Raw genomic sequence first — 72,089 nt, forward strand, 5'->3', positions numbered from 1 at the left:
GCAGAATTGTTGAAAATTTTTCCCTCTGAAAATCTGCAGTAAAATGTGCCACTGACCGGATCTTAAAGGAAAACGGTCACCCGTTCACCCGCACAACCGGATTATAGTGCGGGTGAACAGAAGACCGATGCGGGGTCTCGGACTGCTATACCTACCTACAGTCTGGAGCCCCGATCCTCCAAAGGTCCCCCTCTTCCAGTGCTGACTTGCGCTCTGGAGGTTGGCCCGCAAGCTGGATTAAAGGGGTATTCCAGGCCAAACCTTTTTTTTATATATATATCACCTGGCTCTGGAAAGTTAAACAGATTTGTAAATTACTTCTATTAAAAAATCTTAATCCTTCCAATAGTTATTAGCTTCTGAAGTTGAGTTGTTGTTTTCTGTCTAACTGCTCTCTGATGACTCACGTCCCGGGATGTGACATCATCATTGAGCAGTTAGACAGAAAACTTCAGAAGCTAATAACTATTGGAAGGATTAAGATTTTTTAATAGAAGTAATTTACAAATCTGTTTAACTTTCCAGAGCCAGTTGATATATATATAAAAAGGTTTTGCCTGGAATACCCCTTTAATATATTTATAAGCGCTGGTCACGTGAGCGCTCGTACCGTCACTTATGAATATTTAAATCTAGCCAGTGGGCCCACCTCAAAGCACAAGTCATCGCTGGAAGAGGGGAACCATCGGAGGATCGGGGCTCCGGACTGCAGGTACATATAGCAGCCCAAGACCCCGCATCGGTCTTCTGTTCACCCGCACTATAACCCGGTCTATCAGGTTATAGTGCGGGTGAACGGGTGACCATTTTCCTTTAAGTCGAATGACCAGGATTTGCAGGAAAATGTGCATCTGCACATTCGCATCATATCATGCAGATTTATGTGCCGATTTTTCTGCGGATCCCCCCAAAAATATGTAAATAGATTTAAAATCTGCAGCAGGTATTGCAGAATTCTCTGTAGAAACACTGTAAATTTTTTCTCCTGCAAATTCAGACAAAAGATCGGCAGTATTCTGCCCTTTGTAATCCCCCATACACTTGCACGTGCAGCTTTACGAGCTCTTAAAGAGAGTATAGTGTCTCAATAAAATGGTTACTGCTAGATGACGCTTGCATCGATACTGAGATATCAGAAATAGATGCAGCATAACCGGACTCAACCGTTACCTAAACTAAAAATGTCATGTTTCTTTTAGGATACATTTCCTTTGTCCCTTAAAACTGACTTAATACATTTTTTTTCCCCACAGACATAGAAATCTAGGCTTCCTGGCAGTCCATCACATGACTTGCAGCAAGGTTACAATGTTTTTGCCATACCACCATTTTGTAGTGTTAAAATGTCCCTTATCTGTGCACCTAAGGCTACATCACCTTACTTTATAAGTCAGTCAAACTAAATTTTGGTCGATGGAACAATAGAGACTGTCCCTTGCATTACTCTCTGCAGTCCGGAAAGTAACATAGGCTTATGTTACCTCATTGCTCTGCAGGAATACATGTACGTATTAGAAAAGGGTTTGTGGAATTGGTTTCATCATAAGGAGTTGGCAGATGATGTTGATGCCACTGGGCAGTTAAAGAAATCCTGGCTGACCAGGCGTGGATAACCATCTAGCACACGAACTTGTACAGGATCAAACTTCCAGTAATATCGCCCCCGCAGGAAGTAAGCAAAACCTACAAACAAAAAGTCAAAGATAAGAAAAGGGAATTGTTAGTATGTCTAAGTATTTTGGTACGACAGGAGAAAGTATGGTAATAATTATTTACACTTTAAAGGAAATCTGTCACCCGTGTCACCTGCACTAACGTATCGGTACCGACAGGTAGTGCAGGTGACACTAATGACAATGGTACTCACCTTGTCCCATTCCGTGGAGGGGATCTTTGGTAATCTTACATAGTTAGTTACAAAGTTACATAGTTAGTATGGTTGAAAAAAGACATACGGCCATCAAGTCCAACCAGGGAATTGAAGTGAAGGGTGTAAGGGGATAAGGGGAAGGGATGTAGTTAGCTTCTCCGTTAGCTCCGTCTGGGCACCCGGCTTGGGGCACGGGCGGAGTTTAGTGACGTCACCACTGCTGTTCTCTCACAGCGAGACTCAGCAGAGAGCAGCAGCAGCTGGGGCATGGGGCGGAGCTTCTCCCTGCTGGATCCCGCTGTGAGAGAACAGCAGTGGTGACGTCACTAAGCTCCGCCCGTGCCCCAAGCCGGGTGCCCGGAGCGGAGCTAACCGAGAAGATTACCGAAGATCCCCTCCATGGAACGGGACAAGGTGAGTACCGTTGTCATCAGTGTCACCTGCACTACTTGTTTGTACTGACAGGTTAGTGCAGGTGACACTGGTGACAGATTTCCTTTAATTTAAAAATATATATATATATTTTATAGTAACTTGTGATCATATGATAAGATTATTGTAAAAAACACATGATATACTAGCCAAACACACGATACACTAGCTATAAGCTTTTGTCTGTCTCCAGCTGTTGCAAAGGTCCCAGCAGTGTTTACGTTTTTTTTTTCCTGCGGCACCCCAGATAATCCGATGAACGGAGCGAACTTCGCTCCATGCCGGATGGCTGGTAATGCGGGGCGGAGGCCCGTGACATCATGATCACACCCCGATTGTGACATCACGGCCATACCCCCTCAATGCAAGTCTATGGGCGTGACATCACAAGCCTCCGGTGCTGCACCCGACGCTCTAAATGAATGCCGGGTGCAGCAGGGATATCGCAGTGGTCCCCAGCGTTAGCAGAGTACTCCTTTAAAGAAATTGTCAAGCCTAAGGTGAACAAGACAACTCTGGATATTCTTCACCTAGTTGTATGCTTTATAAGTATTTCTATACTCCTAAAAACGAAGGTACCAGGTGGTTTATTCTGAGTTGCTGGGTCTGGATTTAACATGGATTATTTATTCCCAGAGCCCTTATTTAGAGATAAAGTATGTTCTCACCGTGTTCATCCTGGAAGGCAGCATCTATGCCTGTGGGCACCCCTCTCCAATCGCTCACACTTCTGGAGTGTCTATTTTCTATTCGTTGTGTGCCAGTATTCAATCGCCAGTATTCTGCTCCTCTAAATAAATAGGTTTTCTTACTCTTGTTAGTGCCCCACAAAAACGCAGCTTGAACATTAGGGACAGACAATCCAAGATCTGATATCTGGAAGGGACCTGTGGCTTGTAACTTTCCATCAAATACCCAATACTTTGAGCCTATAATAGAAAGGACATAAATATTCAAAATATTGTTTAGTCTTTCACTTACCCCATTCTGTAGCTGTAAGCACACTATGATATGTAAACTCGCAATGTCATATGTTCAGAGTGTTACATTTTACACATACCGTATATACTCGAGTATAAGCCGACCCGAGTATAAGCCGAGACCCCTAATTTCAACCCAAAATCCCAGGAAAAGTTATTGACTCGAGTATAAGCCTAGGGTGGGAAATACATCATCCCCCCCTGTCATCATCCAGACCCGTCATTAACATCCTCATCATCATCCCCTTGTCATCATCCCACACATCCCCCCTTCATCATCCCCTTATCATCCCACACATCCCCCCTTCATCATCCCTTTGTCATCATCCCACACATCCCCCCTTCATCATCCCCTTGTCATCATCCCACACATCCCCCCTTCATCATCCCCTTGTCATCATCCCACACATCCCCCCTTCATCATCCCCTTGTCATCATCCCACACATCCCCCCTTCATCATCCCCTTGTCATCATCCCACACATCCCCCCTTCATCATCCCCTTGTCATCATCCCACACATCCCCCCTTCATCATCATCCCACCCCCCCCCTTCATCATCCTCTTCTCATCATTCGCCCTCAGTGGTCTTCAACCTGCGGACCTCCAGAGGTTTCAAAACTACAACTCCCAGCAAGCCCGGGCAGCCATCGGCTGTCCGGGCTTGCTGGGAGTTGTAGTTTTGAAACCTCCGGAGGTCCGCAGGTTGAAGACCACTGCGGCCTTCGACATCATCCAGCCCCCTCTCACCCCCTTTAGTTCTGAGTACTCACCTCCGCTCGGCGCTGGTCCGGTCCTGCAGGGCTGTCCGTAGAGGAGGTGGTCCGGTGGGATAGTGGTTCCGGGCTGCTATCTTCACCAGGGGCGCCTCTTCTCCGCGCTTCCGGCCCTGAATAGAGGCGTTGCCTTAACAATGACGCAGAAGTACGTTGGCAATGAACGCACCTCTGCGTTGTTGTCAAGGCAACGTGACTATTCTGAGGCCGGGCCCGAAGCGCTTAGAAGAGGCCTCCCCGGTGAAGATAGCATCCCGGAACCACTATCCCACCGGACCACCTCCTCACCGGACAGTCCTGCAGGACCGGACCAGCGCCGAGCGGAGGTGAGTACTGTACAGAACTAAAGGGGGGTGAGAGGGGGCTGGATGATGTCGAAGGCCGCAGTGGTCTTCAACCTGCGGACCTCCGGAGGTTTCAAAACTACAACTCCCAGCAAGCCCGGACAGCCGATGGCTGCCCGGGCTTGCTGGGAGTTGTAGTTTTGAAACCTCTGGAGGTCCACAGGTTGAAGACCACTGCAGGTGGGGGAGTTCACTGGAGTATAAGCCGAGGGGGGTGTTTTCAGCACGAAAAATCGTGCTGAAAAACTCGGCTTATACTCGAGTATATACGGTAATAAAGACTCATAAAGTACGCTCAATAGTGCTCTACTATGCTGTTATAACGTGCTAACCTTTGGGATGCTATAAAAAAAAACTACTTTTCACCGGTGTTATCCAACACAATCCCTATGAACCTTTCCGCATGTGTCTGCTATCTGTCTGTCAATGCCCTTCTCTTTCTATATTTGAAATATTGTGCCCTGGGGTTTGTTGTTACATGGGGCAGTTGAGCTGGCAGAAGCTATATTATCTGCTGAGCCTCCGGGCTACTAGAACATGCAGCGGCTTTAGTCTGTAGACACACAAGAAAGGCCTAAGAATGCGAGATGATCCATGGACCTGTCCTAGCTTGCATCTACACACTGAAATGCACACTGTTTATTATAATCGGCTAACCAGCACCTCTGTAAATGGTAATATCTACATCTATTCTTTGTGATCTCTCTGATGAATACCTCAGGTCAGAAAAATAGCAATTCCAGCAGATGCTGTTACCCTCTAGCTATATCCCCTCTTTGTTGAAATACAATTTACCAATTACAGGGTTTACTTGGACCACAGGAGTACCAGAGGATCCTCTGATGGACATAGGAACTGACAAACTAATGGGCCCTAATGAAAATATAGCCTAAAGGCCCAATAGAACACGCCTTAATTTGAAGATGACTTTAAAGACAATCATTTGCAGGTATTATATCTATGTGCTGGTTTACACATGATGTATAAGACCTTATTGATGATACATCCTGACTGTGCTAAAATAAAGTTTACAATGTAACTAAAGGGAATCTGACAGCCGGATCACTTCCACTAAACTCAATACACAGGGTTATAGTGTGGAAGACAAACAGACGATGATCCAGCACTTGGGAAATGAAGAAAGCTTTATCGAAGATCACTGGGCACAGATAAAACCAACCATATCTTCAGACGCGTTTCGAGCGCATGCGCTCGAAACGTGTCTGTTGATATGGTTGGTTTTATCTGTGCCCAGTGATCTTCGATAAAGCTGTCTTCGTTTTGCAAGTGCTGGATCATCGTCTGTTTGTTTTGCATTGGAGTGCCTTGCCGGGCACAGGATCCGAGCACGGCCAAGAGGTGGTGAGCTGGAATTTCCTTGTTTGTTATAGTGTGAAAGAACCTGATTAAAAAGAGGTTTCATTTCCTAAGATCCAAGGTTAGGTTCCTGAGTTATAGCCCCCATTGCTAATATGTGAATTTCTGTTGTTCAGTTTGTATTGTTAGTAGAACTTAAAATAGTAAAAATAGTAAACACAAACAACGACACTAAAATGACTTTTGCACGTTAATGTTTTTATATCACTTCTAGTAGCTCTTCTTGAACTACTGTAAAAATCATTAAAGTTACATAAGTCTCATTACCATGGAAAAACCAGATGTTCCCAACAGAATCTTCCAAAGCAGCATCAACAGACTCAGGGATCCCTTTCCAGTGTCGTGAAGCTAATGCTGGATATCCACTTTGAAGTTTCCCCCCTCTCAGGCGCCAGACGTACCCAGATCTAAAGAAGAACAGCTCTCCACGGATTGTGGATACGGCATCAAAATCTGTTGTACAGGCATCCGGCTAAAAAAAAAAAATAAAGGTTTCAATAAACTAATATAAATGCCAAGCCCACTCCTTTTTCTTCTTCTCCCCCTCAAAAATCGACCTGCATAGTATATAATAAAACATAACTGCAATCATGCTCCGGCGTCAGGATATCCGTTTACTTTTCTAAAGAGACTAAAGTGTTCAGGATACAAATTTGTCTGCAGTCCCATGCAAGTCCAAGGAACAATTCCTTATCTTGGTCTTTGTCGTCTTGGGCTACAAGGTTGTGAGAGATTTAAACAGATATCCTGCTGCCGGGCATGACTGCAGTTATGCTTTAAACAACCCTTTTAAACTGGGAAATTTGGAGATTTATTTTAAAAAGTTGAAACTCATAACTACAGATGTATGTAACAAACTGACCAGCACAAAATATTAAAATGTGGACATTCACTTTAAATAAGGTTCCTTTTACACAAGCAGATATGGACATGACCACCGATTGAATATGTGAAAAGTCAATCAGCACTCCTTAAAGGGGTACTCCGGCGCTTAGACATCTTATCCCCTATCCAAAGGATAGGGGATAAGATTCCTGATCCCGGGAGTCCCGCCACTGGGGACCCCCGTGATCTTGCACGCCGCACGCCGTTTAAAATCAGTCCCCCGGGGCGTGTTCGCTCCGGGTCTGATTACTGTTGATTACGGGGACGGAGCGTTGTGACGTCAAGGCAGTAATCAGACCAGGAGCGAACACGCTCCGGGGACTGATTTTAAACGGGGTGCGGCGTGCAAGATCACAGAGGTCCCCAGCTGGCGGGACCCTGTGATCAGGCATCTTATCCCCTATGCTTTGATCCACAGAAATGATCACTGAATCTTCCACTTCCATTACTGTTGGCAGTACATCTACTGTTTACATGGGGGCTGTGTTGCACAATCTGTGCGATTGACCAACAATTAAGGGATTGTTCATTCTCTCAGCTGATCACTAGATCACTGAGCCTTTTACATAGGGCAATAATCAGCGGGCTGGTTATTAATCACCCTGTGTCCTCTTCAGGACTGTTGTTGTCTATTATATCAGCATAATGCTGTAGATTTCATATCACATAAGAGAAAAAGATACGATCTGCAGCTTCTGTGGCTTTTATATAACTTTTATATATACATATATCTATATATTATAATTATTATTATTTTTATAAATGTATTTTTTTATTTGGAATTATAATTAGGCTTTATTTATTTATTTATTTATTTATTTATTTTTTAGAAGCTTTTCTAGGAACATCTCCTGGAATTGCTTCTTTGAAGCCTTTTTTGTTGGGCTTTTCTCCTTGCAGTACAAAAAGAGAACTTGGCCTTGCTCTGTTTCTTGCTGTTCAATCAAGAAGTGTCAAGATTACACTGTATATGGCAGCACAGAATAGCAAGCAGCCAGGACCTAGGACATTCCCTATCTACTGCATAATAAATCTTCTAACAGGTCATTTGAAATTAAGTTGAGTCGACTCACTTTGAACCATAAAGATACAGTGCATAGGCATAAAACGTTATTACACAAACCTCAGAATAAGGAATCTCATTGCTCTCCGGCTCAGGCTGGCGGCTTTCTGGCCTTATGGTTGGTGCTGAAGTTGGAGGATGTGGCGCCCCATACAGGTACTGGATTCCCTGTTTATCATCTGTGCTAAGGCTAAGTGGATAACGGAAGGTGTAGAATGGAGACATCAAAGACTTGGACACTGAGGAATGTTGTAAACCAAGCACGTGGCCGAACTCATGAGCAGCTACTTGTAAAAGGTCTGTTCCTGCAATGAGTGAAAGCAAATATATGTGTATCAGTATAAATGATGAAGATTAGCTGTGAAGATGTCTATAATAAAAGGACAGATGAGTTAAGATATTGGTGCCATTACATTAGTAGCCAGTACCTACCTAAATTGTTCCCGATGGTCCAAGCTTCATCATAGTCAAAGTGTACATCCCCTTCACGATGTGTTTTTGGAAAAAAAGCATGAGCAAGGATGCCCCCAGGACCATCAAATGGCAAGTTGTCTCCATGCCAGTAACTGGAAAAAGAATAAAACAGTTTAATTCAATAGGTTATTGTTACGCTCTTTGTGGTGAGCTGAGGATACGCTTCAGCTTGTCTCTGCATCTAACTCATCAGAAGTATAGGTAAACAAGTAGACAGACAACTCATTTACTGTAGTATAGGCTCAGGTCCAGGTTCTTAACTGACATAAGGGCCAAACCATGAGTAAATGAGACATCGAGTTTGCCATACAACACAAGATAACGTCTTTCAACTCAGCCCCCATAAACATGCACATTTGGCTCAGCCAAACACTTTATATCAATAGAGAGGGGAAGTTAAGCAGTTTCAGGACACAGGTGGTGCCATATGCAAAGGCTACAGGCCAGTGGCTTGTGTATTTTTTCATTTTTTTTTATTTTCACTCAATGTGATATGTTAAAAGAAGGCATTAGGTAAGTTCCATATACACTAGATTTGTGCCTGAATTTTTGGGAAATCTTAATATATGGCCTCCTCAAAGAGGACCAGTAACCTCTACAGACATGTTTATTTTAGTAAACACTTATATTTTTCTTTAGCCCTTTCTTGGGTGTTGCACCTGTAAACTGGATGGATGAATAAACCACTTGTTTCACACTTTTTGGAGTGCCACCTCTCTACTTTTGGAAGCATGTCTTTCAGGTGTAAAGTCTAGCCTTTGGGACCCGCTTGGACCGAGAGTCCCTACAGAGTGCCAGTTTTACATAAAGATTGTTTATAAATGCCATGGCTTCTTATAACGCTTTTTGGTGCAGGCTCTCTGTTATTTCTCCTAAATATGTACAAATACATTGACAACTGGATGCTAGAAAACACCCACCCATGTAAGAAGTGGTAACAATCCTCTTTAAACTTGGGAGCTATAGAGCCCTTGTTTTTAGTCACATCAATTGTACAGTAGTTGTGGCTACACAGTAGGTATCCACGGCAATGCTGTAAGTATAAAGAGAACTAAAGATACAATGTTCTTTGTAAAACATTTACAGTACCAGCCCTGACAGTTATATTTATAAATGGTAACACTTAAGGCTTTCATCCCAGGAGGAGATTCTGAACATTTTGGCAGTCTACCAAGCAGTGAATTACCCGTACCGGAATGTCTCTGGTTGGTAGAATTTTTAACCATGAAAACAAAAAGATAACTTTGCTGTTGTGAGAAGATGCTTGAAGCACTTACTCTTATTTATTCGTTCATGCTCAGAAACTGAGCATTTTAGCTTTAAATCAGAAAGCTTATTACCAGCATAGAAGTATGTACAGAATGAGTAAAATAATAATTAGTGTAAAAAGGAAAATACCTAAGATATACATTAGTCTTCAGACTGGGGGCGGGGGTAATACTTTCCCCTAAATGGAACAAAGGCTAGAAAACACTTCCTAACTAAAAAATCATGCAATTTACATATCTTATTAGAACAATACCAAACAAGGCGGCCAATAGACCTTGGTGAAAACCAGGACCCCCCCAGCAAATGAACCATTAGGAGCAACTTTAGATTGAAACCCAAATTAAAGAGAACAAGTTACCAAAGGGTTACTGAGTAAAAGAGTAATAAGGGCAGAGTGTTAAATGGGCACTGTTATTAAACATGATTTTTAATATTGGATTCCTTATGCCAAATAAATAACTTTTGTAATTGGCTTCCATAAAAAAAAAAAAAAAAAAAGTTTTATGTTAGTTTTTCTGCTCTATACTTCTGGCCACCAGGTGCCTTCCTTCTTGGCCAGAACACATTTCGTCTGGTCATAATCTCAGATTTTAGTCTTCTGCTTGTAATGGCAGGAGACCAAACTCACAAAGTGTTTCTCTGCGCTGAGCTTGATTGACAGCTGCAAAGAGCCTCACTGAAAGCTGCACAGACTGAAAGTTGCAAAGAGCCTCACTGAAGGATACACAGACTGAAAGCTGCTGCACAGAGGTTGTGGTCTTCTATTCATCACAGCGCTGAAACGATGTGAGGGCGGAAGTGGTCCCCCAGCAGGCTTCAGTGATAGGAGGATAATTCAGTTTTTAAAATGAATCTAAACAATTAGGTAACAAGATGTCCAAATAGGGTAGATGTAAGGATGGGGGTTGAATTTGGAAAGCATGACTACCAAGTGTTGACAGTACATGATTTTTTATTTAGATGCAAACCAGAGTAAGAAGAAATATTATTTAAAAAAGAGAATACATTTGGAAGTGAAACTAAGATCAATGTCAATAAGAGTGGCAATACAGACCCCTATATCTGGACCAACAAGTGTTCGATAGCCAAAGAAAACAAAGCGGGTGATAAAGGACAGCCTTTTCTTATCACCCAGGCAATCCTTATAGAAAGCAGGGTTTGAACAGGTAATTTCAAATAGGCTTGAGGTGTACAATATACAAGTCACCAAAAAACATCTTATACAAAGGATAGGGGATAAGATGTCCGATCGCAGAGGTCCCGTCACTGGGGACCCCTGCGATTTCCAGTGCGGCACCCCAGTCATCTGTGCATGGCGCGAACTTTGCTCCTTTGGATAGGGGATAAGATGTTTTTCGGCAGAGTACCCCTTTAAAGCTTCAACGATAGGACCTAACACTGAAATATGTTTTCATTGTCTTATATGTCTGTATGTATACCTATTGTAGATTAAAGCAGAGTCAAGAACTTTTTTTTTATGTTATCACTCTTCCTCACCATCATAGAGAACATGTGCTTCCTGAATGCTATATTTAGAGGAGCACTAGCTGAGTCCCCGGCATTGCCCGGTTTTTCCTTCCTAATCCTTGTTGGGGAGGAAAATCAACAAAGGAGGAAGCTTTTGACTTCATATCCCATCCTTATATATTGTTGTCATATGCCAACCGCATATCCCATCATCATATCCAGTCCTCATATCCCATCCTCATATCTCGACCTCATATCTCGACCTCCTGACCCAACCTCATATCCCAACCTCATGCTGTCCTCATATGCAGACCTAATTCCCGACCTCATATCCCAACCTCATATCCGACATGTCTCACCCTCATATCCCGTCCTCATATCTCTTCCTCATATCCCGACCTCATACCCTGTCCTCAAATCCTGTCCTCATATCTCCTCCTTATGTCCCATCCTCATATCCCGACCTCATATCCCAACCTCATACAATATGAAGATATTGTAAGCTGAAAATAGAAGGGGATGTGGCCTTGTGGGGCTGGGCGTAATTTGCAAGCCAGACTGATGCACAAAAAGGGTAGAGAATAAAAAGGGTGGGGCTTAAACAGTGGGCATGTGTTTGTGAGATGGGGTGTGGCTTGACAGCCGGATTGACATATTCACCAGGAGATGCAGAGCGGAGCTTGTGGAGTAAGGTACTGGAAGTCCCATATACTTGCATAAGGGTGTAGGTAAGGGTTAATTTAACTATCATATATTTTTATTTGACATATAAGTAATATGTGTACCAGGTCTTTTGATCCAGCTCTTTATTGTGCCACCTACCGTGTGAAATCTATATTGATGTCAGCACGTCCTTCGTGTACCTCAGTAAATGTTAGAGAAGTCACCTCACTCCAAACTTTAAGTGCTTCAGCAAGAGTCTTTCTCACCTTTACCTTGCTAAGCTGCCACGGAAAGCGGATAATCCTAAAACACAGTGAGACAATGTTAAAATTTGAAGCAAATATCAACATTGACATTTACCTTTATTTTACTGTTCACATAAACATAAATTGTTTGACTATAGTCACATGTAAAGGACATTTCCAATATGGGACAGGACAGCACATCTGTGTCAATGCAGTGATAAAACAACATATGTAAAGGCTGTTTTAGACAGGGTGATTATTGCCCTGAGTAAGAGACCCAGCGATCAAGAATAAAAAGTTAATCGGCTCATCATGAAAGGGAAACTGTCATCAGTGTCACCCGCACTAACCTGTTGGTACAGTTGTGCAGCGTGGGGACACTGATTACAACAACACTTACCTTACCCCAATCCGTGGTCCTGTTTGTCTGTTATCTTTCTATTTCCGGCAGCAGGCTTGGTGTACTGCAGGAGCACGCTGACGTCACCACTTCTGCTTCTCTGCTGGGCCCTGCTGCGAGAAGACTTGGGGAAGCATCAGCAGTGACGTCAGAATGCTCCTGCAGTGCATCAAGCCTGCCGCCGGAAAAAATCTTTCTTTCTTTATTTAATGGATCATTTCACAACAGAATGACAACAGACACGTAAAATCCTCTAACGCTGTTCCACACTGTTCACCCGCTTAGTCTCTAGTCACTTAGACAGAGCGCTAACAGCGTGAAACGTGTTAAAAGATTTTACGTGTCTGTTGTTACACTTCATATATATATATATATATATATATATATATTCCACTAAATAAAGCAAGATTGATTTTCTTTACACCTTGGATGCTGGACATTTGTTCTTCCTGTTTGAAGAACTTGCCTGAAGCTGGAGGTGGTGATGGTAGATCCGTGCACAGGTGGGAACGATACGCAGGGTGAGCTGTGCCTTTCTGTATATGTGGATGGATTGCCGACAATGAATAGCCACCTGAACAGATCCAGCTGGATTGTTCTAAGGGCTCTGAGAAACCCCTATTGGTCTATGGCTCTGTTCACATAGGAAGTTAAATAAGAACTTTGTGGCTTATTACAGTCACAATTTTACAATGATTTTCCAAAATGACTATAAAAAATCCAAAGAAGCGATCTGATTGGTTGCTATGGGCAATTTAGCAACTTTTCCTCTGGACAGGTTTTGATAAATCTCCCTCAATGTGTGAGAGAGTTGAAAGTAGGACTTATGGATAAGTGCAGCTGGACTTGTTCGGTGCACAATCAGCCCCACAAGGTAAGTGTTCATCCAGATTGCACAAATGGAGAAAAGAATGACTGCAGCACTCATCAACGGTCTAGTGTCTTTGTTTTGTTATAAGCAGGTGTGACATGCACCTATTTCATGCATCCACTACTCTCTCAGTAATGTAGTACTTCCTCATATTACTTCTAAACCTTTGCCCCTCTAATTTAAAACTATGTCCTCTTGTCGTAGTTTTTTCTTTATCGTGTTGATTCCCTTCATGTATTTAAAAGTCTCTATCATATTCCCTCTGTCTTTCTTCCAAGCTATACATGTTAAGATCCTTTAACCTTTTCTGATAGGTTTTATCCTGCATCTCTGAACTCCAATGTATCTATATCCTTCTGGAGAGACAGCCTCCAATACTGTGCACAATATTCCAAGTGAGGTCTTACCAGTGCTCTGAGACAAAAGTAAGATTCATAGCTGAAGAGGATAGACCACCATTCCAGCCTCCATTGCCATCTTGCTCTGCACCATAATAGCTTTTGACAGTGGTAGCGTGAGATCAATGGAACACCGTTTCAGGTGATTAACCTATAGATACTCCTCTTTATATTTGCCTATAGATACTCCTCTTTTTTCCTATTATCAATAAATTATTTTATGCAACAACAAGGTATTCCCGTCTGGATCTATGCAGGGCAGTGCCATACAAGGATAATCCTTTTCCTCGTATGAGTACCATGTAGGGGTTACTGGTCCATCTCCTGATGGCTTGCAGTCCAAGATCCTTCTGGTACCCCTGAATTTGGGGTAATACAAATGAACCCAAATGTTCCACAAGATGAGAGTTCAAGATTTTGAGAGCTCCACCTATACTAATACCTGTTGCTCACAAAATTACACAAGGCACTGTCCTCTCTTTTTTGTGTTTTTATCCTTCTCTGTAGAAAACACTTTGTTTGGTCTACAAATCTCTGCCACAATGACAATGTGGTAAAACAGAAATGGAAACAGTCCTCTAGGTGTGTGTGTGTATATATATATATATATATATATATATATATATACATATATTGTTACGTCGAGCGCTCCGGGTCCCCGCTCCTCCCCGGAGCGCTCACGGCGTTTCTCTCCCTGCAGCGCCCCGGTCAGACCCGCTGACCGGGAGCGCTGCACTGACATTGCCGGCGGGGATGCGATTCGCATAGCGGGACGCGCCCGCTCGCGAATCGCATCCCAAGTCACTTACCCGTCCCGGTCCCCGGCTGTCATGTGCTGGCGCGCGCGGCTCCGCTCTCTAGGGCGCGTGCGCGCCAGCTCTCTGAGACTTAAAGGGCCAGTGCACCAATGATTGGTGCCTGGCCCAATTAGCCTGATTAGCTTCCACCTGCTCCCGGGCTATATCACATCACTTCCCCTGCACTCCCTTGCCGGATCTTGTTGCCTTGTGCCAGTGAAAGCGTTTAGTGTTGTCCAAGCCTGTGTTACCTGATCTCCTGCTATCCATATTGACTACGAACCTTGCCGCCTGCCCCGACCTTCTGCTACGTCTGACCTTGCCGCTGCCTAGTCCTTCTGTCCCACGCCTTCTCAGCAGTCACCGAGGTTGAGCCGTTGCTAGTGGATACGACCTGGTTGCTACCGCCGCAGCAAGACCATCCCGCTTTGCGGCGGGCTCTGGTGAACACCAGTAGCCACTTAGAACCGGTCCACCGGCACGGTCCACGCCAATCCCTCGCTGACACAGTGGATCCACAACCTGTTAGCCGAATCGTGACATATATATATATATATATATATATATATACACACTACTGATAATCCTATATATTTAAATGATATAATAAGATATAGCTAGTTGTACATAAATCAATTGGTTTATTTAAATTGCTAAAATAAATTACAATCAACGTCTACTGCAGGGCACTTGCCATAGACGTGATAAATGTGATACATGCAAATATAAAATGCAAAATAGATTGACTTAAAATATGTAACATCAAATTCATCTTAGAATGTACTTGGCAAACACTGTATATGACAACCTGTAAAAATTAGAAAGAGTTCAAATGTTCATAGTGGACAGTCAATAGTAGGTTAGTTATAGATTCATAGATATGGTGCACCAGTCACCACCCGATGTCCGACCAATGTGATCTGCAGATGGTGAAGGAGTCTCTTGAGGCTGACAATCGGAACTACGGCATGGCGATGTGAAGATGAATCTTCTGTTCATCTACACCATGGCCAGATGCATGTCCATGCCATTCTGTAGTGAGGACAGAGACTTAGGCGAATGGCACCTTCCCGAGTCGTGGACAAACATCCCTAGGCTGGGCGCCCTCCCATGCCAGTCTGCGGAAGGAAAGAATGGGAGATTCATCTTCACATCGCCGTGCCATAGTTGTGATTGTCAGCCTCAAGAGACCCCCTCACCATCTGCAGATCACATTGGCCAGACATCGGGTGGTGAGTGGTGCAGCACACCATATCTATGAATCTATAACTAACCTACTAGTGACTGTCCACTATGAACGTTTGAACTCTATCTAATTTTACGGGTTGTCATATACATTATTTGCCAAGTACATTCTAAGATAAATTTGATGTTATATATTCTACATTTTATATCTGCATGTATCACATTTATCACGTCTATGGCAAGGGTCCTGCAGTAGACGTTGATTGTAATTTATTTTAGCAATTTAAATAAACCAATTCATTTATGTACAACTAGCCATATCTTCTTATATAATTTATTATGTAGGATTATCAGTAGTATATATAATATACCTAGAGGACCGTTTCCATTTCTGTTTTATAATACTTTTTTGGCACAAAGGGTATCGTGCAACACGGTTACCTCGGTGTATATTATTTCGGTTTATAGTGTGAGCCACCCACCATCTTTATTTTTTCTTACAATGACAATGTGGTTTGCGTTTTACCAATCCATTTCAAACCATCCAGAGAGTCTGGTTGCAGTGCTTGGTCCCATTCTGGAACAGTTCTCTTTTTCTAGCCATGTAAATTCTACCACACTAGTCTCAATCTGGCTTGCACCACTCCCCTGTGTTATACACACTCCACTTTCTCTTCTTAGAAAACTCTCCTGGGAATCAAGCTTGCTCTTAGGTTATGTTCCCACGCCAGAATTTCCGTACGAAATTCCGCATTGATTTCAATGGGATTCTGCTGCACTGGGCACATAGCAGAATTTCCACGCTGGAAACATCTGGTGAGGAAATTCAAATTTCGTTGTACATCAAACGAATAGACGTGCATTTTTTCTGTGGACTTTGCACGAAAATGCATTGCCGTCTACGAGATGGCCCATTTCCGGGCGGGCCTAGCGTCGGCATGTTATATTGGTGCTCCGCTGTTAGGGAAATGTCCTCACAAAGATTTTCTGTGCAGATATTAGCTCGTGTGAAAATAGCCTCAAAGTGCCCCATACTGCAGGCTGCATCTTTCCCCCTGGATTTTTGGTTGCAACCTGGGAATATGTCACAAATGCAGGCCAGGATACAAATAGTTAACAGCACAAAGTACAAAACACCAAGTATAAACAGACAAACAAAGAAAGCATAGTCAGACAGGCTGAATCAAAACCAAGAGAGGTTGCAGTACAATAACAGAAGACGGAGGGATAGTCGGAACTTAGCCAAGAGTCAAAGTACACAGGAAGGGTCAAGCAAGTAGTGGAATAGAAGCTAGTGCAGATAGACTAACACAGGCAGCTTGATACACAGACTGACTGATTTATATGCACCTGCAAAGGGCATGGATGCTAATACCAGAAATGATAGGCTCCAAGCCCAAGCCTGCTGATTGACCTCGGGTGTTGCCACAGCAACACAGAAAGCCTGAGGATAACTTAACCCTTAAGTCAGAACCAGATCAACGCATTACAACATTACTATTTCTTACAAAGTATGGGATACAATTTTGAAAAAGGGGTGTTTCCATTTGCCTACACCTGTTAACAGCTGTTAAGTTGTTGGACATTCCTGATTGTAATGGGACTAGGGCTTAAAATGTTTTGCAAGTTCAGATTCAAAAGGGTATGCATTACAGGGGTTATCTGTCAGTAAGGAAGAGGGGTTTAGAACAATGCCTATCCTACCGTATATATGTTATGCATGTTATCCTAAGCCCCTAAACGGGTTGTGTATTTGGTTTATCAAACAATAAAGGTTAACTGTCCTTATTGAATCACACAACATTTGGTGGATTGCGCCTGACAACCAGGATTTTCTTCATTTTGGAATACATGTTTTTATGCTGGAGGAAGGTGCTGAAGCTTAGGCTAGTCTTCTTGAGATATTGAAGAGGTCTTTGCCCAGACACTTTGATGTAGACATTGGCATAGTGAGTTGCAGACGCAGAACCCAATCTCACGGACTGTTATTTGTTCATTCTTCTCCCCCTTGTGCCCAGTAAGTAGAGATTTCCCTGTGGACTGTACCCTTCGTTGGATTTTCCCACCCTTGACTGTACCCTTCTTCCTTGGACTGTGTATTTTGGCCATGGATTAACCCACTCTGGATTGCTCCCATACTTTGTGGACTGTACTTTGTGTGTTATGCCTGTCAATAAACATAGGTGCTGTCCTCCTGTCTCTCGCTCTATTGATTGAGCAAAGATCCCTAACACAAACCCTGTAACATTAACTTTTTCCACTACTACCTCTTTGTCAACTTATATACTACTTATTACATGATTAGTTGCAAAATAAGAGTGATCTTACCTGTATGTAAGGTCTGGCTTGTCCCATCGGCCTCCAGAGAGCACAAACCGTTTTTGTCTATTGCGACCATTTGTAGAGTCTGCAGGGACAGGGATATCAGGTACTCCACAGCGAGGAGGGTTCCAAGAATTATGAGGTCTGGGAATTCCATTTGTATAAGGTTGTCGCATCCATAACCGTGACTTCAAGGAGGGATTATCCTGCTCCTGTAGATAAAAGAGGTTGAGTTCTTCCTTTGAAGTAGACAATATAACAATTTGTCCTCTTTGTTGCCTGATTTTGGAAATAGAATTAATAGAGTTCCATCTTCTAACACCTCCTATTTACAAAGAAAGGAGAAAGGTTGTACTTGAAGTCCATGAGTGTCACATGGGTACATTATAACTCATACATCAAAAGGGATCTACAATCATGAGAAAAAAAGTACACCCTCTTTGAATTCTATGGTTTTACATTGCAGGCCATTTTAGCACTCATCCCCCTATCCACAGGCTAGAGAATAAGTGTCTGATCACAAGAAGTCTGATCACTGGGACCCATCGCGATCTCCTGAATGGTCCTTGGCTCTTTTCGTGGATAGAGCATTATTGACAAGTGCCGTTCAGGAGATCGCGGGGACTCAGTGGTCACACACTTTTCTCCTATACTGTGGATAGGGGATAAGTGTTAAAATGCTGGAGCATCCCTTTAAAAAAATAAAAATAAACCAAAATAGAAAAGCCATTTGCGAAAAACTAAGTACACCCCATGAATCAATAGCTTGTACAACCACCAGGAATAACTTTAATTAATCATTTTCTGTATGACTTTATCAGTATTTCATATTGTTCTAGTAGAATTTTAGTCCTCATTTGTCTATAATGTTGCTTCTCAGGCTAGGTTTTCTTACAGGTTTTTTTTCTGGCTTTTTTTTGGAGATTTGCCACTGTTGAATCCCTGCTGAATTTGGCTCAAAAACTGCAGTGGTGTTTTTCCAAAAAATGCCAGAAAAGAACCTGTGTGAAAACCTAGCCTAAAGGTCCTGTCACAGCATTTAAATTGGATTGAGGTCTGGATTTTGACTAGGCCATTACATCGCCCTGGTTCTTTTCTTACACAGCAATTCAAATTTGCTGATTTGTAAATTTGTACTTAGGATTTTTGTCCGGTTGCATGGTCCAGTTTTGGCCATGCTTTAGCTGTTGAATAGATGGTCTCACATTTACATAAAGATTACTTTGGTAAACAGAGGTGCCCAGGTTCTATGGATGCAAAATCAGGACCAAATCATCACCCTTCTACCACTGTGCTTGGCAGTTGGTTTTAACCCAACGTTATGCTGGGTATTATGGCCAAACATTTCAACTTTGATCTCATCTGACCAAGACACAAAGAAAAAGATCCCTGAAGGTTCCAGGGCAATAATTCATAAACAACATTTAAGGGGGTCACCTCCTGGTGGGGAAAGCCCTTACTAGAAAACCCACTAAAAAATATATATTTTATTATGTTACTGTTTAACCTCTTCAGGACGCCGGGTGTATGCATACGCCCTGCATCCCGAGTCCTTAAAGGAAATCTGTCATCAGAATCACCCGCACTAAACCTGTTACAGGCTTGTAGTGCGGGTGATCCTGATTAAAACGCTCCTTACCTGGTTAAAAATGGTTTAGCGGTTCTACAGATATCTTTATTTTTAGTTTTCTGTTATTCCCTGGCTTGGGACTCAGTGGGAGGTGTTATCATCTGGGACTCGGCCACACGTCATTATAGCTGGGCGGAGCTGCCGCCCGGCTCATGAATATTCATGAACTTATCCTCGCGGCCCTCCCCACCAGACCTAGAAAAAGGAGTTAGACTACGAGGATAAGTTCATGAATATTCATGAGCCAGGCGGCAGCTCCGCCCAGCTATAATGACGTGTGGCCGAGTCCCAGATGATAACACCTCCCACTGAGTCCCAAGCCAGGGAATAACAGAAAACTAAAAATAAAGATATCTGAAGAACCGCTGAACCATTTTTAACCAGGTAAGAAGCGTTTTAATCAGGATCACCCGCACTACAAGCCTGTGTAACAGGTTTAGTGCGGGTGATTCTGATGACAGATTTCCTTTAAGGACGTGGGGCGTATGCATACGCCCGTGGGAATTCCGGTCCCCGGCGCTAGCCGGTTGGTGACCGGACCGGGATGCCTGCTGAAATCATTAAGCAGGCACCCCGGCACATCGCCCAGGGGGGTCCTGAGACCCCCCCCCCCCATGTCGGCGATCGCAGAAAATCGCATGTCAATTCAGACATGTGATTTTCTGCTATTCCTGGCTGATCGGGTCTCTGGTGATCCGATCACCCGGAAAATAGGGATAATCGGAGCTGTCAGTGACAACCCCGACCATCCTGAGGGCTAGGAATGAGGTTGCAGTGCTGCGATCTCCTCCTATCCCCTGCCATTGGTCAGAACTGAACCCCCGTTCTGCCCACCCCTGGATGTCGAGGGGAACATGGGGAGAAGATGGAGGTCGGGTACCTGCAAAGAAGATTCCTGGGGACCCCGGATCGTCGCTGGAGACTGCTGGATCCTGGCTCAGTTAGGGAAGCGACGGTGGGGGGGGATGAAAGTGAAAGTAAAGTGATCTTTACTGTGGCAACCATTAGGAAGGCCAAGGCTGTCTGGGCATGCTGGGAGTTGTAGTTTTGCAACATCTGGAGGGTCACAGTTTAGAGACCACTGTTACAGTGGTGCCCAAACGGTAGCCCTCCAGATGTTGCCAAACTACAACTCTCAGCATGCCTAGACTTCCCAGGCATGCTGGGAGTTGTAGTTCTGTAACATCTGTCCCTTCAGATTTAGCAATTTTCATGAAGTTTTTGAAAATTGCTGCTCTACTTTGAAGCCCTCTTATTTTTTCAAGAAGCAAAAATATGTCAATTTTATGATGCCAACATAAAGTGGACATATTGTATTTCTGAATAAAAATAAAATTTATTGGGAATATCCATTTTCCTTACAAGTAGAGAGCTTCAAAGTTAGCTAGTTTTACCAAAAAAGGATGCAAGTAACGCCAAAAATTTACCACCAAAATAAAGTAGAATATGTCACGAAAAGACAATCTCAGAATCAGAATATTCTGTAAAAACGCTTTCCAGTTATTAATTCGTAAAGTGACGGTGGTCATAATTGCGAAAAAGGGCTCAGTCCTTAAAGGGGTATTCCAGGAAAAAACTTTTTTTTATGTATCAACTGGTTCTAGAAAGTTAAACAGATTTGTAAATTACTTCTATTAAAAAATCTTAATCCTTTCAGTACTTATGAGCTTCTGAAATTAAGGTTGTTCTTTTCTGTCTAAGTAATCTCTGATGACACGTGTCTCGGGAAACGCCCAGTTTAGAAGCAAATTCCCATAGCAAACCTCTTCTAAACTGGGTGGTTCCCGAGACACGTGTCATCAGAGAGCACTTAGACAGAGAAGAACAACCTAAACTTCAGAAGTTCATAAGTACTGAAAGGATTAAGATTTTTTAATAGAAGTAATTTACAAATCTGTTTAACTTTCTGGAGCCAGTTGATATATATATAAAAAAAGTTTTTTCCTGGATAACCCCTTTAAGGTGAAAAAGGGCTGCGTCCTTAAGGGGTTAAAATTATATGTTACCCTCCAAAAAACAAATCTCATAGCCCTTGATAAAGCTGATTCGTCAGCGAACCGTCGGGGAGGCTGTCAGCTATATGTTTTAATCCAGCGGCATAGTGGCACCTACAAATATAGATACAGTACTGACAGATACAAGTGTATAGACAGGAACGCACATGAACAGAGTGTGAACTAAGTCAGTAAACAATCCCCGGAGAGGAGAAGTCATATATTCTCCCAGATTAACCACTTCTATACCGCTGATAATTTTACCATTTGTTTTTTGGAGGGTTACATATATTTTTTAGGGGGGTTTCTACTAAAGGCTTTCCTCATCTGACCAAGGGCATTGTTCCAGGAGTCTAGTTTGCTCAGACTTTGCAGACCTTAGTCGTGCTGCTGTTTTCTTTTTAGAAAGAAGCTTTCAAACAAGCCATAGTTGTACAGTCTTTTCTAATAATGCTGTCAAGAACTTGAACATTCATCATGCTAACTGAGGCCTGTAGAGTCTGAAATGTTACTCCTGAGTTTTTTGCATTTTCTCTGAGCATTGCATGGTCTGACCTGGGGTTTATTTTGCATGGACATCCATTCTTGAGAAGATAGCTGACTGTCTTTAAAGGGGTACTCCAGCGGAATTTTTTTTTTTTTAAATCAACTGGTGCAAGAAAGTTAAACAGATTTGTAAATTACTTCCATTTAAAAATCTTAACCCTTCCAGTACTTATCAGCTGCTGTATGCTACAGATATACTACAGAGAAATTTGTGAAGTTCTTTCCAGTCTGACCACAGTGCTCTCTGCTGCCACCTTTGTCCGTGTCAGGAACTGTCCAGAGGAGGAGAGGTTTTCTAAGGGGATTTGCTTCTAATCTGGACAGTTTCTGACACGGACAGAGGTGTCAGCAGAGAGCACTGTTGTCAAATGAAAAGAACTACACAATTTTCTCTGTATTATACAGCAGCTGATAAGTACTGGAAGGATTAAGATTTTATTTAATAGAAGTAATTTACAAACCTGTTTAACTTTCTGGCACCAGTTGTTTTGAAAAGATTTGTGTTCCACTTGTTTCCACCGAAGTTCCCCTTTAACCCCTTAAGGACTCAGCCCATTTTGGCCTTAAGGACTCAGACAATTTAATTTTTACGCTTTCGTTTTTTCCTCCTCGCCTTCTAAAAATCATAACTATTTTATATTTTCATCCACAGACTAGTATGAGGGCTTGTTTTTTGCGCGACCAGTTGTCCTTTGTAATGACATAACTCATTATATCATAAAATGTATGGCGCAACCAAAAAACACTATTTTTGTGGGGAAATTAAAAAGAAAAATGCAATTTTGCTAATTTTGGAAGGTTTCGTTTTCACACTGTACAATTTATGGTAAAAATTACATGTGTTCTTTATTCTGAGGGTCAATACGATTACAATGATACCCATTGTTACATACTTTTCTATTATTGTTGTGCTTAAAAAAAATCACAAACTTTTTAACCAAATTAGTACGTTTATAATCCCTTTATTTTGATGACCTCTAACTTTTTTATTTTTCCGTATAAGCGTCAGTATGAGGGCTCATTTTTTGCGCCGTGATCTGTACTTTTTTTTGATACCACATTTGCATATAAAAAACTTTTAATGAATTTCTTATAATTTGTTTTAATAAAATGTATTAAAAAAGTAGCAATTTTGGACTTTTTTTTTTTTGTTCACGCCGTTCACCGTACGGGATCATTAACATTTTATTTTAATAGTTCGGAATAGTAATAGTCCTGGGAAACCCACTTTAGCGATCATGGTATCTCCTCTGCCAGATAAGTACACATATTTTATACACTCTTTTTTTCTATTTTTATTTTCTGATTGTAGAAGATTTTTATTCTATTCTCTGCATATAAATATGAGGCCACCATATGAGCTGCTTTTTCACAGACAGCATTTAGAGATATGCTTTACAGCATCCACAGAAGTTATCAGAAAAACAATCATAAACAATAAAGGCACAATATAAAGCAAAACAAGGTCTACAAGAAACAGTTGTAGGGTGAGCGAGCTATTAAAGTCACATATATACAGTCCAAGATGGGTATATAAAAGAAATGCATCCAAAAGCAAAATGTAAACAAACGGTTGGAGAGGAGCACAACCCAAACATGGGCATGAAAACAAATGCAGAGTATACAGACAAAATATGGAAACCAGAATAATAATGGCAACACTCCTCCCTACTAAACATGTGTCAAAAAAATCACAGACAAGACAAGCAGGACAAAACAATCAAGACCAAAGATAAACATTCCAAGTACAAAAAAATCCCAGGGATAGAGGAGAGGTAGAAAAAGTAGAGGGGAAACGAGAATAGGAGGAGAGAAAATAAAAAGGAAGCAAGAGAATATAGAATGGAAAAAGAAAATTACCCAAAACAGAGAAAGGAAGGGCCACCAAGACCCTCATGGTAAAGAAAGCCAAAGCAAAAGATGAGGTGACCCTCAGAATAAGTCCCAGGCAGACCAAGTCTTTCAGTACAAATCCAGATTACCCAGGTCAGTGGAGACCATTTCTGATTCTTAAGAGCCCCTACAAACTCAAGCATAGAAGTCTAGAAGTGCCTAAAAAGCAACACAAAAGACCCCATTTGCCACTAGATACAGCTCCAGGTAGAAGAGACCCACGGTCCTTCATTTGGACAAGTCATTGCCTATCCTACTGCATTCGTCAACATTGAGAAGGCCCATAGAGGATACATAGAGCAGTGGCAACACATGCGCGTCCTGCTTCGTTCTGTGCTGGGCTGCATTTTTGCTCCTTCTGGGCATTGGCGAGGCCCCAGCAGTTGGACCCCAACTGATTAAATTGCCCAAATGAGAAAACCTCTTTAAGAGGTCTGTGGAGTTAATATAAGAGGTCTGGAATGTAAATATATTTTGAATAAATTTTAATCCTTTCTAACCATAATATTTAGAGATGCTATTTGAAATACTTCCATTCTAAAAACAGACGAGAGGCTCAAAGTACCAGAGCAGCAGCTAGGTATTTATAAATAAGACTAATAGAAGAATAAACCTAGAGGTTGTTTTTTTATTTGACTGTTTGCAGTGTTAGTGATGTCCTCGTTTATAAAGACAAGAATGAGCCAATGTGTTTTTCAGAGCAGATGTTTTTATCATGCATTTTTTTCTTTATTTTTTCCTATTTTAATCAACAGCAGTTCAATAACAGTATACAAAATAAAAAAAACAAATGCAGAACTCCAACCACCACCGCTGGACTTATCTTATTGATTTATCTGCCAAATCTTATGGTTACAGAGCAGGATTTCTAGGTTTTGATAAATAAACCCTGAAAGAAAAGCTACATTATAAACCATATAAAAACCAGCACCTTAAACCACACAGCAGATTTCATGCAGATTCTAAGGTGTTTTTTTTTAAATGATTTTTGCTTGTTTGAACATATCCAAAGTACACAATATTATGGATAGTCACAACTTTCAAGGCAATGGCCTTGGTGTAATCAACTATTTTGTATGTAGCATTTTCTTTTAAATATACTTGTACATTTATTCATGAGGTTTTCTTCATATAAAGTGTATATATATATATATATATATATATATATATATATATATATATATATATATTGTTCTTTAAGGCTGAAAGTACTTGAATATGTATGTGTACAGCATATGGGAGAAGTTATGTTTAGTTATACATGTCAGCACCTGTGACTGATGAGAATATCCATAAGAATTACCTTAAGGCCTCTTAAAGTCACATACATTAGTCTGGGCAATAGGTATTGTAACTTTAGCTTCCAATAGTCCTGAAGTGAAATTTTAAGATATTTGGGCATTATATTCAATATATTATTTATCATGTGATGCACCATAATTCCCTATAGAATTTCTATTGAATAGTGGACTTAGTGGATTCACCAATATGTAGCAGGACACTGTCTTTACCATTGACAGTGTTCCTGACTGTACACCCTATTTTGCATCTTCCTCTGTCCCAAATGCCCCATTGTGATATTGTCTACGTGTGTTCGCCTTGGGGTATGTTTCCACAGAGAGCAGCTGGATCTGGCTGAAAATGTCATTGTGTGGACAAAACTATTTATGCAAATTAGAAGAAAGTGGCTGGCTCTCTAGTTCCACCTCTTAGTGGCAGCTACTCTGTATATCGATGTATGACCAACAAAAGAGCCTTAAACATGACTAGGGTTAAGCAGCCAAATCAGTTTAGTCAGGGGATCTGGTTCTAAAGTGTAGTTGTCATTTTAGAAAAAAAACTTTTGACATGCCACAGAGTCATGTGAAATTTTTTTATCGCCCAAGGCCTCAGTGCTGAAACCCCCAAGATCAGGGAGTTGAGTGTGGATAACCACGCGGTAGCATACTTTATTCTTTGGTTCTCAGCAATCTTTGCCCCATAGACTTATAATGGAGCAGCAGGACAAAAATTGGTGAGGGCTGGGGAGTAAAGTGTGCAACCGCGTGGTTATCCCTGCTAATTCTTCTGATCGGTTGGGGTCTCAACAGGCACACTTTAAGACAAGAAACTTCTTTACACCCAAATGTATTGCATCCATTGGTGTGTCATTCCTTGGAAAACACTAGAGAAGACACAGTATTGAGATCTGAGAAACATCTATCCTGCTGAAGCAGGACACCATGAGGGTGTTGGTGAATAATTAAGGTTAATTCACTCATGAACAAATGCAGTTTTACCTCAAATTGACTTGTCTGTGTTCAACAACTGTTTTTTGTGTCACACTTCCAGATAATATTCATTCTTATGTATCAGGGTTTGGGGGTGTCCACCTATATCCCTGTGGTCCTTTGCCCCGTTACCTCTCTGCGCTTGGCAGGCCGATCCGGAGCCTCCCTTTTTGGGAGCTTGGGTACATGTTTACGGCAGTACCTCCACCCAGCAGGGCATCCATGATATGGATGTGAGGTCCGGCTGGAAACACCTGAGATATTAATAACTTGAACTAACTTTGTATTGAAGGAAGAAAAGAAACAACCATACATAACATAAAATATAGTATAAAATAGGAATATAGACTTCCCTTACCCACCCACATGCACACCTCAGACCCACCCTGATGGGTGCTCATACTAAGACCTGGCAGTTGTGGCTGAAATCTTTCTGTCTAACTGACATTTGCTCGGTATCTACTTTATAATAAGTGATTAAACAATATCAACTGGCATTTTTAAGGCTTTGGATATCTTTTTATTTGCTTTTCTTCATTTATTGAGTGCCATTACCTTGATACACAGGCCTGTTGAAAGATTTTTTCTGCTCCCCATGGCTCAGTATTTGCCTGCTCAGTGCAACCATGTGGGAGCTAACAAACTTATTGACTAGTTGTACGACCTAATTATAATATAAAAATCCCCAGGTGTGAGAAATTAACCTTTAATTGCCATTTTAACCTGCGTGTATCACCTTGTGTGTCTGTAACAAGGCCAGACATTAAAGGGTATGTGATCTTTTGATCTGGCCCATTTGGCTGATTTCTGTTATTATTGTGATTTAACAAGGATCAAAACAACTTAATGGCTTCATATGATCCACTCCAACGCAATGTTATATTACCCTCCCGGGATAAGCATGGTGATGGTAAACGGCTGCCTTGATATTTCCTTTTACCGGGAGATAGTTTTTTCTGACAGGATATCATTTCCAGTATCCGCTGCTCTCCACTGTGACAGTCGATTTACACTGGGGTCTGTGTTTGGACCAGAAGTCACTTTCCCAATTTAACTCGGAGACTTGCTGAGCATCTTATAGTGTTACCCTGGCAAAGTTACTTCCAGTTCACATAACAAGCGCTGTATGAATCAGCAATAAAGTGGAGACAGCAGTATTTATTTTCGAATTTCTTTTCTGTCTGACCACAGTGCTCTCTGCTGGCACATCTGTCCATGTCAGGAACTGTCCAGAGCAGGATAGGTTTGTTATAGGGTTGGCTCCTGCTCTGGACAGTTACTGACATGGACAGAGGTGTCAGCAGAGAGCACCGTGGTCAGACAGAAAATAAATTAAAAAAAGACTCTTGAGTATATAGCAGCTGATAAGTACTGGAAGGATTAAGATTTTTAAATAGAAGTAATTTGTTTAACTTTCTGGCACCAGTTGATTTAAAAAAAATAGTTTTTCCATCTGAGTACCCCTTTAAGCTGGCCATCTACATAAGATAGCTATATACTTATGATAGCCAATACCTATTTCCCAATTGTCCTTCAGCAGCACAATATGGGTCGCATCTGCACTTGTGAGCCAATAGGACAGGGAATATTTTAATGAAATATATATAAAAAAAAAACAACACGAAACACCCACCCCAGTGCCTATTTAGGGCGGAGCCCACACGGGGACAGGAAGTTTTCTTTCTGCCCTTGTGTGAGATGGACCTTTTGCTTCATTCCACTAACAATTGTTTTCTTTTTCAGGTGGAGGCTATGCTCGGATATGTTCCTGTTCTGCAGAGCAGAGTCATGCAGTGCACTGTGTAGGTGGGAAGGGCTTCCGCCTCCTTTCTGGTTCTGCGTAACCTCCCATCACCTGTGGGCTGACAAACTTCTGCCGCCAGCTCCCTCTGCAGTCCTCTAGGATTGGAGCAATCGCGTTATGTTTTTTAATTAGTAATTTATCATTTTTATTTATTATTTTAATTATTAGTAAAGGTATTAGTTCCATCTGGAAGTGGGCGGAGCTTTCTTTTGGCAGTAATGTCCACTTATTTAAGGAAGTTGATGGACCTGTTTGGGTCTCTTGGCTATAATACTGCTTTGTGGTTGCCAGAGTTATTGAAATTACCCTTTTTCTGTTAGCTAGCTTGCTACTTTTTTCAATGTGGGTCTTTTTTTTCCCTCACCTTACTTTTGGGGGGAGATTTATCAAAACCTATGCAGAGGAAAAGTGGAACAGTTGCCCATAGCAACCAATCTTTTGTTTTTCAGAGGCCTTTTTACAAATTAAAAAGGCAATCTAATTGGTTGCTTTGGGCAACTGGTCATCTTTTTCTCTGCACAGGTTTTGATAAATCTCCCCATTGATTCATATTTTAATAGGTGTATATTTTTCTGATGTCTTCCATGGATTCCAGTAAGAGAGGATCTGCAGGTAAATCCTCATTTAAGAGGAAACACCTGGAATGTGTTTCTTGTAGGAATCCTTTACCTGATGATTCTGAATACACCAAATGTCAGGCATGTCGGCCAAGATTGGCTAATCTTGACGACTGATGCTTCAGGGTCGAGCTGGGGAGCCCATCTTCTGAGAAGAACAGCAGCTGGGACCTACAATCGGGAAAAGAAAAACCTCTTTCATCTATTATGATAGAATTCGGAGCCCTGTATTATGCTCTTTGTAATTTCCCCCCTAACCTAATCGGAGAGGCAGCAAAGACAACAAGCAATCTGTGTATTACATAAACAAGCCAGGAGGCACCAAATCTCCAGCCCTCCTACCAGAAGTAGGGAAGATTTTTTTGTGGGCAGAAACCAGAATAATCAGGTTATTTACTATTCACATAAAGGGAGCCCGGAATGTGATGGCAGATCTTCTCAGTTACAACCTCGCTATTCCAGGGGAATGGTCTTTGGAGCAGGAGACTTTTCTTCAACTAGTGGACCATTGGGATCTTCCTCAAACTGAGGACGTTTTGAACCCTTTATTTGGCAGGCAATCCTCTGGTGGTGGATGCAATGTCATTCCCTTGGACTTTCAGGCTGGCATAAAGCTTTCCGCCAACTTCCATGATACCCAGGGTATTGATGAAGATCAGACAGAATCAGGCCTCGGTAATAGCGATAATACCATTTTGGCCCAAGAGAACCTGGTTTTCTCAGCTGATGACAATGAGTCAATAGAATTGTTAGAGACTTCCCCCGAAGCAGAACCTCATGACCCAGGGGACACAGATCTGCCGAAATCTGAAGGCGCTCAATCACATAACCTGAAGGATGAGAGGTCCATATTAAAATCCAAGGGTTTTCCGACTGTATATTCAACACTCTTTCTCACTCTGAGTGAGGTGACTAATAGGACTTACACCACAGTCAAGAGAGTTTTTCACAGTTAATGCACTTCCAGGAAGATAAGTTCCTCAGAATCATCTTTACCAGAGATCCTGGAGTTCTTCAAGACAGTTTTTATAAGGGCCTTACTCCAAGTTCCATCAAGGTACAAATAGCAGCAATGTTGGTAATCATTCAGGTCAAGATCTTTCAGGAGTCAGTGATAAAATATTTTGTCAAAGCAATTACAAGATTACGTCCTAGATTGGTAAGACCCATTTCTCCCTGGGTCTTGGTGTCAGTCCTTAAACAACTTGCTGGCCTACCATTTGAACCTTTGGAGACTGTGGAACTTAGGTTTGTGGTGGCCCAGTACAGAAGTGTCCCTTCTGTACACTATTGGTCCTATCAGGTGGACTCAGTCCCAGTCCACTGGCCCCCACACTCCTCAGAACTCTCATTGCCTATATAGAGTTAATGTATTGCACTAATGATATAGAGTTAATGTATTGCACTAATGTGTAAATAAGTGTTTGTAACTTTAAATCCTGTTGTTAAGCCCAAAGTAACCAAGGAAGGTGTATGTGATCAGGTGACTTGTTGGTGACCTATGGGATGCCCTCCAAATTGCTTCCTTATATAGCAGAGAGTAGTGATGAGCAGGAGAGGCTATATTCGAATTCATGATATTTTGCAAATATATGGACAAATATTCGTCCTATGTTCGCGAAATTCACATATTCGCTATGTTCCTTCTCTTTCTTTTTCATGGAAAAATTCATAATGAAGTTTGCATAGAGCATTTTTTTTTTAAAATCAACTGGTGCCAGAAAGTTAAACAGATTTGTAAATTACTTCTTTTAAAAACCTTAACTCTTCTAGTACTTCTCAGCTGCTGTATGTTCCACAGGAAGTTCTTCTCTTTTTGAATTTCCTTTCTGCCTGACCACAGTGCTCTCTGCTGACACCTCTGTCCATTTTAGGAACTCTCCAGAGTAGGAGCAAATCCCCATAGCAAACCTACCCTGCTCTGGACAGTTCCTGACATGGACAGAGGTGTAAGCAGAGAGCACTGTGGTCAGACAGAAAGGAAATTCAAAAAAGAAAAGAACTTCCTGTGGAGCATATACCAGCTCATAAGTACTGGAAGGATTAAGATTTTAAAATAGAAGTAATTTACAAATCTGTTTAACTTTCTGGCACCAGTTGATTTAAAATAAAAATAAAAAATTCCAGGGGAGTACCCCTTTAATGCCATCTGCCCTAAGGGTTAACACCATCTGCCCTTTCAACACCCTCTACCACAAGTTCCTAACTTTAAAAACTGTTCTTCTCCTAGTTTTCACGTCAGCAAAAAGAGTAGGACATTTTTAGGCACTTTCTTCAGCTGAACCATATACTACCTTCCTGCCAGAAAAGGTTCTCTTGGGAACGTTGATAAAGCCAACTTGTTTGGCGAAACTTTGGGGAGGCTAGCCGTTGTCTTTTATCAGCTGTCTAAGTAACTAAATAGGTTAGATAATGTCTCAGTTTAGTGCACATATTCTGTCACAGATAGGCAGTACCTCTAAATAAGGTTATCAAGAGCACCACTACTGAGTCATATTTTATATATCATGAACACCAATCATAGATAGCCATCAATTACTCTATTCAGTCCAGAGACCGTGGTTTTAATCACAACTGTAGTCTTATATGACATGGTTAATATTTTTTTTAATAATAATGTGGTATAGTGGGGTGCAATGCAGGGCAGATGTTGTAACCCTGGGGGCAGATGTTATTAACCCCTTCTTGTCATGACATCAGGGCGTGGTTTAGCCTTAACCACCCGAAGGTAATACCGCTGATCCTGGGCTAGGCAAGGGGGCAATTAGGACACCAACACCAAGTTACGGAAAACGGTAGCTTTACTGAGGGTAGACAGGTGATACAGTCTATGCAGTACAGCCAATTTCCCAAGGAGGTAGCCAGTGACACAGGGGAACCTCGCAGGCTTGCTGGGACTTGCAGTATGTAGAGACACTTTAGTGCAGGCCACGGTGACTATATAGAAGACTTTACTTGACTGACAACAATTGACATGAAGATGACCTTGAGCTTACTTGAGCTGACTTTGTGACTGTAGACTTTATGCTTGAGGCCTCCAATGTTCTGGACACACTCTGAGACGTCTTGACTGAACTGGACCTCAGGAACCAGAACTAAGAGCTCCAAAAGAGAGATTGCAGCCCCTTCCCTGGTTTTTTTATAGGGGAGCTTAGCAAGGATCCCATAGGTCACTTGGGGGATCACCTGGTCACTAGTGCCTCTTGGGTAACACGCACATGGTATAATAGTTAAAGCAACAGTACAATAGTAATACAAACATATATACAATAGGGGTTACACTGGTGGGGGGGGGGGCTGGGGACATGGAGGGACTCTGCTTGACAGGGCAGGAGAAATGTACGGGGACACACCATCCCGTATTGGGCAACCACAATAATATAAATAAAATCGAGTTTTAGGGAGGGTCCATGTAGAAAAGGCAGCACTGCCTGCGCAATTTGAACAGTTTAAGTTGCGCTGTTATTAGTTTAGATTTTTCACAGGAAGGCAAACACATTTCTGCATGGCTATTAGAAGTTGTGAATAAATGGTTTTGTCACGCTTGACTTTCAGTCCTATTCTCAGGAGTTTCTAGCTTGACTATAGTAAACAGTCTGTGTTTGCACTATTTGACCCAGAGGCTTTAATTTGGCCTCAGGATTCAGACCATTAAACATTTTAAGCTCTTGACTAACTTCGCCCCCTCCTGTGACATCACCACTTATCTGTGTCTGGAGATATAGTGACTCAAATTCAAAGTCACCTGGAGACAGGTAAGGGCTAATTACCCTTACACATACAAAGACTAGACAGGATGGAGAACAGACTGTCCCCCAAGCTCTTTAGGACTCTGCTTTTTTGGGTCACATAAATCATTGTGTACAGCATAGATTGCCTTATACCTCAATTCAGCCATATAAACAGCTGTACCTCTCTGTTCTCCAGAGCCCAGCATTCATGCTTTAGAGAAGGTGTACAGGGGACTGTTAAATCCAGGGGTCTGATCGTCTATGAAGATTTCAGCAATTCTATAATCCTAAGTGTCTGATGCATCTTTCTCCAGACATGGGCATATTTACAGTATATACCTGGAAAGTAGGTGGTTTGCTTAATAATAAAGAGTATTCAGTTGAAATCCCCAAACAGAAGTTTGATAAAGTCAGCCAGGAATATTTGTTTGTGACATGTTTGAGAAATGCATTTATCCATTAATGCATCGTGGTACTGGGTTCAAATGTGACCAAAAGCAACAATATTCAGCCATATTATATGGTAAGTTGTGGTTTACTCCTTAAAGGGATATTTCAGTGGAAAATATTTTTTTTATTCAACTGATGCCAAAAAGTTAAACAGATTTGTAAATTACTTCTATTAAAAAATCTTAATCCTTCCAGTACTTATCAGCTGCTGTGAGATCCACAGGAAGTTCTTTTATTTTTAAATTTCCTTTCTTTCTGACCTCAGTGCTCTCTGCTGACACCTCTGTCCATATCAGGAGCAGTCCAGAGCAGGAGAGGTTTACTATGGGGATTTGCTCCTACTATGGACAGTTCCTGACATGGACAGAGGTGTCAGCAGAGAGCACTGTGGTCAGACAGAAACTAAATTGAAAAAGAAAATAACTTCCTGTGGAGCATATAGCAGCTAATAAGTACTGGATGGATTCATATTTTTATTTAGAAGTAATGTACAAATCTATTGATACGTATATCATTTTACACAATTAAGCTATCGTGTCTTCATTTTAGTCATCTGGAGAGCACTCCCTCACACCGCCTACAGTTCCATCTGTATTACCAGGACCTCTCCCTCCTCCTACTGCTTATACAGGTCAGTTTCAACTATATAGTTATAATTGTTATGTGTCTGATCCAGTGCTTGCCAATTCAATAATACTTTTGTAATGTACAAATCTGTTTAACTTTCTGGCACCAGTTGATTTTAAAATATATGTTTTCCACTGGTGTACCCCTTTAATAAAAGAAGAGACAGTCTGGTGACAATTTTGTTAAAAATCCTATAAAATCTTCACTGTACAGGAGGATTCAGTAGACTATGCTTACCTATACAGTGACCCACTGAACAAAAGATTATACCATATTGCTACACACTGGAACACATCAGTGAAATGACTATTTCTGGCATACACTTTGAATGCATAGAACAAATGCCACAGAAATCATTCTGGTACTGGCTCCTTGGGAGTCAAATGTGTTTTTTTATTTCCATGTAAACTATACCATTAATAGTGATCTGTACATAATGGTTTTTAAAGGGTACCTCTCATCAAAAAAAAACAATTTACCACTAGGGGTCTCCCGATCAGTCCTGGCAGCAAGCATTTCAGACTCCTGCTGGAGTCCTAAACACTACGAGCTGCCAGTCTGCTTTGTTCACAAAGGAGAACACTCAGAGCTGCCAGCCTGCTTTGTTCACAGCCTGTTTGGCTGTGAACAAAGCAGGCTGGCAGCTCTGAGTGTTTAGGACTCCAGCATGAGTCAGAAATGCTTGCTGACAGGACTGATCGGGAAAAATACAATAGAAAGAAGCATATTTTTCATTAACATGCTATTGGAAAGTTATTCAACATTCATTAATCTAAAATATATCAAAAGTTTATTTGATGAGAGGTACCCTTTAAACGTTTCAATTATATTGTTGACATACAGTAAAACCTCTTTGAAACGGCCACCTAAAACAGCACAAAAGAGTGGTCTTCTAGAGGGGTGGTCGTCACAAAAAAATCCAGTATGCATAATATATGATGTAAACACAAATCAGGCACAGACAATGTGATCTAGGGTGGGCTTCTCAAAGAGGTGGTCTTTTGAAGAGGTTGTTTCACTTTATGTAGAAGTTGACATGTCAATATAATAAAAATTGTTTAAAAAACGCCTGGCTGCTTGTAAACGCCAAGAGACTCACTCAGACAGGATGTATTGGCCAAACTATGTGTGTATCCCTGGCCAGCTGCAGTAAAGCAGGTGTTATGTGAAAACACTATATAAGAGCGGAGGATACTTAGGAAACACTTAAACTCTTACTGCTGTATTTTCATTGCTATTTCCTGCACAGATTGTCATTTTCTTTCTTATTATGGTACAGTGATCCCTCAACTTACAATGGCCTCAACATACAATAGTTTCAACATACAATGGTCTTTTCTGGACCATTGTAAGTTGAAACCAGACTCAACATACAATGTACGAACAGTCCAGATCTGTGAAACTTGTCAATGGCCGGAAGAACTGACCAATCAGAACGAGCATTCACTGGTAAAACTCCTGTATTCCTGAAGCGTATGCACTGACTGATGTCTGGTAGCGCCCCCTACAGCACAGAGAGGTATTACATGTTCTATTCACTTTACCTGTACCGGGGTTAGCTGCTCCTTTGGACACCAGGTGAGGGCGACTCCATGTTAATTTTTTAGGACATTGCGTGTACTGTACAGGACCCTGAAGAAGCTCCTGTCCTCTACATAGACAGTGTTTCCCAAGCAGGGTGCCCCAGCTGTTGCAAAACTACAACTCCCAGCATGCCCGGACAGCCTTTGGCTGTCCGGGCATGCTGGGAGTTGTAGTTTTGCAACAGCTGAAGGCTCCCTGCTTGGAAAACACTGACATAGACAGTGATTACAGCTCCCAGCAGATCTTTCTAACTTTTATATGTAAGGATTTGCTTTATCCATATTAGTTATCTACTTATTTTTCTTTAATTCTCACTTTTTCCTATTTTTGGATGACATTTTGGATCTTTAGAACCAATTACCAGGTTACCATAGAGTTCTGGTCTCAACATACAATGGTTTCAACTAGAGATGAGCGAACTTACAGTAAATTCGATTCGTCACGAACTTCTCGGCTCGGCAGTTGATGACTTTTCCTGCATAAATTAGTTCAGCTTTCAGGTGCTTCCGTGGGCTGGAAGAGGTGGATACAGTCCTAGGAGACTCTTTTCTAGGACTGTATCCACCTTTTCCAGCCCACCGGAGCACCTGAAGACTGAACTCATTTACGCAGGATAAGCCATCAACTGCCGAGCCGAGAAGTTCGTGACGAATCGAATTTACTGTAAGTTCGCTCATCTCTAGTTTCAACATACAATGGTCGTCCCAGAACCAATTAATATTGTAACTTGAGGGACCACTGTATCTTGTTTGTAGCATTAAGTATTATTTAAAGGGAATCTGTCTGCAGTTATGAGGAATAAAAAGGACTCATCAGCTCTGGGCGAAAGCTGTCACTTATTGCTGATAAGAGGGACTGGGGAAGCATTCAGTGCAAAGAGCTCTGGTCCCTTGGCATGAAGGGTCTGCCTCCTGGGCGTTTGCAATAGTGGTGCCTTGAACACTGAGATGTGCTTCTCCTTTCCTTGTCCTCTATATAGATAGAGGACAGGGAAAGGTGTAAAAACATACCGAAAGTTACGTTCATGCAGGTTGCATGACTGAGAAGAATGTATTATAGTGTCCAAGGCACCACTGTCACAAGTGCCCAGGTGCCAGACCATTCATGCTAAGTGCCCAGAGCTCTTTGCACTGAATACTTCTTCAGTCCATCTTATTACCTCTCAAGAGTGACAGCTCAAGAGTCTAATCGGGAGTCTAATAGACCTGTCAATCAGAGCAGAAAGAAGAGGCAGGGAAGCACTTGGTGTGCAGAGTGAGGTACTTGGGTATGGCTAGGGTCCATTCACACTAAGAAATTTCCTAGAGGAATTAAACTCGGACATTCCACTTGGATGCAGCAGCTCCCCATTGTTTTCAATGGAATTTTGCTTTACCATGTACATTGCTAAATTTCAGCATTGGGATTTTTACAATGGAAATTCAGCATTCCTGTCTGCACTGAAAGAGTGAACATGTTCATTATTTTGGTGTTTGTGGCATTTCTTTCACGGTCTGTGTATGGCGCTTTTTTCTGCCATTTTCTTAATTTTTATTTTTATTTTTTTTTTAACACTGTGAAACGAAATAATGCAACCAAAAACATTTGTAATAAATGTTCTAAAAATCTTTGAAACACATTGCACTTTTTAAGAAGTTTTGTAGCAAACATTTTGTGCGTGCTGCTAAAAAACAATTTTTAAATTTTTTTTTTAAACAATGGCAACAATCATTTAAAGGAAAATGGTCACCAGTTCCCCCACTCTAAAACAGATACACCAGGTTATAGTGCGGGTGAACAGGAGACGGATGCAGGGTCTCTGATTTATATCCAACAAAAAAGAAGAAGAATGATGGGCCGCACTCACCAGTTAAAAGTGCAAACAGTGCTTAATTCTTTATTTTCAGAGGGGCAATACATCGCTTGGCAGGACATCTCACGGAAGCTTCAGCATGGAAATGGGTGACCGCTGTTGCGCGTGCAACAGCGGTCACCCATTTCCATGCTGAAGCTTCTGTGAGATGTCCTGCCAAGCGATGTAATGCCCCTCTGAAAATAAAGAATTAAGCACTGTTTGCACTTTTAACTGGTGAGTGCGGCCATCATTCTTCTTTTTTGTTGGATTTATCTGGACATTTTCCTTTTCGTGGCTTTTCGCACCGCAGTTGGTGCAGTTTAAGTGGCTGATGGTTCCCCAGGTGGAAATCTGCATTAGGCTCTTCGAGTGTCCTAGTGAAATGAAGCTGTATTACGGGGGTTGGAGTGCCAACTACTGTGTCTTGCCTACTAACTATCTTTGATTTATATACCTACCTGCAGTCTGGCGCCCGGTCCCTCCAAAGGTCCGCTTCTTTACGTGCTGAATTGCATGCTGGATTTGAATATTCAAGGTCGCTGGTCACAAGAACGCTCAGTAGGCACAAGCACTCACGTGACCAGTGCCCATGAATATTCAAATCCAGCCGGCAGGCCTGCCTCCAGCGCGCAATTAAGCAGATAGAAGCTGATATCCAGAGGGAACGGGCACCAAACTGCAGGTAGGTATATAAGTCAGACAACAATGCAAAGATACTCCTCTATCCCCGTGTCCTGGCTTCTGTGCTGAAGACCGGCAGGGTGGCGTTCCCTTCCACGTGCAAACAGTAGGAAAATGGAAGACGTCCAGCACCAGGAAGGCAGGTAAAAACGTGTTTATTGAGGTACAAAAATAACAAACAGCATATAGAGGAGCGTAGTGCCTACGCGTTTCAGGCTAAAGAGCCCTTAGTCATGGCATGACTAAGGGCTCTTTAGCCTGAAACGCGTAGGCACTACGCTCCTCTATATGATGTTTGTTATTTTTGTACCTCAATAAACACGTTTTTACCTGCCTTCCTGGTGCTGGACGTCTTCCATTTTCCTATAAGTCAGACACCCCACATAGGTCTCCTGTTCACCCGCACTATAACCCGGTGTACCGGGTTTAGTGTGGGTGAACAGGTAACCGTTTTCCTTTAATACTTTAACCAGGAATGACTTTACACCCACATTGCTTTTTGTAAAGTCTTATTTATGACCTTTGCTAAAAGAAAAAAGCAACCCAAAAAAAACAAAAAACAAATGATCAGCGCTCCTATGGAATATAAAGTCAGTTATAAACATTACTTTAGTCAACATCCCATCTCTGCCCAGTGAGTCAACACTATATACACTGTAACCAAAACAACATTACACTATTCACCATGGCATATTCATAGCAGACCAAAAGTAGTCATAAAAAAACTTCTAGCTTTTTATTTATTTTTGTTATATCTATCTATCTATCTATCTATATATATGTGTATATATATATATATATTTTATTTTTTATTATTATTATTATTTATTTTTTATTTTTTTTTATAAATCAGAGCTATGCCTTTTAACATAACACTGTCCTCCTTCCAACTTTTGCCTCTCTTTTCCTCAGCACTGAACATTCGTTCTGTGCAATGTTTTTAGATCCTGTTTATACTGGGGATAAACATTTCAAAAGATCGGAAATAACTCTGGACAAGAACGCAGAATCCATCTGGGCAAGTTCTGCATTGGCTCCCGTAGCTGCCACCACATTGTGAACCGGTGTTCTACTTTCTAGGCAGCAATGCAGATGTCAATGTGGAACTGGCAGGCGGTGACTGAGCAGGCGTGGGTACCACTTTATTTTAGAAGAGAATTTATTCTCTTTGTTCTGTCAAGGAGTCCGGCCCATTAAATAAGATTGCGTTCTTGCTCCTCCTTTTGGCTACTTCTTTACTTACTGGACTTTATATGCCAAAAAATAAGATTCTTTGTTCTAGACCAGTGTTTCCCAACCAGTGTGCCTTCAGCTGTTGCAAAACTACAACTCCCAGCATGCCCGGACAGCCGAAGGCTGTCCGGGCATGCTGGGAGTTGTAGTTTTGCAACAGCTGGAGGCACACTGGTTGGGAAACACTGGTCTAGACAGAACCTTGGCATACACAACCGCTTTGTAAAACCATGCAAAGATGCATGCAAGTACCCAAACGCTCCGACTCCTACTGTGTGAGCTCGAAATAATCTCTTCTTTATGTATAGGCTAATACAGTACATGATAGAAATAAGCCAGCTTGGTGAATGAGGGAATTGTATACAGCCTTTCTAACATTTTAATCACATGACTGAGTTCCAATTTAAATCCCCATGATGGCATAAGGGTTTACAGCTGAAATACCGATTTCTGTGCATGAAAAAAAAGCATACACTATGCTTAACCCCGATATATAAAAAAAAAACGCCAGCCTGCAGATTCCAAATCCCAGGCAGCTGACAGCACAGAAACATGACATCCCTTATACAAACAGGGGCTGCCAGAGTCATCCTGTGGCTGTCATACTCATCCAATCAGAAAATCATCACCCTTGCACGGCTCAAGGCCTGCAGCACATTCTTCCCAGGTGGAAACATGTGCAGGACAAACTCACACATTTCTACCATTATGTTTTTTTTTTTTTGTAATGTGGCATAATATCCAATACAAGTTACGTCAAGGAACACTCCCAATGGACCAGGACTGGCTGACCGGTACTACGCACAACCAGGTACAAACTACTACCAGGAGGTTTAGTATATTGTCCTAAAAGGTAGAACTGGATAATTTGCCCATATATAATCGGGACAATTTATCACTGTATGTACGCTGGTTTTCAGTTCTATTATAATGTGTTCATTTTTGCGCCTCTTTGTGAGCATTTCCTTTTCTTGTCTACGTTTTGGTGGTCAGTGGATACTTTTTTGCAGTGGATAATGTGCACTTTTTCATAATTTTGCGCAACCCTACACCATCAATGAGGACGCGCAGTAATGTGTCAGAGGATTGACTACTTTGAAATACCGTGTGGGGTTTTCTAAGGCTGTATTCACACTTCGTTTTTACATTACGGGTGCCGGATCCGGCTTGGGGAGGGGCAAACCGGATCCGGTACCCCAGCCGGACCAGCGCTGAACTCCATTTACTTTAATGAGTCGACCGGAGTAAAACGGTGACTCCGGTCGGCTCATTTTTGACCCGTATGCGGTTTCCTGACCGGACCTAAAACCGTAGTATACTAGGTCCGGTCACAAAACCGGATACGGGTCAAAAATGAGCCGACCAGAGTCACCGTTTTACTCCGGTCAGCTCATTAAAGTAAATAGTGTTCAGCGCTTCATTTTTGTCCCATACCCAGTTTTGTGACCGGACCTAAAACCTTAGTATACTACGGTTTTAGGTCCGGTCAGGAAACCGCATACTGGTCAAAATGAGCCAACTGAAGTAACCATTTGACTCCGGTCGGCTCATTAAAGTAAATGGAGTTCAGCGCTGGTCCGGCTGGGGTACGGGAGAGCCCGGTTTGCCCCCTCCCCCAGCCAGATCCGAAGTGTGAATGTAGCCTAAGTCTGTGCAAAATGTATCATCCACCATGCACACGTATGATACATTTTTCATAACAGCGCAAAATATAAACTATTAAAAACAGGGTAAAAAAAAAGCCCTCCCCACACCAACAATCATAAATGTCCCCCACTAAATCCACCTGTAGGGGCGTAACTGTAGAGGTAGCAATAACGCCGGGACCCAGGTGCCTAATGGGTCCCAAAGGCATCTCTGCCCCATAAGAAAACACCAGTATTATAAATGGCATATGGAAGACATGGTAGATTTTGCATTGGAGACCAGAAGCTACAAGTTATGCCTCTGCCCACACACCATCTATTCTGTTCAGTGCCAAGTTTGCCAATACAGCCATAAAGTGCACCTGCTATGGACTTACAGAGGGAATATCTAAATTTGGATAGCTGAAAAAAAATCTCTAGACGCTGTGAATTTAGCATAGAACCAAAGTACAAGAGGAAGACAACTCATGCAAATAAACTGCTGTCTCAGCACATAGCACCATGTATTATCTCATCCTACAGGGCAGAATTGTGCCAATGTATTCGCCCCCATACTAAACACACAGTGCAGAAGGAAAGGAAAGAGTTGTGAAAATAAGTCCAATCTCCATTGCTCACCTGGCTTTTCTGCTTGGAGGTCCTCTGAGGTAAAGTTGCTGTTTGTGCCCCCAGTAGGCACAGGGCAGGTAGGATAAGGAGGAGATGCATCCTCAGGGTAGGGCGCAGGTTGTCTACTAGAGGTAGTGCTACTCTCTGTGCAGCAGACCCTTTGTTCTTTCTATGCTGCTCCTGTATGTGTGGAGGAACTGGCTGGTGCCTGTGTCAGTGAGCAGAGAATCCCTGCTGGGGATTTATACTCCTCTGTGCCTTTTGTTCTCTCTCTTCACTTTTATGGCCTGAAGTGACACATCTGAACAGCATCACGTGCTAAATGTTTGGGAAGTAGGGAGAGACAGAGGGGTTGACTAAGGAGAGGGGTTCATTGGAGAGGAGGAGGGAGACGGTTAATCTGCTTCCTATAAACAACAAAAAAATGAAGATGAAAGAAGTCTTAAGGACTTACTGAAAGTTTAGTGTTACTGTAGTGTGGGGAGAAGTACAAAGAAAGATCCATTAACAAAGACATTACAAATGTGTCAAGATTCAGTTATGGAATTTATGGAATTCCTGTTCCCTAAAGCTGCCCATTAGATACCGGCCGGCAGATCAGTCTATAGGGGCTACCAGAAAATGTACTGAACTGCTTGGATTTTATCTGACAAATTCTATGGCTCCCTATCGAGATAAGGAGTGCTGAAAGTATCTGGAGGCTGCTCATCTCCTCTACCTCCATTTACTAAATATATTTATATGGGAATCAGACATCCGAAATGTCATCAAACTGTTCTAGAATACTTATGGGCAGCATTACATTTATTTATTCATTCATTTATTCTTTATTTTCAAATTTTAGAAGACAAATGATATCATACAAATAGCCATTAAATGCACAAAGGGCAGCTTTCCATTTAACAGATTGGTTGACCGTGTTAGAAGCTGTGTCTTTTCATCTGTAGAAAGATTATTTATTCACTATTTATCTCTTATAGCCAACGAGCAGCCTCTTCCATCCACTAGTTTTAATGCTAGCATATGACAATATAAAATATAGAGTATAGAGAGACATAAGACTGGAGTCATTCCATGTGTCACAGGCAATAAGTCAAGTTGTCAGGATTCTCCATTGATGTCAAGGTCACCCCATGGATCCTTAGAGTCTTGGAGAGGTTATGAACATGCCAAAAAGTCAAACACTCTTTCGCACACTATGGCCCTAATTTACTAAGAAAATCGTGTTGTAAGTCTATGTTGCTTTCTTACCCGACTGCTTTTTTCCCCTGGTATTTATTATTATGTCGCATCCTGTTTGTCGCACGTGGGTTTTGTTGGTTTTGGTTTCCAACTCCTCTGAGCTGTCGGGAAAAAATCCACAACAATTCAACAAATTCGGGTTGGAAACCTTAATAAATATGTGGGAAAGCTCAGAAATGTCGGGTTACGCCCCTTTTTCGGGTTTGGGAGAATCCACATCGGGTCCGTCGGGAAAAAATGTTGCATAGTGTCGCAGACTGGCGCACGATGTCTGCAACATGGCGCAGACAAAGATGCGCCAAAAAAACCCGACAAAAGAGGTCGGGTTTAGAATAGTAAATGAGGGCCTATGTGTTAAAGGGGCTGTTTGGGATTTTCAAAATGTAACTACCTGCAGTAAAGGTTCCAAATAAGCAAGGTTACTTACTTGTTTATTTTAAAGGGGAACTCCGGTATAGAACATCTTATCCCCTGCCCCCAGGATAGGAGATAAGTGTCTAAACACGGGTAGTCTGATCGCCGGGACCCATTTTAAATGGAAAAGGACTAACGTTCCGAGTCAGCCTTTTCAGGAAGAGCAACAGGACCTCTCAGGGCCAAGGATGGCACTAACTGTACCTATCAAATAAAGGCGGGGACCGAAGTTCCTCTTAAATGCTTTGTTGGTCCTATACAGTCTTTACTTTTTCTGCAACTATGATAAATCCATTTGACTACACAGCGGTAATACAGTGGTCCCTCAAGTTACAATATTAATCGGTTCCAGGATCACCATTGTATGTTGAAACCATTGTATGTTGAGACCGGGACTCTATGGAAACCTGGTAATTGGTTCTTAAGCCCCAAAATGTCATCCAAAAATAGGAAAAAGTGAGGATTAAAGAAAAATAAGTAGAAAACTAATATAGATAAAGCAAGTCCTTACATATAAAAGTAAGAAAGATCTGCTGGGAGCTGTAAATCACTGTCTATGTCAGTGTTTCCCAAGCAGGGAGCCTCCAGCTGTTGCAAAACTACAACTTCCAGCATGCCCGGACAGCCAAAGGCTGTCCGGGCATGCTGGGAGTTGTAGTTTTGCAACAGCTGGAGGCACCCTGATTGGGAAACACTGATGTAGAGGGTTGAATAATTTACCAGGACAAGAGGTAAACACTGGTCTATGTAGAGGACAGGAGCTTCTTTTGGGTCCTGTACAGTACACAGTGTCCTATAAAAGTAACATGGAGCCGCCCTCCAAAGGAACAGGTAACCCTGGTACAGGTAAAGTGTACAGAACATGCTATACCTCCCTATACTGTAGGGGGCGCTACCAGACACCAGTCAGTGCATGCACTTCAGTAATACAGGGGTTTTACCAGTGAATGTCCATTCTGATTGGTCAGTTCTTCCAGCCATTGACACGTTTCACAGATCTGGACTGTCCGTACATTGTATATTGAGTCTGGTTTCAACTTACGATGGTCCAGAAAAGACCATAGTATGTTGAAACTATTGTATGTTGAGGCCATTGTAAGTTGAGGGATCACTGTACTACATTATTAAAGCTTGTATGGTATACAACCACTGATCCTAAAGGTGGACAGTGAGGGATTTACCAGAAAAGTAACTTATATATTTTATAACACTTACTGCAGTTAGTTAATTTGGTCTAACTATCAAACAACCCTGGACTGTTCCATTCATCCTAAATGGGTTGGCAGAAATCCCTGGAGCTTGCTGCATATGCATTTACAGTCACTTGCATTTATATTGCCATTATCAGGATATTTCAGCTGGGCCTAAGCCCCCATGTGCCCAATTTTGGGTGGGGTTTGCATAACCCACTCCTTTGCAGTCCGGCTTGCAGGACTGTCATGCTACAATGGGCACAAGCTTGCCTTCATATGAGTGGAACTGATGTTCAGAAGCAAAAAAAAAAGTGACTTCTATTGACTAATTGGTGAGGGGGAACCCAGAACTGAACTACTTCTAGCTCCACAGTAAAAGCGTTTGCTTGCAACAACCACTAGGGGAGGTCTGGACATACGGATATTTATTGCTCCCATAGAGCATCACATAGGGGGAGATTTATCAAAACCTGTCCAGAGGAAAAGTTGCCCAGTTAGCCATAGCAACCAATCAGATTGCTTCTTTCACTTTTAACAAGGCCTCGGCAAAATGAAAGAAGCGATCTGATTGGTTGCTATGGGCAACTGGCCAACTTTTCCTCTGCACAGGTTTTGATAAATCTCCCCCATAGTTGTAATATTTATCTTGTCAGTGCAAAATATGGAACCATGAATGACCAACTTTAAAGGGCGGTCTAGGCATCATCTTCCACCCAATCTGACATTTGGAGCGGAAAGACACAAGTGCACGCTATTATATTATTTATTATAATAAAAAGGACCTGTACACAATACTCTCTGGGTTTCACATGTGTGGCGTGCGGGGGTGCAATGTATGGCAGATGTTGTTACCCTGGGGGCACATGTTATTAAAGGGGTTCTCCACCATAAGGTGATTTTAGTATGTACCTGGCAGACAGTAATGGACATGCTTAGGAAGGATCTGCGCTTGTCTTGGGGCTAAATGGCTATGTTGTGAGATTACCAGAACACTGTGGTTAGCTTTTTGTGAACTGGTATTTCTTGTTTGACTTTTTTTTTTTTTTACTACAAATCCCACAATTCCATTTTCCTCCCTCCGACTCATCAGCCACCCCACCCATTGAAACATAAATGAGCTGCATCCATTCAAAAGACCTGTGGTTTTCAATCAGGGTGCCTACAGCTGTTGCATTAGTTGCAGATTGATCTCTCTTCCACCAAGCGATCCCTCCACCCATTGAAGCAGACAGGCTCCCTGTCATCAGCTGACTAGTGAGTCTGGTCTCGGTCACATTGCAAGGTGGGAAAAATCTGAGACAACAGTTATTTTGTATGCTGTTAAAAATAAATATTGGGGTGGGAATCACAGAAGAATTGTGAGAAAACCGTCACACACAGGTACAGACACTATATTATGAACTACACTAACTTTACAGCCCCTATAGCATAGTCAAATGAAAAAAAGTCATGAATACCCCTTTAACCCCTTCTTGTTGTGATGCCAGGGCGTGGTTTAGACTTAACCACCCGAAGGTAATATCGCTGGATCCTGGGCTAGGCACGGGGGCAATAAAGACACCGACGCCAAGTTATGGACAACGGTAGCTTTACTGAGGGTAGACAGGTAATACAGTCTAGTTGATACAGTGACACAGGGAGACCTCGCAGGCTTGCTGGGACTTGCAGTATGTAGAGAACTTTTAGTGCATGCCACAGTGACTATATAGAAGACTTGGCTGACTTGACAATTGACATGAAGATGACTTTGAGCTGACTTTGTGGCTGCAGACTTAAGGCTTGAGGCCTCCAATGCTCTGGACATACTCTGAGACGACTGCACTGGACCTCAGCAGGAGCAAGAATGCTGGAAGAGAGAGATTGTAGCTCCACCCCTGGTTTTATAGGGGTGTCTAGCAAAGAGCCCACAGGTCACTTGAAGGGTCACCTGGTCACTAGTGCCTCCTGGGTAACAAGCACATGGTCACAGTAATTAAAGAAACATTACACTTTTAACATATATCATATGTACATAGGGGATAACACTGCAGGGGGCCCTAGGGACATAAAGGGACTCTGCCTGACAGGGCAAGATAAGGGTATGGGGAAACACCATCCCTTACTGGGCCACCACACATGGTTGCCTCTGCAACCTTTCCACCCAGCATGCGGTTGCGTCTCTCCTCACCTGATGTCAGATCAGACAGGACAGTATGCCTGCACAAGTAACTGCCCTTGCAAGTTCAACACGATCCAAAATCCTGAGCATGACCAGATATACAACACTGAGTATTTATCAATTCTCATTGTGGAAAGCTATTTGTGTAGATTTCTTTTTCTTTTGCATTTTATGGCATCTTTGCACCAAAGCTATCATTTTGGCACACGGGCAATGAAAACTTTGGCGTAAATGACCTCTCTTTCAGTCGCAGCTTTTTTCTAAGTGTGGTCTGAACTTACTAAGTTTGCAACTTTTGAATGCCCTTTGCATTTAAAATGTGCGCCTTTTTGGAGAGTCACAGGTAGTGACCTCATTACCACTGCACTTTCCTGCCAAAATGAAAAAAAAAAAAAAAATAGAAGACTTTCGTTACGAAAATTCTGCAGCAGCAGATTCCCATTGTATTGAATATGATTTTTCTGAGCTGTTTGCAGATGTTTCTGGCACGGAAATTCCTATTTCCATGTTGGCAGAAAGAATGAACCTGTCCGATCTTTCTGCGGAATCTGCATGGAATGCATTTCCGTCTATTATGCTGGCGCCCGCAGTCTGCAGAATGTCCGCACAGAGATTTTCTGTGCGGACATTCCGGACATGTGAACATTGCCTAAAACTTACTGCAACTGATGATAAAAGTGCATCAGTTGGCATCAGTTGTTTAGCATTCGGCATCCATTAAATGTGCAGGCCAAATGAGGGAACGCAGCAAGATGCGCTCCCCTGTCCGCCGCCCGTGCAGCATGGCCAACTTGAGATGCTGGAGGAATGTGAAATCTCTTATTCAAATGAATAGGATTTGTTCTATAATCCTTTTCCCTCAAGTGCTTTATCTACATAGCCAAAGGGAAACACCACCATATGCAGGATATTTCTGAATGGACCCACTTTTAGTTACAGGCAAGATCAGGCTGAAGGGTACGTTCACACGGCCAAATTGTGCGGAATGTTTTTTTATGGAATAATCTGGACAGACATTCCGCTGCAGCAGAGTCCCATTGATTTCATTGGGATTCTGCTGCACTGTTCACGTGGCAGAATTTCTGCGCCAGATGTTTCTGCCGCGAAAATCCCGATTCTGGCATCCGCAGAAAGAAGAGACGTGTCTATTCTTTCTGTGGACTCCGCAAGTAAATGCATTGGCAACTATGAGACAGAACATTTCTGTGTGGTCCTAGCGCCCGTCGGATTGGGCAAATGGTTAAATGTCTGCATGTGTTTTCCGTGCAGACATTCCGCACAATTTCCGCTGTGTGAATCCGGCTTTATTACCTTAACATGCGGCTGATTTGTAGCAAATAGATCTTGCGACTGTTCAATTCTATTGAATTGGGTTACAGAAATCCAGGCATGTTCTGCAGAAACAACCCAGTGAGATGCCTCAAACTAATCATCAGTCATGAATCTGTATGTGATTCCATACAGACCAGTGTTTCCCAATGACTGTGCCTCCAGTTGTTGCAAAACTACAACTCCCAGCATGCCCGGACAGCCGAAGGCTGTCCGGGCATGCTGGACGTTGTAGTATTGCAACAGCAGGAGGCACACTCATTCGAAAAAACTTGATCAGACCCTTAGCCCATGCTCAAATGGTTTCAAATGTGCAGAAAATTGTGCAGAAAAATGTGCAGAAAACATCTGGCACGGAAATTCCACCGTATGAACAGTGCAGCAGAATCCCATTGAAATATATGGGACTCTGCTGCAGTGGAATTTCTGATGCAGAATATTCCGTCGTGTGAACCTACCCTTACAGGTAAGAAAAGCTTTCTTTTACACGCAGCAGGAGCTTCACCCATCACATTGGACACTTAGCCACATTTTATGTACAAACAAACATACTTGCCCAAAGCCCGTAGGAATTCAGACTAAAACATTCCCCTTTGAGGTACACAAAAGAATCCGGCATAAATGAAAACATGGCGTTGAGTCAAACACCAGGTGTCCATTCACCTGACACCTGCTTGTGTACGTCTTTACAGACCTCCATAGGTAAGTGCAGGCCTATGTGTGTGTCATTGTGCTGACACTTGTGTGTTCCTCTATAACAGAAATACATCCATCACAAATGGATGTACCCAAACCACGTTCACCTTAACTGAATCTAAACAGAAATTCTCTCATTTGTTCTTATTGGCATTAGTGGGTGCATTATAACACGCATGGGGGGCTGTATGGCATTTGATACTTCTCTAACGGTGCCCCCCCCCAAATAATTCGCAGAATATAGACTACTACTCTCAATGAAGTGACGTTCCTTTATATTATCGTACATCACCTGCTTATGAGGAGGAGATTCGGACAATCAGGCAGAATTTCCGTACAGAGTTTCGCCAAAAAATTCCACCGGAAATTCGGCCGAAATTAACTGCTTTTTGACTTTAAAGGGGTACTCCCGTGGAAAACTATTTTTTTTTTTAATCAACTGGTGCCAAAAAGTTAAACAGATTTGTAAATTACTTCTATTAAAAAATCTTAATCCTTCCAGTACTTTTTAGGGGCTGTATACTACAGAAGAAATGCTTCTCTTTTTGGATTTCTCTGATGTGATGACCACAGTGCTCTCTGCTGACCTCTGCTGTCCATTTTTGGAACTGTCCAGAGCAGGAGAAAATCCCCATAGCAAACATATGCTGCTCTGGACAGTTCCCTAAATGGACAGCAGAGGTCAGCAGAGAGCACTGTGGTCATGACATCAGAGAAATCCAAAAAGAAAAGCATTTCCTCTGTAATATACAGCCCATAAAATGTATTGGAATGATTAAGATTTTTTAACAGAAGTAATTTACAAATCTGTTTCTGGTACCAGTTGATTTAAAAAATAAAAAAGTTTTCCACATGAGTACCCCTTTAACCCTTTAAGGACCCAGCCATTTTACAACTCAGGACCCAGACATTTTTTGCACATCTGACCACTGTCACTTTAAACATTAATAACTCTGGAATACTTTTAGTTATCATTCTGATTCCGAGATTGTTTTTTCGTGACATATTCTACTTTAACATAGTGGTAAAATTTTGTGGTATCTTGCATCCTTTCTTGGTGAAAAATCCCAAAATTTGATGAAAAATTTGAAAATTTTGCATTTTTCTAACTTTGAAGCTCTCTGCATGTAAGGAAAATGGATATTCCAAATAATTTTTTTTTATTCACATATACAATATGTCTATTTTATGTTTGCATCATAAAATGTACGTGTTTTTACTTTTGGAAGACACCAGAGGGCTTCAAAGTTCAGCAGCAATTTTCCAATTTTTCACAAAATTTTCAAACTCACAATTTTTCATGGACCAGTTCAGGTTTGAAGTGGATTTGAAGGGTCTTCATATTAGAAATACCCCACAAATGACCCCATTATAAAAACTGCACCCCCCAAAGTATTCAAAATGACATTCAGTCCGCGTTTTAACCCTTTAGGTGTTTCACAGGAATAACAGCAAAGTGAAGGAGAAAATTCACAATCTCCATTTTTTACACTCGCATGTTCTTGCAGACCCAATTTTTGAATTTTTACAAGGGGAAAAAGGAGAAAATGTATACTTATATTTGTAGCACAATTTCTCTCGAGTAAGCACATACCTCATATGTCTATGTAAAGTGTTCGGCGGGCGCAGTAGAGGGCTCAGAAGCGAAGGAGCGACAAGGGGATTTTGGAGAGTACGTTTTTTTGAAATGGTTTTTGGGGGGCATGTTGCATTTAGGAAGCCCCTATGGTGCCAGAACAGCAAAAATCCCCCACATGGCACACCATTTTGGAAACTAGACCCCTTGAGGTACGTAACAAGGAATAAAGTGAGCCTTAATACCCCACAGGGGTTTCACGACTTTTGCATATGTAAAAAAAGAAAAATAAAATTTCACAAAAATGTGTGTTTCCCTCCAAATTTCACATTTTTGCAAGGGTTAATAGCAGAAAATACCCCCCAAACATTGTAACCCCATCTCTTCTGAGTATGAAGGTACCCCATAAGTTGACCTGAGGTGTACTATGGGTGAACTACAATGCTCAGAAGAGAAGGAGTCATATTTGGCTTTTTGAGAGCAAATTTTGCTCGGGGGCATGTCGCATTTAGGAAGCCCCTATGGTGCCAGGACAGCAAAATAACCTCCACATGGCATACCATTTTGGAAACTAGACCCCTTGTGGAACGTAACAAGAATAAAGTGAGCCTTAATACCCCACAGGGGTTTCACGACTTTTGCATACGTAAAAAAAAAAAAAAATCACTAAAAGGTGTGTTTCCCCCCCAAATTTCACATTTTTGCAAGGGTTAATAGCAGAAAATACCCCCCAAAATTTGTAACCACATCTCTTCTGAGTATGGAGGTACCCCATAAGTTGACCTGAAGTGCACTACGGGCGAACTACAATGCTCAGAAGAGAAGGAGTCATATTTGGCTTTTTGAGAGCAAATTTTGCTCGGGGGCATGTTGCATTTAGGAAGAACATATGGTGCCAGGACAGCAAAATAACCCCCACATGGCATACCATTTTGGAAACTAGACCCCTTGATGAACGTAACAAGGCATAAAGTGAGCATTTACCCCCCACTGGTGTCTGTCATATCTTTGGAACAGTGGGCTGTACAACATTTTTAATTTGCACAGCCCACTCTTCCAAAGATCTGTCAGACACCTGTGGGGTGTAAATTCTCACTGCACCCCTCATTACATTCCGTGAGGGGTGTAGTTTCCGAAATGGGGTCACATGTGGGGTTTTGTTTTTTTTGCGTTTGTCAAAACCGCTGTAACAATCAGCCACCCCTGTGCAAATCACCTCAAATGTACATGGCGCACTCTCCCTTCTGGGCCTTGTTGTGCGCCCCCATATGGGGTATCTCCGTACTCGGGAGAAATTGCGTTACAAATTTTGGGGGGCTTTTTTCCCCTTTACCTCTTGTCAAAATGAAAAGTATAGGGCAACACCAGCATGTTAGTGTAAAAAGTTTATTTTTTTTTACACTAACATGCTGGTGTAGACCCCAACTTCCCCTTTTCATAAGGGGTGAAAGGAGAAAAAGACCCCCAAGATTTGTTAGTCAATTTCTCCCGAGTACGGCGATACCCCATATGTGACCCTATTCTGTTGCCTTGAAATACGACAGGGCTCCAAAGTGAGAGCGCCATGTGCATTTCAGGCCTGAATTAGGGATTTGCATAGGGGTGGACATAGGGGTATTCTACGCCAGTGATTCCCAAACAGGGTGCCTCCAGCTGTTGCAAAACTCCCAGCATGCCTGGACAGTCAACGGCTGTCCGGCAATACTGGGAGTTGTTGTTTTGCAACAGCTGGAGGCTCCATTTTGGAAAGAGTGGCGTACCAGGCGTTTTTCATTTTTATTGGGGAGGGAGGGGGGCTGTGTAGGGGTATGTGTATATGTAGTGTTTTTTACTTTTTATTTTATTTTGTGTTAGTGTAGTGTAGTGTTTTTAGGGTACAGTCACACGGGCCGGGGATTACAGCGAGTTTCCCGCTGCGAGTTTGAGCTGCCGCGCAAAAATTGCTGCATTGCAAACTTGCAGCCCGATACTCACTGTAAGCCCCTGCCCATGTGAATGTACCCTGTACATTCACAGGGGGGGGGACCTCCAGCTGTTGCAAAACTACTACTCCCAGCATGCCTGAGAATGTTTGGGAGTTGTGGTTTTGCAACAGCTGGAGGCACACGGGTTGGGAAACACTGAGTTAGGAAACAATGTTTCCCAACCAGTGTGCCTCCAGCTGTTGCAAAACCACAACTCCCAAACATTCTCAGGCATGCTGGGAGTAGTAGTTCGGCAACATCTTTAGAGCCAGATGTTGCCCAACTACAACTCCCAGCATGCTTGGAGTTGTAGTTTTGCAACATCTGGAGGACTACAGTTTGCAGACCACTAATACAGTGGTTCCCAATCTGTGCCCTTCCAGATGTTGCAAAACTACAACTCCCAGTATGCCAAAACTGTCCAGGCATGCTGGGAGTTGTAGTTCTGCAACATCTGAAGGGCCAGATGTTACAGAACTACAACTCCCAGCATGCCTGGACAGTAAGGACATGCTGAGGATGTGTAGTTTTGCAACATCTGGAAGGGCACAGTGGTCCAAAAACTGTGGACCTCCAGATGTTGCAAAACTGCAACTCCCAGCATGCCCAGACGCCAAGGGCTGTCTGGACATGCTGGGAGTTATAGTTTACAGGGTCCTATTACAGCAATGCATGTCGCTTTACGGCGACGTGCATTGCTGTAAAGGGCCCGACCGCGGCTGAAGATATACTCACCTGTCGCCGCCGCCGCCGTCTTCATCGTCTGGATCCGGGTCTTCACGGACGAGGTAAGTACCGGGGCCGGTCCCCAGCACTTCCCCGTCCCCCGCCGCGTCCTCCGGTCTTCCTACCGTCCTCTCCGGACTTCAAGGGGCCGGGCAGGACGGGAGGAAGTAACCGCCCCCCCTCCTGCGATCGGTCGGTTAACTAACCGACAGATCGCAGGGAATAGGAGGAGGTGGCAGGCTTGCCACCTCGCTCCTAGTCTTCAGCATGGTCCTGGCTGTCTGTGACAGCCGGGATCATGCGAAATTACCGGGTGGTCGGTTCCCAGAGACCCGATCAGCCCGGTATCGCCGCAGATCGCATGGGCGATTTCCCTTGCGATTTGCGGCGATCGCCTACATGGGGGGCCTACATGGCCCCCCTCGGCGTTTGCCCTGGATGCCTGCTGAAGGATTTCAGCAGGCATCCGGTTCCGATCTCTGCCCGGCGAGCGGCAGAGACCGGAAAACGCCAGGACGTACGGGGACGTCCTGGGTCCTTAAAGCCCAGGGTGCGGGGACGTCCCCGTACGTCCTGGGTCCTTAAGAGGTTAAAGAGGTACTCCAGTGAATTTTTTTTTTTTTTTAATCGACTGGTGCCAGAAAGTTAAACAGATTTGTAAATTACTTCTATTTAAAAATATTAATACTTCCAGTATTTATCAGCTGCTGTATGCTTCAGAGGAAGTTCTTTTATTTTTTAATCTCTTTTCTGTCTGACACCATAGTGCTCTCTGCTGACACCTCTGTCCATGTCAAGAACTGTCCAGAGCAGGAGAGGTTTGCTATGGGGATTTGCTTCTGCTCTGGACAGTTCCTGACATTGACAGAGGTGTCAGCCGAGAGCATTGTGGTCAGACAGGAAAGACATTCAAAAATAAAAGAACTTCCTCTGTAAGCAGCTGATAAGTACTGGAAGGATTACAATTTTTAAATAAAAGAAATTACCAATCTGTTTATTTTTCTGGCAACAGTTGATTTGAAAAAAATAAAGAATTTTTTTTCCCACCGGAGTACCCCTTTAATGGGATTCCACTGTCCCATTCACACAACGAAAATTACCCATTCCACAAAATTTAAAGACCTGTCTTTTAATTTTTGGAATTCTGTGTCCGGATCACATTAAAGTGAGTGGGGCTTTGAATTTCAGCAGAATGCTGTGTTTTGAGAACATAGAATTTTGCCACAATTCTGCTGCAATTCCACAATTGCTGATCTAAATTTGTGCAGAATGGCAAAATTCTACCATGTGAACATAGCCTAAGACAGCATGTAGTATATGCATAATGAAAGAGGACACGTTGTACACTTCAAAAGCATAATTTTGTAGTTAAAGGGGTACTCCAGTGGGGAAAAAAATTTCAAACTATTGCCAGAAAAATAATATACATTTGTAAATTACTTCTATGTAGAAATCTTAATCCTTCCAATACTTATCAGCTGCTGTATGCTCCAAAGGAAGTTGTGCAGTTCTTTCCAGTCTGACCACAGTGCTCTTTGCTGCCACCTCTGTCCGTGTCAGGAACTGACCAGAGCAGAAGAGGTTTTCTATGGGGATTTGCTCATAATCTGGACAGTTCCTGAAACGGACAGAGGTGGCAGCGGAGAGCACCGTGGTCAGACTGGAAATACTACAAAAATGTCTCTGTAGTATACAGATGCTGAAAACATTTCATTCCTCCGGAGTCCCCCTTTAGGTGTAGTCTGCCCATTTTAAGAAGTAAACAAGTGAATTTCCCGTGTAATTAAAATCCCCCCTACATTAACAGTAATTATTGATTCATTATTATTGATGTTCTAATGTAGTTTAATTCAATGGGATTCCAATACGGGTTAAACACTTTACAGCTGCCAGACTAAAGTAGGCTGTGGATTCTAAGGTTTGACAGTCTATTTCCCCCTTTGCATTTCTAAGGCTACGCTTCCACTTGGCAGACACTCATCTGGAAACAGACTACAGGATATGTGCATTTTTTTTAAAGGGGTCATCCAGGATTAGAAAAACAGAGCTAATTTCTTCCCAAAACATCACGACGCCTGTCCTCAGGTTGTGTGTGGTATTTCAACTTGGCTCCATTCAATCCATTGAAATTGAGCTGCAATACCACACATAACCAGAGGACAGGTGTGGCACTCTTTTTTTTTTTTTTTTTAAGGAATCTGCTCTAATAATATTATTATTGTTCCATTGCAAATTAAACAACTTTGCTAATAGTCATGCAATAGTAATTTAAAACAATGAATCCCTTCCATAAGGTCTATGTAGCCTAATTCTGATGGCACAACCCATGTAACAATCCTTTTTTTCTCTTTATTTTATACCGTTGGTTCTCGCACTTTTACAATTTGAGTTACAGATTATCTCACTTTTGCCACAAGTATATAAACATGTGTATACCCTTCCCGGAGCACCTCGTTGTTGTTGATTTTTTAGCTACCTTAGAGTGGAAGAACACATAAGACCCAGCCCTATAAGGGGTAATCTGCCCATAGACATCTTATCCCCCATAGGTGGCTTTGGTTGACACGCTCCCTCCACTCTCTGTATACTGGATTTCCCTGTATTTTTGTATATTTATGATAAAGTGCTGAGTATATACTTTCCACTGTTGGCACTGTTGACAGTCTGTGTACATTTATTACATGTTAGAGGCCCTGACTCTGTGACTGAAGATCTCTCTGAAGCGGCTGAGTCAGCAGGATAAATTCTCCAGTAAAGGTGTCTGTTTGTATACAGGACTCTCTTAAAGGGGTACTAACGTGGAAAACTTTTTTTTTTTTTTAATCAACTGGTGCCAGAAAGTTAAACAGATTTGTAAATTAGGTGTGTAAATAGGTTGTAAGGGAAGCACTCACCCCTCTTCTAGTTGTATTTTCTTTTATTCAAGTGATTAATTTGACAAGGTGCATAGAGTGCAGGAACAAGCAGTGGGCGGCAGTGCCGTGGGAGCTCTTCAATTGGTTACAGCTGTTTCATAGTACAAGACTACTTCATCAGACCTCTGTCTATGAAACAGCTGTAACCAATTGAAGAGCTCCCACGACGCTGCCGCCCACTGCTTGTTCCTGCACTCTATGCACCTTGTCAAATGAATCACTTGAATAAAAGAAAATACAACTAGAAGAGGGGTGAGTGCTTGCCTTACAACCTATTTACACACCTATGTTTGGAAGCAATTTGTGCACTATAAGGTGTGAGCACCTCCCTTCCCTCAGGGACTTCCAGCTAATAAACGTATGCTGCCACATACGCTAGCTTTGGCTAATTAGTTGCAGTGCCAGACAAACTGTTCTTTAAACATAGATTTGTAAATTACTTCTATTAAAAAATCTTAATTCTTCCAGTACTTTTTAGGGACTGTATACTATATCTTTTTGGGTTTCTCCTATGTCACGACCACAGTGCTCTCTGCTGACCTCTGCTGTCTATTTTAGGAACTGTCCAGAGCAGCATATGTTTTCTATGGGGATTTTCTCCTGCTCTGGACAGTTCCTAAAATGAACAGCAGAGGTCAGCAGAGAGCACTGTGGTAGTGACATAAGAGAAATCCAAAAAGATAAGCATTTCCTCTGTAGTATACAGCCCCTAAAAAGTACTGGAAGGATTACGATTTTTTAATAGAAGTAATTTACAAATCTGTTTAACTTTCTGGCACCAGTTGATAAAAAAAAAAAAAAGTTTTCCACTGTAGTACCCCTTTAAAGAAGATGTATCACTTAGATTTTTTCCACTACTAAAACCATGCAATAATTATAATTCTATTCTTTTTTTTCTGGCAGATTTCTAATTATCTTTTCTATCTTGGAGAGTTTGGCATTCTGTGCGGAGGTCATGTCAATGGTGGATCCTGTGTTCCCTGCCTCCAGCTGGATATAATAGAGGTGTTGCCTTTCATTGTAATCCTGCCTGTAATGATAATGCCATGACTGCTGAGCAGTGACCTCTACAAAACAGGAATTGGCAACCTATTATGAGACAGTGGCCAGTGTAAAATTTTCAAAGATTTTCCTTAAATATAAATAGTGATTTGAAAACTTAAAAAAAAAAACTAACAACTATATGGCTGAAACAATAGTCATTTTCTGAAGATCCATTATCTTTAATTGGTATGAAAGTCTGTAGGTTAGATAATAAAGCTCAGGTCTGGGCGGCCTGTGGCTGTACTGATTAGTGTTGAGCGGCATAGGCCATATTCGAATTCGCGAATATTCGCGAATATATGGACGAATATTCGTCATATTCGCGAATATTCGCATATTCGTAATATTCCCGTTTTATTTTCGCATATGCGAATATTCGCGTGTGTGAAAATTAACATATGCGAAAATTTGCATATACAAAAATTAGCATAAGCGAAAATTCGCACACCAGTCTCACACAGTAGTATTAGAGCCTTCTTTCACCATATAAGCTGGAAGGGATGATCACTGTGATGTGTACTGTGAAAAAAAAAAAAAAAAAAAAAATGAAAACGAATATTCGTAATTACGAATATATAGCGCTATATTCGCGAATATTCGCGAATTCGCGAATATGCTATATTCGCGAATAAAATTCGAATTGCGAATATTCGCGAGCAACACTAGTACTGATATAGTCATACTGAATATCTCTCTGTGATGATTTACAATACCTGACAAGTCTATACTCATGTTCAGGGAGTGTTCACACATTCAGAATTTGGATTGCAGTTATCGATTACAAAGTCAGGAATGGAGTTGAAAAAAAAAGGAGATGTCTTTTCCAAAGTTTCTTTTATTTGTATACTCCATTCATGATCTGCTCCTGGATTTGTATTTAATAATTGCAATTAAAAACCTTAAAGGGGTACTCCGCTCCCCAGCGTCCGGAACATTGAGTTCCTGGATGCTGTGTGCGGGCCTCCGTGTTCAGGCCCGCCCCCTCGTGACGTCACGGCCTGCCCCATCAATGAAAGTCTATGGGAAGGGGGCGCGACGGCCGTCATGCCCCCTCCCATAGACTTGCATTGAGGAGGCGGGATGTGACATCACATGATGTAAAGAGGGGGCGGGCCTGAACACGGAAGCCCGCACACAGCGTTCAGGGACTTAATGTTCCGGACGCTGGGGAGCGGAGTAACATGCTGGGGAGCGGAGTAAACCTTTAACATGTGAACACACCCTTAGCCTGAGTTCTCACAAGGTAAAATTTTCAGCACATATATTGGGGAGATTTATGAAAACCTGTCCAGAGAAAAAATTTCCCAGCTGCCCATAGCAACCAATCAGATCGCTTCCTTTATTTTTAACAAGACCTCTGCAAAATTAAAGAAGCAATCTGATTGGTTGCTATGGGCAACTGGGCAACTTTTCCCTTGCACTGGTTTTGATAAATCTCCCCCCCCCCCATATTGCTTTTTTCCACATGGATATCCTGTTAAATTCTTTCACTTTTTTTTTTTTTGCGGCTGCATTTATACAAAATGGGTTTGCATTTTTTATGCAAATCCATGTGAAATAAAATATGCGCCAAATTTTACGCAGTGTGAACTCATCCTTACTCTTTCAGTTGTATTTGATGTATCTGGGAAGTCTGAGGCCATTCCTGGTAGTTAACCAAGTGCTATTGTCCAATATTTCTCCAATACAATCCAAAAACCATGTAATCTAAACAGCTGTCCTCTGGACCTTTCTACATCACTTATCTCATATCTGCCATGTTATTCACCATAAGGGGATTTTAGTACGTACCTGGCAGGCAGTAATGGACATGCTTAGGAAGAATCTGTGCTTGTCTTGTGGCTAAATGGCTATGTTGTGAGATTAACATAACGCTGAGGCAATCTTTTTGTGAACTGGCTATTTCCTGTTGGAGTTTCCTTGTTAAATTACAAATCCCATAGTTCCCTGTTTGTAAGTTTGAGGTAAATTTCCTCCCTCGCACACATCAGCCACCCCACCCATTGAAACACAAATGACCTGCATTCTGTTCAAAAGACCAGTGTTTTCTAACCAGGATACCTACAGCTGTTGCAAAAATACAATTGATCGCTCTAACACTCAACGGTCGCTCCACCTATTGAAGCAAGAACAGGCTCCCTGTCATCACCTGACTAGTGATGTAATGTCTCGGCCGTACTGCAACCTGGGAAAACCTGAGACGAATATTGGAGCGAAAATCACAGAAGAATTGCGAGACCACCGTCATACACAGGTACAGACACTATATTATGAATTACACTAACTTTACAGCCCCTGTAGCATAGTCAAATAAAAAAAAGAATCCTGTAATACCCCTTTAATGCTCTTAATTCTGCCAATGACTCTCTTTGGCCCAATTTCCTATCTCAATTTTACTAGATTTCTCCTGTGCTGCACCAATACTCATGCCCCCCACCCCCCTGTAGTAGTAATAGGTCTGTGTCTAACTTAAAAGCTGTGCATTTATTACATGTAAACATGTCTATGGGGGCAGACAGACTGCTCTGACATTTGCCTTGAGGAGAAACAATGATTTAGCATGTAGAATATTATTTTTCATGAGATAAGTGGTGCCAGAGGTGTCTGAAGAGGTTTTATTCTTTTTCCTCAATGCAATATATGTTCATAGCCGATCTAAATGGGCATGGCTACTGGCAAATCAGAGCTATTCAGCCAACACTTATCTAATGGGCACTGCCAACATTATACTAGTATAAAGGAAAAAAGCGTGAGCATGGATGTACTCGCTGACTGTCTTTTCAATAAAGTACGGCTGTGTTAATCATGCTAATCACTCCTACTTTATATGGGATAGCACAATTTCTTGGAGTTTTTCTTTTCTTTTTTCCTTTATACTTTCAATACTGGAACTGCTGCCACGGCTCCCGGTCAAGCTCCTACGGCCTGCAATCCCAGGAATACCCCAGTTGCAGGGGTGATATGCCTATTACCAAGACTTACCAGGTGAGAGTTCTTAATCCCGAAGCTCACCATACACTGTACCCACAGGATTACACAAGGCCTGTCCTCCCTTTTCTTTCTATATCCCTCTCTCTATAACATTATACTAGTGGCTCAAGATCATTGGCCCAGATCTACCTGAAACTCAAACTGTCTGGTTTTGTTCATATCAACCAATCACAGCTCAGCTTTTATATCTTAACGGACACTGGTAAAATTAAAGCTGAAGCTGTGATTGGTTGTTCTAGGCAGAACTAGACAGTTTTGGTGTCACACTGATAAATCCGGGGCATTGCGTGGCTTTCTAGTTACCTACATGTGGTTACCTATCTGATGGTAACTCTAGATAGTACTGTGCACAGTAGACATCAGGAATGTCATAGTGTTAGGAAAACATGTCAACAAGCTATGGACCATGTCAGATGTTTCTTATTTTCTTATTTAGCGCTTGTCATCACTGTCAGAGCTGTCAAAATATCAAACCAGAGTTTGTACCAATAACATTACTGCCACCAGTGTTCCCTCTTAGCTGTGTGCTCTGGTAAAACAATTTAACATGATCTTCCCAGTACTACCGGTATCAGTATGTAGAGGTTGAAACTGGAAAATAAAATTAGGGCAAACTCCCCAGTAATGCATTCTGGATCTTAAAGGGTGGTCCCCCAACCGTGCCGGTAAATACATCAGCAGGTAGGTAGCCAGGTAGGTAGGTAGGAGGTTAGGTAGGTAGTCAGCTAGGTAGGTAAGTAGGTTGCCAGCTAGGTAGGCAGGTAGGTAGGTTGCCAAGTAAGTAGTCAGGAAGCCTGATAGGTAGGTAGCCAGCTAGGTAGGTAGGCAGCTAGGTTGGTAGGTTGCCAGCTAGGTAGGTAGCCAGGTTGATGAGTATTTAGCGAGCTTGGTATGTAGGTAGATATGTAGGCAGGCAGGCAGTCATGTAGGTAGGGCCCCCTAAGTAACCAGATAAGTCATAAGCCCCCCCCCCTTTGTGATAGGATAAAAAAAAAACTCCTACATTGTCCAGCGCAGTGATTTCCAGACTAGCTGGGCCCCATTTTTCTTCCTTCACAGTGCAGAGCCTGTCACGTCTGCACTGCATGGAGGCAGAGGTCATGGTCACCTATCAGTGTAAGCTGCAGGCCTGTGGATTACACTGACAGGCAGCTTTTACCTGTATATGCGTGTGTGTGTATACAGCTGAAAACAGCGCTCGCTCACCAGTGGATCCCCATTAGCAAGTGAACGCAAGTCTGCACCAACCTCCCTCCCCAGTGGCCTGCAGGACATGTTCTGTAGTTGCCATACCCTAGGTACATCACTGCTCTCAGTAGGCCTCAGGGCATCCGGTCTCTCACTATATACTGGTCACGCCAAACATGGGCTACTGCACAAACACCAATTGAGCAATGTCTCTAAAAATATCACAGCCTCTCTGCCAACTCAAAGGCCTCAGGTCAGGTCTCAGGCCTGGCTGCACATCACAACTCAGCCTTTATGGTTCTTCTGGTCTCTCAATTCCCCCCCAAAAGTATATGTCAAAACGGCTATGCTGTCAGGCTGTATATGCTAAAGGATCTGTACAATGTGCCAGGGTGCACGAACCCTTAAACAGAACCAACTACCGTATCAGTATCACAGACTGTAAAAAGTGTGATCCATTGAAAAATCATTATTTACTTATCATCTTTTTACTGTTTGTCATTGTCATGAGTTAAATGTCGTCTGAACCTTCTGACTATCTAAATTGTATAGTGGCCTCTCAACTCTCTCCTGATGGCAGATACTGATCCAAAGCAAGAGGAGCCTAACGGATATCTAATGTGTACAGCCAGCCTAAGGTGTCCAAGGAAGATGTTGGCACTATATAAAGAAAGGTTATAATTGGTATGGGTGCATAGTTGTCTGCACCCACTCCTACTTCCCTTAGGAGGAGGCCTGAACATGCTGCTTTCACGTTGACTTCTTACTAACTTGCCAAACACAGCTATAGCTCCGGGTTTATTTTTATAGCCATCCTTGTTTTTGTAACCCAGTAAATATTATAGCTCTCTCAGACATGGGGAGGGTCCAATAAACAAAACACTGCAGCACTATATCTATCTCATATCTATCTATTTCTGTATCTATCTATTTCTGTATCTATCTATCTATCTATCTATTTCTGTGTCGCTATCTATCTAATCTATATATTTCTGTATCTATCTCATATCTATCTGTGGTGTCTGGGGTGTTGCAATGATATTACAGGGTCTGGTGGTGCTAACCCTTAATGTCGTGATGCCAGGGTGAGGTTTGCTTAGTATTGGAGGTCCTGCCGCCAACTAGGCCACAAACGGCAGGGATAATAAACGGAATTTCCACAGCAGAATTTATGACATAACTGGAAACTTTTACTTAAACTTTTATGCAACAGTCTTTACAATTGTACAGTTTCTCTTGAGGTAACCGGGATGCAGGTTCCTGTCACGAATCGGCTTACAGGTTGTGGATCCACTGTGTCAGCGAGGGATTGGCGTGGACCGTGCTGGTGGACCGGTTCTAAGAGGCTACTGGTGTTCACCAGAGCCCGCCGCAAAGCGGGATGGTCTTGCTGCGGCAGTAGCAACCAGGTCGTATCCACTAGCAACGGCTCAACCTCGCTGACTGCTGAGAAGGCGTGGAACAGAAGGACTAGGCAGAGGCAAGGTCAGACATAGCAGAAGGTCGGGGCAGGCGGCAAGGTTCGTAGTCAATATGGATAGCAGGAGATCAGGTAACACAGGCTTGGACAACACTAAACGCTTTCACTGGCACAAGGCAACAAGATCCGGCAAGGGAGTGCAGGGGAAGTGATGTGATATAGCCAGGGAGCAGGTGGAAGCCAATTAAGCTAATTGGGCCAGGCACCAATCATTGGTGCACTGGCCCTTTAAGTCTCAGAGAGCTGGCGCGCGCGCGCCCTAGAGAGCGGAGCCGCGCGCGCCAGCACATGACAGCCGGGGACCGGGACGAGTAAGTGACTTGGGATGCGATTCGCGAGTGGGCGCGTCCCGCTGTGCGAATCGCATCCCCGCCGGCAAAGTCAGTGCAGCGCTCCCGGTCAGCGGGTCTGACCGGAGCGCTGCAGGGAGAGAGACGCCGTGAGCGCTCCAGGGAGGAGCAGGGACCCGGAGCGCTTGGCGTAACAGTACCCCCCCCTTAGGTCTCCCCCTTTCTTTGTCCGGCAACTGCTTCCCATGGGATGAGGACACCGGGAGTGATTGAAGGGTTTCCTCAAAGGCAGGCCGTACAGCAGGAGTGGGAATGGGGAGGGAGGGCAGAGGGTGAAGCTTGGCACGGGGCAGGGTGTCACCAGGACGGGGGCCATGAGGAGGCAAGGCACAGTCCAGATAAGCCTTGGGGGAACCAGGTGTAGGAGGAGGCACTGAGGCTTGCCTGACGGGACTGGGAGGGGGGGAGAGGCATTTCTTGTGGCAAGCAGAGTCCCAGTTCTTGATCTCCCCGGTGGTCTAGTCAAGGGTGGGAGAATGAAGCTGGAGCCATGGCAGACCGAGGAGGACCTCAGAGGTGCAGTTGGGAAGGACGAAAAATTCAATCATTTCGTGATGGGGTCCAATGCACATTAAGAGGGGTTTTGTGCGGTAACGCACGGTGCAATCCAATCTAACTCCGTTGACCGCGGAAATGTAGAGCAGCTTGACGAGACGGGTCACCGGGATGCAGAATTTATTCACCAAAGAATCCAAAATAAAATTCCCAGAGGCACCAGAGTCCAAGCAGGCCACGGCTGAGAGGGAGGAGTTGGCTGAAGGAGAAATCCGCACGGGCACCGTGAGACGTGGAGAAGCAGACTTTGAACCAAGAGACGCCACACCCACGTGAGCTGGGTGCGTGCGTTTCCTAGACGTGGAGGACGAATAGGGCAATCCACCAAGAAATGCTCGGTACTGGCACAGTACAGACAAAGATTTTCTTCCCTACGGCGATTCCTCTCTTCCTGGGTCAGGCGAGACCGATCCACTTGCATGGCCTCCTCGGCGGGAGGCCCAGGCGTAGATTGCAAAGGATACTGTGGGAGAGGTGCCCTGAGATCTAAGTCTTTTTCCTGGCGGAGCCCCTGATGTCTCTCAGAAAAACGCATGTCAATGCGGGTGGCCAAATGGATAAGTTCTTGCAGGTTGGCAGGAATCTCTCGTGCGGCCAGCACATCTTTGATGTTACTGGATAGGCCTTTTTTAAAGGTCGCGCAGAGAGCCTCGTTATTCCAAGATAATTCGGAAGCAAGAGTAAGAAATTGGATGGCGTACTCGCCTACTGAAGAATTACCCTGGACCAGGTTCAGCAGGGCAGTCTCGGCAGAAGAAGCTCGGGCTGGTTCCTCGAAGACACTACGGACTTCAGCGAAGAAGGACTGGACTGTGGCTGTGGCAAGAACATTGCGGTCCCAGAGCGGTGTGGCCCAAGACAAGGCCTTTCCTGAAAGAAGGCTCACTACGAACGCCACCTTAGACCGTTCTGTAGGAAACAAGTCCGACAACATCTCCATATGCAGGGAACATTGAGACAAAAATCCTCGGCAGAGTCTAGAGTCCCCATCAAATTTGTCCGGCAGGGACAAGCGGAGGTTAGGAGCGGCCACTCGCTGCGGAGGAGGTGCAGGAGCTGGCGGAGGAGATGGTTGCTGCTGTAGCAGAGGCAGAAGTTGCTGAAACATGGCGGTCAACTGCGACAGCTGCTGTCCTTGTTGGGCAATCTGCTGCGATTGCTGAGCGACCACCGTGGGAAGGTCAGCGAGACTTGGCAGCGGCACCTCAGCGGGATCCATGGCCGGATCTACTGTCACGATTCGGCTTAAGGGTTGTGGATCAACTGTGTCAGCGAGGGATTGGCGTGGACCGTGCTGGTGGACCGGTTCTAAGAGGCTACTGGTGTTCACCAGAGCCCGCCGCAAAGCGGGATGGTCTTGCTGCGGCAGTAGCAACCAGGTCATGTCCACTAGCAACAGCTCAACCTCGCTGACTGCTGAGAAGCCGTGGGACAGAAGGACTAGGCAGAGGCAAGGTCAGACGTAGCAGAAGGTCGGGGCAGGCGGCAAGGTTCGTAGTCAATATGGATAGCAGGAGATCAGGTAACACAGGCTTGGACAACACTAAACGCTTTCACTGGCACAAGGCAACAAGATCCGGCAAGGGAGTGCAGGGGAAGTGATGTGATATAGCCAGGGAGCAGGTGGAAGCCAATTAAGCTAATTGGGCCAGGCGCGCGCCCTAGAGAGCGGAGCCGCGCGCGCCAGCACATGACAGCCGGGGACCGGGACGAGTAAGTGACTTGGGATGCGATTCGCGAGCGGGCGCGTCCCGCTGTGCAAATCGCATCCCCGCCGGCAAAGTCAGTGCAGCGCTCCCGGTCAGCGGGTCTGACCGGGGCGCTGCAGGGAGAGAGACGCCGTGAGCGCTCCGGGGAGGAGCAGGGACCCGGAGCGCTCGGCGTAACAGTTCCTCACAGGCTTTGCTGGGACTTGTAGCTTTTAGCTTTAAGCAGGCCACTGTGCTACTAATTATAAGATTTGAGTGGAATAGTAGTCACACAGGATTTGTAGGTTGAGATTTATAACTCACGGTTTTAGTGGCTGCTGGTTCTTTAGGCTTTGGCCTAGATGAGATAAATGAAGATATGCTGATTGTGCTTGCTTTGGATCCGGGAAATAAGAGCAGGAACCAAGAGCAGGAACTAAGAGAGCGAATTTACAGACTACAGCCTGTTATATACCAGGGGGGCTGGACTAATCCCATTGGTTGCAAAGCCTGTAAATCCTGAACTCAGAGAACTCTGGGTACATGACCCTGGAAGGTCCTAAACATCTATACAATCATTATAATATATCATGTGACCTGGGTAGGTCCTACACATTTGTACACTATACAAAAATACATTTATATAAGGCGACCAAGGGGCAAGCCCTGCAGGAGATCCCTGAGGAATGGAGGGACTCTAGCTGAGGGGACCTTAGACAGGGACAGGATAAGGTCCTGTACCGGGTCACCACATATCTATCTATCTATTTCTGTATCTATCTATCTATTTCTGTATCACTATCTATCTATTTCTGTATCTATCTATCTATTTCTGTATCTATCTCATATCTATCTATTTCTGTATCTATCTATCTGTCTATTTAATCTATCTATCTATTTCTGTATCTATCTATCTATCTAATCTATCAATCTATTTCTGTATCTATCTCATATCTATCTATCTATTTCTGTATCTATCTATCTAATCTATCTATTTCTGTTTCGCTATCTATCTATCTAATCTATCTATTTCTGTATCACTATCTATCTATCTATATCTATCTCTCTGTCTGTCTATCTATCTATCCATCCATCTATTGTATCTATCTCTCTCTGAAAGAGAGCAGCACTTATCAGTAACTAATACTGTGCCAGCTGTTAGTGAAATTAGTTTGAGTTTGCTGCAAGGTTTTTCTTGTCTAAGGGTATGTTACATGGTGGAATGTCCACACAGAAAATCTCTGTCAGGACATTCAACTGACAACAGAGTGCCAGCAAAACATATCATAGACGGCAATGCATTTCCTTGTGGAGTCTGCAAAAACGTGTTCAATGTGCGGATCATGATTTCTGTGCCAGATGGAAGTTCTGCCGGGTGCACAGTGCAGTGGAATACCCTTAAAATCAATGGGACTCTGCTGCTGCAGAATTTCAGTGCGGAATTCTTCTGAAGAATTCTGCACGGAAATTCTGCCATGTGATAACCTTACTATGATGATGACTGTGATTCTCCCATTCATCTCAAATCCATGTGTTTGCAACTAATACAATCATATTCACAATAATGGAACTCATTTTTAGCCACAGAAATTTTTGCAACAATTCAGATGCATGTGTGGGTGCCTGTCACATAGTAAAAGGTTCCATTACAACCAGTGTTTCCTTTTTATGTTGGGAAGCATTCAATGGCCAACACATACTCTGGTTTACTGGTTACCTTTAAAATTGGACACAGCATCTAGGGGGAATGGCACCCTCTTTAGCTGTGCACCCCTCCCCCTTTCTCCCAGGTGGTGTTTTAAATTGTATATGGATCCAGCATGTCACCCAGTCAGAGGCTATATGCCCAGCAGAGGTGAGTTGGTATCTGAGTGTTAGGCTCAGAATGTGTGTTAGGATCCCATCCTAAATGAGGCCACTTCCCCGTGGTGGATGGGGGACACGTTTTTGATCAAAAAAGTGCGCTGAGAGCCTCAATTTTTTGACCAATGTGTGCTGCTGCAATCTTCTTTTTTGTATACTCTGTTCCTTAAAGGGGTACTCCAGTGCAATTTTTTTTTTTATAAATCAACTGGTGCCATAAAGTTAAATAGATTTGTAAATTACTTATAATAGAAGTAATTTACAAATCTGTTTAACTTTCTGGCCGCAGTTGATTTAAAAATGTGTTTTCCACCGCAGTACTCCTTTAATGGCTGCTCAATTTTGCAGGACAATAGCCAAATTGGGTGGCCTACAACTTTCGATACAAAACTGTGCAGGACAACATGTACCCTTAGAACAGGGGTCTCCTAACTTTATAGTATGAGGGCCATCTTGTATATTTTCCACATTTTTTAGGGCTAAAGGAAGAAAAAAACTGTTTTGAAATGAACAAATACATTTTATTTGGTTTAACATGAATGGTTTTACAACAATACCAATGAAAATGAAACATTGCGGTCCCAGAGCGGTGTGGCCCAAGACAAGGCCTTTCCTGAAAGAAGGCTCACTACGAACGCCACCTTAGACCGTTCTGTAGGAAACAAGTCCGACAACATCTCCATATGCAGGGAACATTGAGACAAAAATCCTCGGCAGAGTCTAGAGTCTCCATCAAATTTGTCCGGCAGGGACAAGCGGAGGTTAGGAGCGGCCACTCGCTGCGGAGGAGGTGCAGGAGCTGGCGGAGGAGATGGTTGCTGCTGTAGCAGAGGCAGAAGTTGCTGAAACATGGCGGTCAACTGCGACAGCTGCTGTCCTTGTTGGGCAATCTGCTGCGATTGCTGAGCGACCACCGTGGGAAGGTCAGCGAGACTTGGCAGCGGCACCTCAGCGGGATCCATGGCCGGATCTACTGTCACGATTCGGCTTAAGGGTTGTGGATCAACTGTGTCAGCGAGGGATTGGCGTGGACCGTGCTGGTGGACCGGTTCTAAGAGGCTACTGGTGTTCACCAGAGCCCGCCGCAAAGCGGGATGGTCTTGCTGCGGCAGTAGCAACCAGGTCATGTCCACTAGCAACAGCTCAACCTCGTTGACTGCTGAGAAGCCGTGGGACAGAAGGACTAGGCAGAGGCAAGGTCAGACGTAGCAGAAGGTCGGGGCAGGCGGCAAGGTTCGTAGTCAATATGGATAGCAGGAGATCAGGTAACACAGGCTTGGACAACACTAAACGCTTTCACTGGCACAAGGCAACAAGATCCGGCAAGGGAGTGCAGGGGAAGTGATGTGATATAGCCAGGGAGCAGGTGGAAGCCAATTAAGCTAATTGGGCCAGGCGCGCGCCCTAGAGAGCGGAGCCGCGCGCGCCAGCACATGACAGCCGGGGACCGGGACGAGTAAGTGACTTGGGATGCGATTCGCGAGCGGGCGCGTCCCGCTGTGCAAATCGCATCCCCGCCGGCAAAGTCAGTGCAGCGCTCCCGGTCAGCGGGTCTGACCGGGGCGCTGCAGGGAGAGAGACGCCGTGAGCGCTCCGGGGAGGAGCAGGGACCCGGAGCGCTCGGCGTAACAGTTCCTCACAGGCTTTGCTGGGACTTGTAGCTTTTAGCTTTAAGCAGGCCACTGTGCTACTAATTATAAGATTTGAGTGGAATAGTAGTCACACAGGATTTGTAGGTTGAGATTTATAACTCACGGTTTTAGTGGCTGCTGGTTCTTTAGGCTTTGGCCTAGATGAGATAAATGAAGATATGCTGATTGTGCTTGCTTTGGATCCGGGAAATAAGAGCAGGAACCAAGAGCAGGAACTAAGAGAGCGAATTTACAGACTACAGCCTGTTATATACCAGGGGGGCTGGACTAATCCCATTGGTTGCAAAGCCTGTAAATCCTGAACTCAGAGAACTCTGGGTACATGACCCTGGAAGGTCCTAAACATCTATACAATCATTATAATATATCATGTGACCTGGGTAGGTCCTACACATTTGTACACTATACAAAAATACATTTATATAAGGCGACCAAGGGGCAAGCCCTGCAGGAGATCCCTGAGGAATGGAGGGACTCTAGCTGAGGGGACCTTAGACAGGGACAGGATAAGGTCCTGTACCGGGTCACCACATATCTATCTATCTATTTCTGTATCACTATCTATCTATTTCTGTATCTATCTATCTATTTCTGTATCTATCTCATATCTATCTATTTCTGTATCTATCTATCTGTCTATTTAATCTATCTATCTATTTCTGTATCTATCTATCTATCTAATCTATCAATCTATTTCTGTATCTATCTCATATCTATCTATCTATTTCTGTATCTATCTATCTAATCTATCTATTTCTGTTTCGCTATCTATCTATCTAATCTATCTATTTCTGTATCACTATCTATCTATCTATATCTATCTCTCTGTCTGTCTATCTATCTATCCATCCATCTATTGTATCTATCTCTCTCTGAAAGAGAGCAGCACTTATCAGTAACTAATACTGTGCCAGCTGTTAGTGAAATTAGTTTGAGTTTGCTGCAAGGTTTTTCTTGTCTAAGGGTATGTTACATGGTGGAATGTCCACACAGAAAATCTCTGTCAGGACATTCAACTGACAACAGAGTGCCAGCAAAACATATCATAGACGGCAATGCATTTCCTTGTGGAGTCTGCAAAAACGTGTTCAATGTGCGGATCATGATTTCTGTGCCAGATGGAAGTTCTGCCGGGTGCACAGTGCAGTGGAATACCCTTAAAATCAATGGGACTCTGCTGCTGCAGAATTTCAGTGCGGAATTCTTCTGAAGAATTCTGCACGGAAATTCTGCCATGTGATAACCTTACTATGATGATGACTGTGATTCTCCCATTCATCTCAAATCCATGTGTTTGCAACTAATACAATCATATTCACAATAATGGAACTCATTTTTAGCCACAGAAATTTTTGCAACAATTCAGATGCATGTGTGGGTGCCTGTCACATAGTAAAAGGTTCCATTACAACCAGTGTTTCCTTTTTATGTTGGGAAGCATTCAATGGCCAACACATACTCTGGTTTACTGGTTACCTTTAAAATTGGACACAGCATCTAGGGGGAATGGCACCCTCTTTAGCTGTGCACCCCTCCCCCTTTCTCCCAGGTGGTGTTTTAAATTGTATATGGATCCAGCATGTCACCCAGTCAGAGGCTATATGCCCAGCAGAGGTGAGTTGGTATCTGAGTGTTAGGCTCAGAATGTGTGTTAGGATCCCATCCTAAATGAGGCCACTTCCCCGTGGTGGATGGGGGACACGTTTTTGATCAAAAAAGTGCGCTGAGAGCCTCAATTTTTTGACCAATGTGTGCTGCTGCAATCTTCTTTTTTGTATACTCTGTTCCTTAAAGGGGTACTCCAGTGCAATTTTTTTTTTTTATAAATCAACTGGTGCCATAAAGTTAAATAGATTTGTAAATTACTTATAATAGAAGTAATTTACAAATCTGTTTAACTTTCTGGCCGCAGTTGATTTAAAAATGTGTTTTCCACCGCAGTACTCCTTTAATGGCTGCTCAATTTTGCAGGACAATAGCCAAATTGGGTGGCCTACAACTTTCGATACAAAACTGTGCAGGACAACATGTACCCTTAGAACAGGGGTCTCCTAACTTTATAGTATGAGGGCCATCTTGTATATTTTCCACATTTTTTAGGGCTAAAGGAAGAAAAAAACTGTTTTGAAATGAACAAATACATTTTATTTGGTTTAACATGAATGGTTTTACAACAATACCAATGAAAATGATGAAACTGCTATTTTTTTTGTTCCAAAATATCATCAAACTGAGGTTTTTACACTTGAGGAACCAGTGAATAAAATTGACTTCAGATGTTCATCAGCTATTGCAAAAGAGAATAGACCTCCATTCCAGCCTCCGTTACCATCCTGTTCTGCACCATGATAGCCTTGGAGAGCGGTGGCATTAGGTCATTAGAACACCTATAGCTGGGTATCTGGCTCGTAGCCCAATTTCATGCAAGTGCCTCCTAATGGTTTGTGTAGACACTGTTCTACACTGTAGGCTTAGTATGTGACCTCTAATTTCTCATGTAGTAGAGAATGGATCACTATGTGCCATTCTGCTTATCTGATGTTCCGTCTGTTTAGAGGCTTGCCTCTGTGCACCTCTTCCTGTCACTGCCACTGTGGACCCCGCCTCTCTGACTCTTGGCCTGACTCCCAGAGAAGTGACCAAAGCATTAGTTGTAAGTATAAAGCAGCCTGATTTATCTATACACGTATGTCTAGAATAGGCTTGTGAAGACCTAGTGCACTATGTGTGCTGCTTCACAAGCCCAATCTAGGGGACAGTTGCACTTTAATGCAGAGATTAGTTTAAGAACTTTCTTTCCTCTCTAACGTATATGGGTATTATTAATTTGTTATGGTGTTCTGTTGCCGAAAATAAGGGGTCTGAGATGATGAATTACCATACAGTGCAGACACAAATATATGGCTGACACAGCAGTGTCCACGAAGTAAAATGAGTAGGAATCAATTTAAAGGAGTACTTTGGTGCAGTACAACTTATCCCCAATCCATAGGATAGGATCTCCAGCTCTCCCATAGAGATACATGGAGGGGTGTGTTGACCACCGCTTCGAGAGGGGATAAACAGTCTCTTTGCACAGAGCAGAGATTGTGCGGGCAGTAGATTGTGAGGGTACCAGAGGTGGGCACCCCCCGCGATCAGACATTTATCCCCTATCCTTTGGATATGGGATAAGTTACCCTGCACCACAATACTCCTTTAATTTAACTACGGTTCCTTTTCCAAAGGCAATACCGCTGGGGTTATAACTTCCCCTTCCACTCTGGACCCAAGCATACAATTATTCATCATTCAATAAAAAAGCCTTACTATAAATCCTGTCCACACAGCTAAGCAAGTGTCAAGATGATAATATGAAAAATGGCAGGGATAAGGGGGGGAAAAAAATACTTGTGCTGCTTTTAAAAGCAGATAACCCCTTAAGGGTTTTCAAATTTTTGCACTTTGGTTTTTTTATCCTCACCTTCTAAAAATCATAACACTTTAAATTTTCCACCTACAGTACTATATGAGGGCTTGTTTTTTTGTGACACCAATTCTACTTTTGAATGAAATCAATAATTTCACCACAAAATCTACAGTGAAACAAAAAAAAATAATATTTGTGGGGCAAAACTTTTTGGTACTAATGACACCTTATCTTATTCTCTAGGTGCATACGGTTACAACGATACCCAAAGTATTTTTTATACCAAACAGAAGAGTCATCTACCCCTCCAGTACAATATTAAAATACACAGTATATACTCGAGTATAAGCCGACCCGAATATAAGCCGAGCCCCCTAATTTCACCCCAAAAACCCAGGAAAATTAGAGTTATTGACTCGACTATAAGCCTAGGGTGGGAAATACATCATACCCCCCTGTCATCATCCAGACCCCCGTCATTAACACCCCCATCATCACCCCCCCTTCATCATCACCCTGTCATCATCTAGACCCCTGTCATCATCACCCTGTCATCATCCCCCTCCCTTTCATCATCACCGCCTGTCAATCCCCTTCAATCAGTGGTCTTCAAACCTGCGGACCTCCAGATGTTGCAAAACTACAACTCCCAGCAAGCCCGGACAGCCGATGGCTTGAAACATCTGGAGGT

The 72,089-nt window shown here is 42.9% G+C and overlaps 1 protein-coding gene across 1 annotated transcript; it reads right to left on the bottom strand.

Moving 5' to 3' along the window:
* Positions 1–799: 799 nt before the first annotated feature.
* On the bottom strand, positions 800–41,047 carry MMP11 (matrix metallopeptidase 11). Its single transcript, XM_056531517.1, has 8 exons — positions 40,975–41,047; positions 17,823–18,141; positions 11,758–11,901; positions 8,158–8,291; positions 7,786–8,030; positions 6,045–6,249; positions 2,971–3,231; positions 800–1,683 (listed from the first exon to the last, which is right to left on the bottom strand). The coding sequence occupies exons 2-8, from the start codon at positions 17,990–17,992 to the stop codon at positions 1,541–1,543; spliced, it is 1,302 nt and encodes a 433-aa protein (XP_056387492.1). The 5' UTR covers positions 17,993–18,141; positions 40,975–41,047; the 3' UTR covers positions 800–1,540.
* Between the last annotated feature and the right edge of the window lie 31,042 nt (positions 41,048–72,089).

Source organism: Hyla sarda, chromosome 1 (genome assembly GCF_029499605.1).
Source record: "Hyla sarda isolate aHylSar1 chromosome 1, aHylSar1.hap1, whole genome shotgun sequence".
Lineage (NCBI taxonomy): Eukaryota > Metazoa > Chordata > Amphibia > Anura > Hylidae > Hyla > Hyla sarda.

Bases quoted from the DNA above. Each gene is read 5' to 3' on its own strand.
- MMP11 (XM_056531517.1), bottom strand. From the start codon at position 17,992: ATGCGACAACCTTATACAAATGGAATTCCCAGACCTCATAATTCTTGG. The intron at 8,031-8,157 runs GTAGGTACTGGC...CACTCATTGCAG, and splicing joins GACCATCGGGAACAATTTAG to GAACAGACCTTTTACAAGTA. The intron at 1,684-2,970 runs GTGAGAACATAC...TTTTGTTTGTAG, and splicing joins TGCCTTCCAGGATGAACACG to GTTTTGCTTACTTCCTGCGG.